The following is a 57,054-nucleotide window of genomic DNA, read 5'->3' on the forward strand; positions in this document are numbered from 1 at the left end:
TAAGAGTTGTATGAGCCCCAATAAAATGATTTTTTAAAAAAGATGTTCAGAATCCAAGCTCTTGATGATGTTCCAGGCACCGAATGCGGTTCCCCGGAACTGCCCCCAAGTGGGCACCTCGTGTTTTGTGAAGCGGAGCTCCCGGCACGCCTTCTGCGTGGGTGGTGGGGACCCCGGGAGCCACACGCGACCCCTCGAGCTAGGGCTCCTTCCACTCCGGCCTCGGCCATCCAGCCTCCTCCGAGGGCGCCTCTTGCCCGACCGAATGGGCAGGTCTCCGCCCTCGCTGCTCGCTCTGCGTCATCGGCTGCCAGGCGCCGTGGCCGCAGGTCCGTGGCCGCAGGTCCGTGGCCAGCGCTCGCCGGGGCCAGACTCGCCGGGAGCCGCGTGCGCACGCGCACCACCGCCTGCGGTCCGGTGCCTGCGGGCCTCCGTACGGGGCGCGTCCCCTTGGCGACCGCTGGCGTTCGGGCCTTCTGTAGTGGGGTCCCGCCGTTCGAGGGCCAGACCTCGCTGAAGAGCTGGCTAGGGGGCCCCGGCGCCGCAGGTGAGGCGGGGAGACCAGGACCGGGATTGGGGCGCTGGCGAATGGAGGCGGAGACCGAGGCGGGGGCGGCACCGCAGGGCGCGATGGGGTGTGGCCAGGAGGAGACCGCCGGCACCCTCGGGCCGTCCCTTCGCGACCTGGAGCTCCAGGCCCACAGCGCCCGGTCCAACCCAGCCGGGTCGGGTGGGAAACTGAGGCAGGGGGCCTGTCAATCTGAGGTCCAGAGCACGTTGTAACCCTACCCTCCCACCGCCAGGATTCACAAGATAGGAATCCTGGCAACTCGCCCGCAGGGCGCAGGGCCGGCCTCTGCCCAGACCAGGCTTCCCAATGGCACAGACCTGGGTCTGGGGTTGATGATGTCTACCTGGGCTCCATGTGGGGGATTCACAGAGCCCGCGGGAAATCCCACTCCCTGTTCTTTCTGCGCCCCCACGAGCCGGGCGGCCTGCCGTCTAGTAAGGACGCAGCCCCGCGCAGGATGCGCCCCGGGCCTTGGAGTGGAAGCAGGCCTCCACCCAGGGAGCTGGCAGCCCGCAGAAGCCCCAGAATGGGTGGTGGGCAGATGTGATGAACCACCCAGATCCAGAGTTCTCATTGAACCAGGAGGTTTCTCCAGCTGCTGGTCGTGCCCCTGGAGCTCAGAGGGCAACAAGCGTGAGCCAGAACCCGCGCCCCCCCCACACCCCCGCATCTCACAGAGACTCTGTACGCCCCATCCAAGTCCCCTTCCCCGAGTGCGGGTGTGGAAGTGCAAGCGTGGGACTCTCGCCACAAAGGGAGGAGGACTTTGATTGGCACTTTCAAAGTTCACGTTCAGATGTGTGACTCCGTTCTCTACAAAGAGAGCTTGATGAGCCATTGGCTCAGAGCCTGCAAGTGCCTGCCGTGTGTCACTGTGAATGCATGTGTCACCCTGCTGCCCGTCCCCCGTGTGTCACTGTGAATGCATGTGTCACCCTGCTGCCCGTCCCCAGGTGACCGCAGACCAGGGAGGATGACCTTGAGTGGCAGGAGCACCCCTTCCTCCTGGTGGACAGATGGAGGGGAGCTGCGCTCACCGAGTTCCCACAGCTGCTGACACTGCCAGCCCCACCGAGGAGGAAGATGATGATGGTCCCTGTGAAGCAAGGGCCCCACCTGCCCCCACTGCCCAGGAGCCGCCCGTGGCTGCCAGTGAGGGGCTGGGCGATGTCTCCCACTTGCCTGTGTTAGACTTGAGCCAGACTGGCTTCCACCACTTCCGAGAGGTCTTCCAAATGCCCCAGCTGAAGGTACGTGGGCCAGTGGGCACCCCGCCCGTGGCAGCCTTTCCTGTATAGGCATCCCTCTGGGACGGAGATGCTGGGAATTCCAGGAGCTGTGGGGTTAGGTCCGGGGCCAGGTGTCTGGGAGGAAAAGGGCTGGAACCTGCGGACTGTGGCCGAGCCACATCCCTCCCGCCCTCAGCCCACTCACGTGCCTAGTTGCTGTGGCCCGAGGGATTGCTTTTGGCCTCTGTCCATTTGCCATGTTGGGGGTCTGAGTGGGTTCACCGGCACCCCCCAACTGACCTTTCTTTCCTCTGTAAGCAACTGTATCTTCGGAAAAATTCTCTCTGCACCATCCCTAAAGACTTCTTCCAGTTACTGCCCGAGCTGACGTGGCTGGATCTCAGGTTCAACCGGATCCAAGTGCTCCCTGCGGGGATCGGATCTCACAAGTAAGCTTTCTGGCCACAATTCCCAGCATTCCTAAGGGCACAGGCTCCAGCTGAAAATGCAGAGTGGCTGTCTGTACAGCACAAAGCCGAGTCTGTTCAGGCTGGAATCTGACTTCAGGAGAGAAACCTGGGACAGTATTTCCTGGGGGCATGCTCGGAGGGTGGGGTGGAGGGGTACAGCTGCAGTGTCAGGGACATGCTCAGGGGGCAGGTGACATCCAGAAATGACTCTGGAGGGTGAGGTGTGTCTCATGTCCTGAGTATTCGCCCCATGAGCTCACTCTCTCCCTGTTCCAGAACATTCAAAACATTCTCCTGTCCCTTCCACCCTTCATAGACCCTGGACAGCAGCCACGGCCTGATCATTTCTGTCCAAGGCCAGGCAGTCATGCTAGAGGGAATTGTTGTGCCCAGTGTAGCAGGTGCTGGCCTCCAAGGCTGCCTGCCTTTCTGTGGGAGCCCAACCCCACAGGAGTGACGTGGTGGGCAGCTGTAGTAAACAGCTTCTTCCCCCCGAGGGCCCCGTCCTGTCCCACTCCCCCACCTTGCCCGTCTTCTCACGCCTTGGGAGTGGACTTCATGAGGCACGTCCCCATCTCCTGGGCTCAGTCACCCCTGGTGCCGACAGAGGCAGCCCTGTTAGTGCCATGGGGGCCCTACTAAGGTGACAACTGTTGGACACTTGTGCTGCTGAGGTCCTGCCGGGTGCTGGCACTGGCCCAGCAGAGCAGGTGACATGCCCAGCGAGTCTGCAGTGATGGATGCCACCACCAGGGGCAGGTGGAGGTCAGGGGTCAGGAAGATCCCGCTACTAGGTATCCTTGGCCAAGGACTTGGATGGAGGGAGGAGGAAGTGAGTAGTCACAGGAATGCCTTCTGGGCAGAAGGAAAGCCTACAGGTCCCCGTGGGGGAATGGGCTGGGCAGGTGTGGGGTCAGCCGTGAAACCCGTGTGAATAACTGGAACAAGGTGGGGGGGCAGGTGGAGGTGGCCCACCAGGACAGGTCTTCCTTTGAACAAGATGTGAGGTCAGGAGAGCGGCTGTTGGCAAGGGCGGCTAGCCACTCTCCGGGGGAGGGGAGAGGGCTGTGGGCCGCAGCAGGAAGAGAGGTGTGCAGGGGCGGCCCCTTACTTCTGAAGCACCAAGGTCTGGTGTCCTCAGGCAACAGAGCAGGTCGCCTGCCCTGCGTTTTGTCCCTGGGTGCCCAGATGTGACCATGAGGACGGGTCTCGAGCTCCAGCACTTGTTGAGCCCTGACTGACCAGAGGGGGCTGAGCTGCCCTGTCTTGGGACCATCCTATTGCTCACAGCTTAGCCTGAGTGGCCTCTCAGGCCTTCTGACCCTGAGATCAAGGCCTGTGGGAGAAGGCCCAGGTCTTCACATGGAGCCCTTGTGACCACGAGTCGCTGTAGCCTCGGCGCTCAGTCCTGAAGGAAGCTGCCACTCGGAGGGTAAAAATAAACGACAGCATCATCCCACCAGTACCACGAGTTTTCCTAAAATAAGCACAGTTCTCAAATTCGGGAATTCTGACTTTGCCAGTCAAAGCCAGCTGTGTAATGGGGTTTTAAGATATAATTTTGCATGCGATTTATAACCCGTTATATCATTACATTAGATCAGTTTGCAGAAGAGCTGAAACATATTAATTAAGAATTTTAAGTAATTATGGGCTTATTAAAAGCCCTAATCTTTTCAAAAAGCACAATTAAGACAATGGTAGTCTTGATGTTAGCCCTCTCAGTGTCTGAGGGGTGGTGGTGAGCGAGGGGCCGAGGGGGCTCTGAGGGGTGGTGAGGAAGGAGACCAAGGAGAAGAAACACCGCCTTAGAGAAGCCAGCCCAGTTCTCGCGACACAGCTATGCAAATGTACACAGCACACAAGTATTTACCTGCTCGCGGGCCTACCCGTTGAAATGACCAGCGGTAAACTTAGAATTACTGATTATTTTTAAGGGATGAACATTTGTAAGCCTATCACTGAAAATGTATTGAAGAACAACTTGCTGTATAAGTCAGGTGAAAAGTCCCCTACATATTAGGGTGTTAATAGCTGGTTAGTGTGCCTTCTTCCCACCCACCTGCTCTCTCGCTTTCTCTTTAAGAGAAGCTAAATACATAGCCTCTGTCTTGGAGAACTTTCCTTTTTTAACGGAATGTGAAGATGCGCGCGCGCACACACACACACACATCCCCTGTAGGGCCGAGGCTGGGCTGGGAGGGGTGAGTGAGGGCTTCCCGGGATATCAGAGAAGTAGGCTCCTCAGGAAAGGTACAGCTTGAGCTAATCTTTACGTGAAGGATGAAAACTAGGAGAAGCCATAAGGACAGAGGTACCAACAGACACTTTGAGGCAGGGCCTGGCGATGGCACCTGCAGAACAGTTCCTGGGTGTCAGCAGGCTCTGCAGTCACACACTTTCCTTGGAGGAAACCCCACCATAATACATGTCCCCTGACTTTGAGACTGCTCAGAGTGCGCAGCACATGGGCAGTTAAGGGACAAACAGGGCAGGGTACAGTGGGAGTCTCCCTACGTCCTAGCCCTCAGAAGAGCCCCCACAGAGGACCTTTGAGAACGGGAATTCCTCAAAGCACACCAGTACCCACTTCACGGTAGCAGAGCCCAGAGCAGTGTCCTCAGCCGGGACAGTGTGACATCCAGGAGGTGGGTGCCGAGTTGGGGGAGGAGCGTCTGCGGTTGTCATGTCTGCGGAGGCACTCCTGGCATGGAGCTGTGGAGGCTGGGAAAGGGGCTTCTAAACATGTAAGGATGCCCTAAAGGGTTGAGAAGGCTTGTCTCAGAGCGGCCGTCCTGGACAGCCTGTGTTTGTCTTCACCTACAGTGTGTAAGTGTGTTTGTCTGTGTTAGAGTGGATGGACTCCCCACCAAAGCTGCCCCTTTAAAGAGAAAAATGAAGAGACTCATTGTGGTACATTTTACTGATTTTTCCATGGTATATTTTAAAGATGGTCATTTAATCTTCAGCTTTCTAAATGACAGTTTGTTTTATTTTGTTTTAAAGGCACTTGAAAACTTTACTTTTAGAGCGAAATCCTATAAAAATGTTACCTGTGGAGCTGGGTAAGTATTGAAACAATAAAATAAAAACAGCTTTTAAATGATACCTTTTGAAGTTTCTGGAGCCTGCAATAGAAATACCAGGCCTGAAGCAGAAATGCTGGCCAAGCAACTTGAAACACCACTTCTGATTCTGTTCTCTAGGGAGCTAGGATAGCACAGCTCCCAGCGGCCATTCGTGTCTTATTATAAAGCATATCACACATGTAGAAGTCTGGCAGAATAAGCAGTTACTGTGAACCAGAATCCACTTGATGACAGCAGGTTAAAGGAAGAATATAAATCCTTGACCCAGGTAAACAAGCGTCCATCTAGCTCAGAAGCAACAAAGCCCACATGGAAGAAACATACCAGCCCGTGTGATCACGAGGTGTTGAAGGGATCAGATATCAGTTATCAAGGGGAAACAAATCAAATCATTGTGAATGACGGGAGTGCGGAGTGGGGACCCAAAGCCCATCTGTAGGCAACTGGACACCCCCTTACAGAAGGGTCGTGGGGAGGAAATGAGCCAGTCAGGGTGCAGTGTAGCAACCATGAAACATACAACTTTCCTCTAGTTCTTAAGTGCTTCCTCCCCACCACTATCATGATCCCAATTCTATCTTACAGATCTGGCTAGGCCAGAGGATGCACACTGGTACAGATAGGAACTGGAAACACAGGGAATCCAGGACAGATGATCCCTTCAGGACCATTGTCGAGAGTGGCAATGCCAGGAGGGTGGAGCAAAGGTGGGGTGGAAAGGGAACATTACAAGGATCTACATATAACCTCCTCTCTGGGGGGCGGACAACAGAGAAGTGGGTGAAGGGAGACGTCTGGCAGTGTAAGACATGATAAAATAATAATTATAAATTATCAAGGGTTCGTGAGGGAGGGGGGAGCGGGGAGGGAGGGGAAAATCAGGAGCTGAGACTAAGGGCTCAAGTAAAAAGCAAATGTTTTGAGAATGATGATGGCAACAAATGTACAAATGTGCTTGACACAATGGACGTATGTATGGATGGATGTGAGAAGTGTTGTATGAGCCCCCAATAAAATGATTATTTAAAAAAGAAAAAAATCCTTGACTCAAAATTGACAGCTTAGGAAAATATTTCACTGCCCTCACCTTTGTAGGCTCACATGAACCCACAAGTTGCATTATGGGGATGAATCCTGCTAGGTCACAGTGTACACTGTTTCAGTATCATGTTTGCTAGTTTTCTCTATATAGTTCAGCTTATGTTATTTCTAGTCTATCTTCAAATTTGTTAAACGATTCTATCAGCTCAAATCTGTTGAGCCCTTCCAGTGAATTTTTTATTTTGATTATTTAATACTTTTCAACTCCAGAATTTCCAGGTGTGCTTTTTACATCTCCTCCTCTTTGCTGAAGAAGTCCTGGTGCTGCACTGGGTTAAGCATTGAGGATGCTAATCGAAAGGTTGGCAGTTCGAACCCACCTGTCCCTCTGCAGAGGAAGATGAGGCAGTCTGCTTCTGAAAGCATTCACAACCACCGTGAGCCGGAGCCACCTCGGGGCGGTGGCACAGTTCACTGATTTGCTTTATTCCATGTGACATGCCACCCTTGGTTCAGTGTGGCTCCCCTTGGTTCAGCGTGGCTCCCCTTGGTTCAGCGTGGCTTCCTTTGGTTCAGCATGGCTCCCTCGGTTCAGCATGGCTCCCTCGGTTCAGCATGGCTCCCTCGGTTCAGCATGGCTCCCTCGGTTCAGCATGGCTCCTTCGGTTCAGCATGGCTCCCCTTGGCTCAGCATGGCTCCCTTGGTTCAGCGTGGCTCCCCTTGGTTCAGCGTGGCTCCCCTTGGTTCAGCGTGGCTTCCCTTGGTTCAGCGTGGCTCCCTTGGTTCAGCGTGGCTCCCTTGGTTCAGCGTGGCTCCCCTTGGTTCAGCGTGGCTTCCCTTGGTTCAGCATGGCTCCCTTGGTTCAGCATGGCTTCCCTTGATTCCGCATGGCTCCCTTGGTTCAGCGTGGCTTCCCTTGGTTCAGCATGGCTCCCTTGGTTCAGCGTGGCTTCCCTTGGTTCAGCATGGCTCCCTTGGTTCAGCGTGGCTTCCTTTGGTTCAGCGTGGCTTCCCTCGGTTCAGCATGGCTCCCTTGGTTCAGTGTGGCTTCCCTTGGTTCAGCATGGCTCCCTTGGTTCAGCGTGGCTTCCCTTGGTTCAGCGTGGCTTCCCTCGGTTCAGCATGGCTCCCTTGGTTCAGTGTGGCTTCCCTTGGTTCAGCGTGGCTTCCCTCGGTTCAGCATGGCTCCCTTGGTTCCGTGAACAGACTCTAATGGCGGCTCCGAAGCTCTTCCTGTGAAACTTGACATCTGCTCGCTCTCACGCCGACTTCTCCCTGGATGCCTTTCCTTTCTTTCTTTAAATGTTTTATTAGGGACTCATACAACTCTTATCACAATCCATACATACATCAATTGTCTAAAGCACATCTGTACATTCTTTGCCCTCATCATTTTCAAAGCATTTGCTCTCCACTTAAGCCCTTTGCATCAGGTCCTCTTTTTTCCCCTCCCCACCCTCCCTGATGCACCCTCAATAATTTATAGATTATTATTTTGTCATATCTTGCCCTGTCTGGCGTCTCCCTTAACCCCCTTTTCTGTTGTCCGTCCCCCAGGGAGGAAGTGACATGTAGATCATTGTAATCGGTTCCCCCTTTCCAACCCACTCACCCTCTACCCTCCCAGTATCACCCCTCACACCCCTGGTCCTGAAGGTATTATCCACCCTGGATTCCCTGTGCCCCCAGCTCTTATCTGCACCAGTGTACATCCTCTGCTCTATCCAGACTTGCAAGGTAGAATTCGAATCATGATACTGGGGGGGTGGGGAGAGAAGAAGCATTTAGGAACTGGAGGAAAGCTGTGTTCTTCATCGGTGCTACCTCGCACCCTGACTGACTCATCTCCTCCCCTAGACCCCTCTGTGAGGGGATCTCCAGTGGCCGACAAACGAGCTTTGGGTCTCCACTCTGCACTTCCCCCCTCATTCACTATGGTAAGATTTTTTTTTCTGATGATGCCTGATACCTGATCCCTTCGACACCTCGTGACTCCACAGGCTGGTGTGTTTCTTCCATGTGGGCTTTGTTTCTTGTGAGCTAGATGGCCGCTTGTTTATCTTCAAGCCTTTAAGACCCCAGACACTATCTCTTTTGATAGCCGGGCACCATCAGTTTTCTTCACCACATTTGCTTATGCACCTGTTTGTCTTCTGCGATCGTATCATGGAGGTGTGCACCCAATGATACGATTTTTTGTTCTTTGATGCCTGATAACTGATCCCTTTGGAACCACGTGATCACACAGGCTGGTGTGTTCTACCATGTGGGCTTTGTTGCTTCTGAGCTAGATGGCTGCTTGTTTATCTTCAAGCCTTTAAGACCCCAGACACTATCTCTTTTGATAGCCGGACACCATTAGCCTTCTTCACCACATTTGCTTGTTCACCCGCTTTGGCTTCAGCAGTTGTGTCGGGAGGGTGAGCATCATAGAATGCCAATTTAATAGAAGAAAGTATTCATGCATTGAGGGAGTGCTTGAGTGGAGGCCCAAAGTCCTTCCGCCACCTTAATACTAAACCTATAAATATAGACACATAGATCTAGTTCCCCATCCTCATATATATATTTGCATATGTACGTGTCTTTGTCTAGACCTCTATAAATGCCCTTTGCCTCCTAGCTCTTTCCTCTATTGCCCTTGACTTTCCTCCTGTCCCACTCCCTGGATGCCTTTCCACGCACAGTTCTCCCTGTATGCCTTTTTCTCTGGTGCCTGGGCTACACGAATCCTTCTTTTTACATGCTTTTATGTTGTGTTGGGACTGGACATTTCAGAGAGCATCTTCCAGCAGCTCTGGTGCTGCCCTTTCCCTCCAGGGGCTTGCTGTTACTTGTTACTTGTTTATTGATCCATGGAGTCTTCCCCTCCCCACACCTCCCTTTGGGTGTCCCGGTCACCTGAAGGGAAAGTGCCATGGTGAGGCTCTCTCCTCCTTTCCCCTCCTCCTCCCCTGCAGTGCAAGTTCATAAACTGCCAGTTGATTGCTCAATTGCTGTCAACAACGCCCTGGGCAACAGATAGATCTACAAAGGAACGCCATCAAACTGTGACTCCCTTGATGACATCCAGTCTGAGGACCCTGTTCGATATTTGGTCTTGCCCCAGGACTGTTCCTTCCAGAAAGCATATTGCCTGGGTCTCTCCTGACCACTAGCCAGCCTGCAGTCCAGACCATTTCTCTGTGAAAGCCACAGATGTGCTATTGCCCTTTCAGCTCTGTCCCCACTGCTTTGGAGAGGACCCGGGACCTCAGGGTTCGATTAAGGATCTTTAAGGTACTGCCCTCACCAGGTGGTATATACAAGAACAGAATCAACTTCATCTGTAGGAAGAAGCCATGGAGAAGTTCAAGATTACCAGTCAGAACAAGTCCAGGCTCAAGTGGGAAGCACACCATTTGCAACTCATACGCAAGTGTAAGGGGAAACTGAAGAAAATTCACGTCAGCTCTTGAGAGTCGAAATAAGACCTTGAATGTACCCCACTTGAGTTTAGAGACCTTTGCAGTAGATTTGGTGCGGTGAATACCAAAGACTGAGAAACAGGTGCATTATGGGATGACATCAGGCATTGAAAGGCAAGAGAGAGAGAAAAGACCGAGATAAATGTTAGAAGAGACGGAAACTTTTCTTGGTCATAGAGTAGCTAAAGCCAGAATGGCGGAGTGGAAGAGCGGACGTTTCAGAGCGTGGCTGAAGGAGACCAAGCTTCACAGGTGAGCACCTGGCATTCCTCACACTGAGGGAGCCAGAGGGAAACCCCCGTCTCTAGCGGGAACACCGAAGGACCCGAAGAGCAAAGCATGGACTGGCTAAGGGGTGGAGGGATAAGGGAGGCAATGCACAAAGTAACTGTGATGTTCAACCGTGTCAGAAGGTAGCATATGATTTAGAAGCGATGGTGTTGAAGGGAGATGTCTATAAACTGCCCTGAAGGCTCCGGGAAGAACTGAGATGTTTGAACAAACCAGTGCAGTGCTGGCTGGAAGCACTCACTCGTCTGTGGAATGTGGGCAGTAGCTACCTGGCCGACCAGCCAGGAGAGAGCCATCCTGCGCCTCCCAACGAAAGGTGAACCAACAGGGTGCAAAAGTCATCCCAAAGTAATACCACACGCAAGTCCAAATTTTCTGAAGATAATTAAAAAGTGGTTTCTGCAGTACATTGACCAAGAGCTGTTCAGAACCCCAAGGCAGATTCAACCACAGGACGATGTGGAATGAGGGGTGTGATTGCTGATGTCAGATGGGTCTGAGCAAAAAGCACAAAACAGCAGAAAGATGCTTATCTGTATTTCATTGACTATGCAAAGGCATTTGACTGCATGGATCATAAGAAACTGGATGGATAACCACTGCTAAGGACAAACAACAGAGTCGGAGACCCCAGTTTCCATTCGCAAAACCTGCCAAGCAGGCATTGGTGCAATGATAGACCAACAGAACAGAGTAGAGAACCCAGGAATAAACCCATCCTCCTGCAGATAACGATTTTTTTTTTTAACCAAAGGACCAAAGCACATTAATAGTGGAAGAGATGGTCTCCTCAGCAAATGGTGCTGGCAAAACTGGATCTCTGCAGGACGAAGCAGAGCCCATACCCACTCCATGCACAAAAAGCAACTCGCGGGACTGGAGACAGACTGTGTCTATGAATTCTCAAGCTGCAAAGATCATCTGTGGGAAAGTACGGACCCGTGGGTCCCTCATGCAGGGCACAAGCACACGGTCCAGCCCCATGTAGCACGTGCACACAGCGCCGGCAGAGCGGTGACCAGGGCCTCCTGAAATAAGGAGCTTCTGTGCAGCCTGATATCTTACTGAAAGGACACAAAGAGCACCCACAGACGGGACAGTTTTTGGCAATGGCATCCTGGACACAAGGAGCAAATCTCTAATCTATAGAAAACGTAAACACCTCAGCAAGAAAAGGCCGAATAATCCAATTACAAAGTAGGCAGAGGACATGGACAAAGAGTTGTTTACCAAAGAGGACACTCAGGTCGCCACTGGCCATGAAGAAATGCCTGAGGTCACTAGCCGTGAGATTCCAGATGCCGCCTCACTGCGCCATTGAGAGCAAAGTTCAAGATAGCAGAAAGCAAATCAGAGAGCTGGGACTGTCAACCAGCCGAGCTCCTGTGGAAACCCGTGCGGCACTTCCTCAAGTGCCACCAGCAATAGTGTTACTTGGTGTGTAGACGCTTTAGACCCAGGACATAACATGAGCTGGTATGTGCAGACCCATGTGTTGTAGGGCGGGGCGGGAGGAGCAACCGGCTGGAGGGTAGCCTGGTGTTCACTTGGGTGAAGGGGAAGATACTATTCCACAGAGGGCAAGTGAGGGTAGGGGGTGGGAAGCCAGGCAAGCCACCGGGAGGTTGGAGACAGGATGAAAAAACTGATCTCATACGGAAACCCCCACCCCATTCGCAAAACTTCCAACAAAATTATGAACAACGTGAAGCATGAGAACCCAGAACACGAACTTGTGCTCCCGGGGAATCTGCCCGTGGCAACCTTACGACCCAAGAAAAAACATTTAAGTTGTCAGGGATTTGTATTTTACTTGGGTCCACTATCAGCAAACAATGAAGCAGCAGCCAAGAAAGCAGATGCCGCCCCCTAGCGGGCAGATCTCCTGCCAAAGGCCTCTGTTTGGATGTTAGAGATGAAAGGCGTCACCTCCAGGGCTAAGGCATGCCCGACCCAAGCCATGCTGTTTCCCATCACTTCATCCACACACAGACCCTGGAAATGAGTAAGGACGGCCATGGGAGAATTGATGCCTCTGGGTGGGGATGGCCATGAACACCGAGCATCCCAGGGACCGCGAGAAGCAGCACTGATAAGTGCATTTTGTGTTTGCAGTCGGACACCTGAATGCCCCTTAGAAGCGAGGACTTCAGGACTCTGCCATCCATACCCACTGGGGCCAGTGCCCAGAGGTGGACATCATATTTGGGGGGGAGGGAAACAGAGGGTCCGAGAAAAGGAGGAGGAGGAGCCCAATGGGATGGATGGACACAGTGGCCGCAGCGGTAGGTTCAGGGATGACAAGTGGGGATGGTGCAGGACCAAGCAGCACTTTGATCTGTTGTGCATACAATCAATGACTATCAATGATCCATGACTATCAGCCAGCGCCCACTCTATAGCCTTTAACAACAGGAAACAGGCAGCCCTGCCCCACTCAAAGCTGGCGGCCAAGCCCCATTTTGAATGTGTGTGAAGCCGTGACCAGCGCCATCTTTGAGCGGACACTGTTGGCTATCCTACCGGATCAAAATGCGGTGAGCAAGACTGAGCTACCTGGCAAATGGGTGCACTGCCTGTGTTCCGGTCCAGGGCTGACCCTCAGTTTGTTACATCGTAATTTCATTTTCCATTTTTGTTTCGTAATTTTGTTCTTGGAAATGTGACGTTTTATTTATTAACAGTTTTATTGGCATATAATTCACATATCATTTAGTCATAGTTAAAAATAGTGATAGTTCAGTCATATTAAAATACAACTCTATTTTAATAATTTAATAGTAAATAGTTCAGTCACTTTAAGAAGAGTTGTACAATCACCACCACAATCAATTTTAGAAAAAGGTGACATTTTGCAAATAACTGACAGCACTTTTGTGATTTGACTTTTCCCTGAGGCCTGTCTGTTGTTGCTGGGTGCTTGAACTGGGCCGTCTGGATCTCGAGTCTGGGCTCCACTTGGGGACCTCTCCCCCTCCCTGTAGGAGCGTGTCTCTGTCACATCCCAGGTTCCCAGCAGGATTTCCCAGCAGCCACTGACTGTCACTGCTCTGCTGCCAGTCTTGCTCTCTGCTTGCTGACGGATTGTTTCCTCCCCGCAGGGAATGTGTGCACACTGAAGGCGCTGAACCTGAGGCACTGCCCTCTGGAATTCCCGCCTCAGCTCATTGTGCAGAAGGGACTGCTAGCTATTCTGACCTTCCTGCGGGTCTGTGCAGCAGAGACCAGACGGGTCAGCTCCAGAGGTCTGTGGGGCCAGTCTGTGGGGAGGGCAGGCTGTGCCCTTAAGGCTGCAGCGGCCTCTCTGTGCCACTCGCAGGGCACCAGGGCCACATTTCTCTGCCGCGGCCAGGAGGGGGAGCCGCCGCTGGGAGGGGGGAAGAGCAGGGGTGCTGCCGGCCGGCTCCTGCGGCTCCTTTAGGGCTCCGATTTCTTCACTAAGTGAGGCGGCCACTCAGTCTTGGGAGACTCCTGGGTACCACAGACCCAAAGGGGATGTGGTTGAGGCTGCGAGGAAATGGGGAGGGGTGAACCTTCCTCAGCCCCGAGACTGGCAGCACCTGAGGGTGACCGCCAAGCCAGCAGGTGGGCCCTGCCCTGAGAGCCCGCACAGGTGGTCACGGGCACTGTGCTGGCATGATTGAACAGCATTGCTGAGCGGGGCGGGGCTCACAGTGGACTAGAAACGAAAGTAGGGAAGGGCTGGGCCGGGGTCATGCCACATGCTTGTCCTGTGGGTGCCCTCAGCAGGAGTCGCCCTCCAGGAGGCCGAGCGCTTGTCACCGCAGTTTGTGGTCTTGCTTGGGCCTGACTGCAGGGCGTCTGCCCCCACTCCCTTCACCGGGGCCCCTGCCCCACCCTGCCACGCAGGTCCTACCCACTGCCCTTGCAGGACGACAGAGCCAGGCAGCGGACGCCTCACCTCAAGTCTTCTCCTCCCAGAGATGGCGGCAGGTGCGTGCAAGCCTCCCTGCTTGGCTCACTCCCCGGATCCGGAGGAGCCACCGCGCAGAGAGAAGGCCGAGCTCTTCCCGCCCACGGAAAAGCTGCGCAGAACCGGACCCCCCAAGGCCAGTGCCTCTCTGGAGGAGTGGCCTAGCGAGGCGGAGATCCGGCGCTTCTGGAAGCTGAGGCAGGAGATCGTGGAGAACGAGAGGGCCGAGGCACTGGGCCACCAGCTGCTGCCCATCCAGCTGCCACCCAGCCTCAGGGCTGTGCTCAGGACCAGGCGGAAAGAGCAGCCCAGGACCCGGCACACACTCAGGTAGTCTCAGACGCTCAGGCCGCAGCCTCAGGCTGCCAGAAGTCTTGCTAGTCATCTCAGAAAACATTCAGCGGGCAGTGTGGCCTTGCTGTCTTTTATGATGGGTGACAGGAAGACACAGGCCAGCCCTGCCTGGGAAATTGGCCAGTGCAACTAATGTCAGAGTGCACCCGTGTGTCCGTCTGTCTGTGTGTGTCCTGTGTGTGATCTGTGTGTCTGTGTTCTGTGTCTGTATGTGTCTATGTTCTGTGTGTGTCTGTGGTTTGTGTGTGTATGTGTGATCTGTGTGTGTGTGATCTGTGTGTCCTGTGTCTGTGATCTGTGTGTGCTCTGTGTGTGTGTCTGTGTGATCTGTGTATCTATGTGTCCTGTGTGATCTGCGTGTGTCTGTGTATATCTGTGGTTGGGGGAATGGCCGCGGTCTCCCAGGGCAGAGGCAGAATACATGTGCCCACAGGTTTTAAAATATTCCCTGGAGAGAGGGTTCTGAGGATTAGCACCTAAGCCAGGAACCCGGCTAAGAGTCGGAACAGCTCAGGGACCTGGGATGTGGGGTAGCTGGTGAGAGCAGCCCCATATCATGTGGAGACCAGGAGGAGAGAGAGGGCATAATCCTGAAGTCGGAATTGGGAAGGGGAGGGGCTCAGAGCGAGAACCCCTGCCCAGGCTGTGTCCCCGGATCCTGGATCTTGGGGGTGCTCTCAGTGGGGTGTTCGGTTTCCTGAAATTGGGGCCCCGCCCCATGACCTGTCCCTCACTTCAGAAGGCGCACATCCCCCTTCAAGAGCACCCTGCCGGAGCTCTCATCATCGGGAACAGCCCTCCGAGCCAAGAGAGTGGAGGAGGGCCGCGTGGCCGCGCTCAGAGAGCTGAGGGAGAAGCAGATGCTGATGGAACAGCGGAGAAGGTGGGCGAGGGCAGGGGAGTGGGAGATTGGCAAGGATGGTGGGTGGACACCGGGTAGGGAGTCCTGAACTATTTCTTCTGAAGACCAAGCCCCCACCACCACCCACCATCCTTTGGGTCCCAGCCTGGCTGGCTGACCTTCTGTCCCATTCCCTGCTGCTCCGCTGTCACTGTGAGGGTGTCTGGTGTTGATGTGGCCCTGCTAACACTGTCCCCACACATTGGTTGACACCTATGCCTCGGACCCATCCTTACACCTCCTCTTTGCATCTTATCCCCCTTCCAGCACAACCAGCCCCCCTGGGTCCCCAGAGGCTGGGCAACTCCAACCATGGCCACCGCGTCTGGGTGCCCCACAGCTCCTGGTGGGCTTCGGCCAGTGGGGAGTCCCTGGTGCCGTCAGAGATTGCAATGGGCATACTGGGACTTCATGGCCCCCCTGGGAAGGTCACCTAGAGCTAGCCAAGCCCTTCCCTTGAAGCCCTGCCTCTCCCATCCTCCCCTCCCAGTCCCAGCCCCTCCGCCGTGGGCTGGCCGCCTTAATAAACCCTCTCAGACTCCCACCGTGCTGCCGCTTGTCTCTCGGGAAGGGCCCCTTGGCTGCCGCTGTCTGGTCAGCTGGAGGCGGCTGGAGATGCCCACTCGGCCTGGGGCCCGGGGCTCAGGCAGCCTCTGGTGTATGCACCTAGCATGGAAGGGGGCGTGGGACCTACACAAGCAGATGCCCAGGGAGAGCTGAGGGAGAAAAGGTGGCCGTGGGCCTCCCTGGTCACCAGCTGACAAGAATGAGTTCAGGCCTCACCCCTGGCTTGAGGGTGGTGGGCAGAGGCCGGCAGCGGCCAGGTGGGCAGGAAAGGAAGATGCTGTTGAATGGCGGTGCTGGTAAGGAAGTCACGGAGCCGTGGACACCAGAGGAACCGACAGCTGCCCTGGGAGAAGGACGGCCAGGGTGCGCCCCAGAGGTCCGGATGGAGAGACCAGTCCTTGGGGAAGGCCGTTGTGCTTGGCGAAGCAGAGGGCAGCAGCAAAGGGGAAGGCCCTCAACAAGATGGACTGACCGTGGGGCTGCCGCCGTGGCCCAGGCACAAGGACAGTTGTGAGGACAGCACCGGGCTGGGTGGTGCTCTTGTGCACGAGGTCCCTGAGGCAGGACCCACACGACAGCCCCTGACACCACAGCTGCTGCCACAGGAGCAGGCGGCGGGGCCTTGCTGGACTTGGGGTCACTGAGTCAGCCTCGACATCACTCAGGCAGGCACTTCGTGAGGCTGCTGGCCTTGCTGGGGGGGAGACTGGGTCTGCCTCTGAGCACTGTGTCCAGGGTTTGTGGGGGGCGGTGCTGGCTACCCCCCCACAGTTGGAGACTGAAAAGCCCACCTGGCCCCTTAGGGCCTCGTTGGCAAGGCCGGCTCGGTGTCCTAGAGCCCATAGACTGTGGAAGGTGCAGTGACGGGAGCAGGGGTAAGGGGCCCCAGGAGCTGAGGCATACAGCCCACGCCCTGCTCTTCCCTGGAAGGGTCCCTGGCTTGGAGGAGGGCCTGGCTGCCACAGGCCACAGAAAGAGGAGAAAAGATGCCCCTTCCCCCCAGGCCTGTGTGGTCTCCCCAGCGCTACCACTTGCAGGGGCTGCATCTGGGACCAGGGACGAGCTCCCTCCTCCCTGTAGCCTGACCCACAGCAACCAAGGCCGCTGTGTCCCCCCAGAGAAAAGCAGATCCTACGGGAGTGGAGGGAGCAGACGTGGCGCCTGAAGAAGAACAAGCAGGGGCTCAGCCGACTCCTGCCGCTGCCCCCGCCGCCCAGGAGCCTGGTAGGAGGGGGCTCAGGCCATGCCAGCCTGGGCACAGGCATGCTGATGTCTGTGGTCACTATGTGTTTTGAAAGATAATGCAGATGCAGGCCCCAAGGGAGGGGCAGGGAAAGGGCGGCTTAGGAGTGGGAGGGGTTATGTGGGCTGTGGCAGTCCCCCAAGCCCGGCGGGCACCCAGACTGACAGCTGCTGCATCTCAGCTCCTGCCCACAGCACGGCTCTCTGTCTGACACGCATGCCCTTAATCCAACTCCCAGTGCGCAGGACACTCACGCGGAACCCCCTCTGCCACCGCCCAAGGCCCCCAGGACCAAAGGGGCAGGTCAGCATTCTCACACGAAGCCCATTTCCCTCAGCCCTCACCTGGTTGGAACCTGTCAGTGGTATGGGATGAGACGGTCCCCCCGGGGTGCAGACTTGGAAGGACAGGTGGGTTTGAAGAAAGTTCCAGAATGCGCAGACGCATGTCAGCTCCAGAAGGAAACAAGAAGCCCAGAAGCTCTGAAACTCTTACCTCACGAACCGGAGATGCTTCGTATGCCCAAAGCCCCACAATGCTCCAGTCGGAGACGGAGGGAAATGTCTGGGAGACAGAGTCCGGTCCCGGGGCTACAGAGCCGACTGTAAAGTCAGAGTTCACAGGCACGTGGGAAAACGGTGTAAGGAAATGTTTGTGGAAGGAGAAACAGAAGTGGGGCCCCTCCTGGGGCCAGCTGCGGCGGGACTCAGTCCTGAGGTGTCAGCTCTTGGGAGGCTAGCTCCTGAGGGGGCCACCTCTTGGGGGAGGTCAGCTCCTAGGAGAGTTGTCCCCTGGGGGCTTAGCCCTGGGGGCTTGACTGCTGGGGGGATCCTCTCTTGGGGGTGGGTAGTTACCTCCTGGAGGTCAGCTCCTGGGGGCCCAGTTCCTGAGGGGTCACCAGCCGGTGACAAATGAGAGTCCATTCTGCTGGGCAGGCCGCTCGCTGTCAGCGTTTGGGGAAATCCCAATTGAAACTTGAAAGAGGTACCCCTCTGCACATTCTGGGAGCCTGTCTTACAGAGAGGAAGGGCCATCTCAGGTGCTCAGCACTGAGTGTGGAGCCCAAGAAAAGGGTCTGGTGTGCGGACGCAGGCAGCACTGAGGCAGGGCAGCAGAGGATGGCTCCCTGGGGCTTCCAGCCTGCTGTCTTCGCCGGCACAGACACTCTTCCCCCCACAGAGCAACTTGAGAGTTGGAACCACCACTGTGGCTGTTAACAGCTGAGCACTTTACCCACCGCACCACCAGGCGGAAAGGGGCGTGAACTGTCCATAGTCTGCTCCAGGGCTCCTTGGAGCTGCCTTGCAGTTCCACAGGAGGACACAAGAGGGCGGCATGGCTCCACTGAAGCCCATGGAGAGCAGCTTGCGTCCTGGAATGTGTCCCGTGTGTGCCCCCTTGGGGGGTGCCTTGTGGACCCTGTATCAGGGAACACCTACCTGCCTGAGGCCTCAACACCCCAACTGGGACTCAGCAGGGTCAGCCCTTTCTGGTCCTCTGGCTCCCAGAGAGGGCCCTTTCCCAATGCTCAGTCTTGGTTGAGAGTCCCAGGGCCCAGCGGGCCGAGTGCTCGGCTGCTGGCAGTTTCCTGTTGCCCAGGGGCGTCTCGTCCAACATGACCATGGCCTTGAAGTTCTGCAGAGCATGGTCCCACAGCGGGGACCCATGCACAGCAACTCCCAGCTGCTTCAACCTCCAGCTCTCTAACTCCGACCTTCCTGCCACAGAGTCGATGCTGACTCGGGCTCTGGTACAGGGCAGGGTTTCCCAGATTGTGAGTCTTCACGGGAGTAGAAAGCCTCATCTTTCCCCTGAGGGAGGCTGGTGGTCTTGAACTGCCAGCCTTGTAGGCAGCAGCCCAACAGGTAACCACTCCAACACCAGGGCTCCTCTGCTGGCCCAGGGCCTTCTCCATCTTCCCACGGGTAGCATCCAGAGCCCCCAATGGACAGCAGAGGAGCCCTGGTGAATGTCCCACCCCACCTCTACTTCCGTGAGCACCTTCTGGGTGTCAGGTGGCCCTGGTAGTTCAGAGGTAAGTTCTCTCCTGGAGAGAGACCCCTCATGCACAACCACCACCTGTGAAGGCAGGGGTGACACGAGGACCCTCTGTCCCTGTGCATGGGTCACCGGGAGTCAGGGCTGACCCGGCAGCAGCTGGCCTGGGTCACAGTGCGGGCTCAGCTGCCAGCCAGGCGAGTCTCCACTGGCGAGAAAAGACCTGGCCGCCTGATCCTGGAAGACCCTACGCAGGGCCTCCGGGCCACCCAGCTGCGTCCACTGCGCTGCTGTGAGAGCGCTGGCCATGCTCTCCCAAACCAAGCTCAGAGGTCAGCAGCTGCAGCGGCCTCCCCAGCCCCGGCCACTCGCCCACCGCCTCAGCCAGACTCCCTCACCAAGGACTCAGAGACGTCCCTGAAGAAACACTTGGACCCAGAGTGGCTGTTGATGTGGTCACACTTGTCATCTGCTCTTCTGCAAACCCTGGGGACAGGCCTGCACAGCTGTGGGCAGTTGGCCAGGACACAGAGCAATTGGCAGGGGTACTATGGGCAGTTGGGGGTGCAGTGGGCAGTTGGTGGTGGCGCCGTGGCCTGTTGTGAGCAGTGGCGCTGTGGGCAGTTGGCAGGGCAAGGCAGCTTTCACATACTCGGCGACAGTGGTCTTTATCCAAAACAACCCCACACTGGGCCCCTAAGTTCCCTGAAGGTTCACCTTCTCATGGGTCTCAGTCAGGGGTCCGGACATCGGTCCTGCAGGCTTTCCTGCTGTGGGTCTCTCAACCCCACACCCCACTCCCCACCACTTTGTTCCTGAGGGTCCAGTGATAACTAGACCCCTCTGTGAAAGGAGGGGGGCTCCTTGAGGATCTTTGACTTGGTCTTTGTGGTGCCCACAGGATCCAGGGGGACTGTCCACCCATTGTCCCGAGGGGTGCAGCCCTGGAGTCAGCCAGGCCTGTGGTGTTGTCCTCTCAGGCGCTTGGGCGGCATGTGCCCTCCAGCGTGGACATCTCATCACGTCTTCCCAGGTTGCGTCAAGGGCCCCCTTTGCCACCGAGCTGACGGACAGCGAGAAGCCCCCCACAAACCCCACCAGGAAAGCAAAGCCCAGCCAAGAGAAGCCACCACCAGCAAGCAGAGCACCCAGGTTGGTCCCCGGATGGCCCTAGGGCTCCTCCAGGGTGGCCAGGACAGTGCCCGGCATGGGTGAGGGTGACCGGGTGACTTGGACCTCCAAGTAGTATGGTGTGGGGTGGGGATTGACCTGGTCCTCCATGGAGTGGGTGTCCAGGCAGGGACAGGGTGACAGTCACTGGCTACAGAGCCTCAGCCCACCAGGTGGACCCTGTGTCCTCTGGCCCAGCACTCTGGGTGCTGAGTTGGGCACAGGTGTCTGCCCATGCTGCCCCGAGGCACCACTGTTTGCAAGACAGGGCTGTCCCACCCACACCAGTACCCGGTGCGGGCTCACCTGTGGGTCTGGCATCTGAAAGGCTGTAGGGCAGGTAGCACTAGTGGAGAGAAGAGCCAAGAACGAGGGCTGGGTGGCCACCAAGTGAGGCTGGGGGCTTCTTCAGCACAGGACTACAGACCCTGGCAGAGGGGACTTTCTGGGGGTCTGGGAGCCTGGTCACTACAGCAGGGAGGACTGGGCTGTGAGCTGTGGCCAGCAGGCTGCTGAGTTGCCTCCCTGGGTCCCAGAGAGCCAGAGCCTGGGCGTGACCCCACAGCCACCCTGTCCGGGGGGGGGCACCCCAAGGTGAAGGAGGTGGGCCAGTCCAGCATGCCACCCAAGTCTGCTGTGAGGTGGACGTGTGGGTGAGAGCCGAGCCACCTCACCTCCTAGCATGCTGTCGACACACATGGGCCCTGTTTCCACTGTCTCAGGTCCTGGAAGGCCCAGGGCCTGCCCCTGGACGGGTGGAGTTCAGTGCCCCCCAGCATCCCAGAAGACCCAGGGTGGCCTAGCGTCACCCCAGGCTGCTCTGCTCTGCTGCTCAATGGGAATTTGCCTGACTGGATCCCCGGTAACCCTGTCCCTCTGCCTGGCCCGCAGGGCCCCCTGGGAGGAACATTTGGAGCAGGAGGTTCGGCAACACATCTGGCAGCTCCAAGAGAGGAGAAAGCACTGTGGGCGGGCGGCCTCTCAGGACCTGGATGTGGTGAGTGGCGCCTCTAGCCTGTGTGGCCTGTGTTCTGGCAAATGGGGCCTGAGGCCACTGCCCTGGGCGGGGGAGGGGGGGGGACTCTACTCATGTGAGTCCACACCCCACACCCCCTGCACCCTGTGCTCAGTGCACACCACTGCCCTGGTCATGGGCTCTCACCACCGCCCACCTGGGGCTTAGAGGGGCTTGCACAGCCAGCCTTCCCTAACCTGGCCCCTCATGCCCTCTGGGGGAGCTGTTCTGGAGTTGGGGGTGAGGGGTAAATGCAGAGAACAAGAGGACACAGGAGGCCTTTTCAGAAGGAAGAGTCCTCTGACTGGAGGGCTCAGAAGTGGCCAGCCTGGACTCAGCATCCTGAAGCAGGGTAGTGGTCTGAGGGGACTTTGGGAGAAGGTACCCCAGGGCCAGGCAGCACTGGTGAGGCTGCACTCCTGGGTGGCAGCTCAAGGGGTGGGAAGGCAGGAGCCGGGCCAAAGCCCCCAGGGAAGCAGGGGTGCTGCCTGGCCTAGAGGCTGAATGGGAGCATGGTATGCTAGGCCAGGTTGTCTAGAGAAGCAAATCTAGTGACTGGTATAGGTGCAGGAAAAACTGTACATCAAGAAGTAATTGCATAGCAAGAAAACGTCCCTAGCCAGCACAACGCAAGTCCTTAATTCTGACACTAGTCCATAAGTCCTTCTTCAGACACACGCAGCAACACGCAGTGATGCCAGTGATGCGGGATACAGGGAGGTCACAGGCCGGCGGGTGCAGAGTCGTGTGGATCCACAGTCCACGGGAAACATGGCTGGGCTGCAGCAGCTCCCAATAACCAACCAGCAGGAAGGGAAATGCAGAGAAAGGGGGAGGTTCCCAGAGCACCTAAGGAGAAGACCACGCCCCCAACAAGGCACATCAGGCTGGGATTGCATCTGCTTGACAGGCTGGATCCCTGCTCTTGCCAAGTGTCCAGTTGACATACCATCTCCACCCAGCACATGTGGATGAGGCCTTTCCATGAAGGCCTCAGAGTGAGACTGGCGTTCTCACCAGGCCTCACGAGGCACTGTGAGGGGTTTCCAGACATCTGTGTGGAATGCATCCGCTCATCAAAGCAGACCCACAAAGGGGTGTGGAGAATTCTAGGTTAAGGAGCTGGCACTCCAGGACGTGGGCAGTGATGGGTCTCTCTGTGGTCTCCCAGGGGACACACACGGTAGTCCTGGGGCTCAGCCAGGTGGGATGAGAGGGGCTTATGCCCTGGGAGGGCTTCACAGCAGTGAAATAACAAGACATGGAGGCTGCTGGCCCCACAAGGACCACCGTTTGCATGGGGAAGAAGTGAGGTGGCAGTCTCTGGCTTGGGAAGTGGTCTCTCTCCTGCTGGAACCTTATGTGTACACCAAGGGCTGCCAGGGATCCATGTGAGCCCCGGGGGTGAGGGGTGTAGGCTAGAACAGGAGAGTGAGAACAGGGCTCCACCCTGGGGCAAGGGCCATGCCCTCCTATCTGAGACCCCAGTGCCTGGCTATGGCCAGTTGCTGGTCTGGGCCTTGGCTGGTGGGGGGCTTCAGCTTAGAGTGCCTACACTTGCTTCCTGGCTGTGTCCTGGGCAAGGCGGCAGCTGAGGGTCTGGTGGGATGGTAGGCTTTCCAGGCCCAGGCATGCCAGCAGGTGGGCATTTGCCCTGGCACCGTGCATGCAGTTCCCGGGTCCCCATGTGTCTGTGGACCCCAGGGGTCCTGATGGGCCTGAGCTAGCACTGCCACCCACCCTACCCCCAGCAGAGTTGTCTGCTGGGAAGATGCCCACTGGTGAGCCCATCTCCTAACCCAGCTTTCCCTGTCCCAAGGCCACACAGCTCCAGGAGGAGGTGATGGAACTGAGGCGGCGCCTGAGCCAGGACCATGCCTTCCCCACGCTCACTGGGAACCCGCCCCTTACATCGTCCACAACACAACCACAAAATATATTTTTTAACACAAAATACTAAGCATCTGGAACATTCCCAGACGTCAACACTGCAGTGGCCTTTGACTAGCGGCTGGCTCCCAGCAGGAGTGGGCCTCCTCCTCATCGTCCTGGGAGGCCGGCCGTGTGGAGTGGGGGGGTATTGGGGTTTGATATTATCCCGATGCTGTGGACTCAGCCTGTTGTGTTTAAAGACTGCTGGGTGCGTTCCTCTAGGACGTGAGGAATTTGAGCTTCATTAAAGGAGAGGCGATACTGTGAATGGCTCGTTACTGGTCTTTCTGTCCTGTCCACCAATCCCGTATAACAGCTGGGGGCAGGGGTCTTACAGCTAGAAAAGCCAACATGGTCACTGCTGGGAGTGGGTGGGGAGGTCTCACTGCTAGAAAAGTGACCCCAGACGAGGCCAAGCCCTGGCCAGCATTGGGCAGCCTGGAGGAGCTAGGGACTTTGAGTGTGCATCTCTGGGGCCACGCCCAGCCCTTCTCCACTGTCAGACAGGGTCCCTCCCAAGCCTTTCTCTGGATTCAGCCAGGGTGACCCACAGTCAGCTCCATGGGGTCCAGGACAGTCCTGCTGACCATGTAGGCTTCATCCTCGACCCGGTCAGAAAGGCCTGGCACAAACAGAAAGGTGGGTAGCACAGGTGCACCTCAGAGGAAAAGCCTGGCATCCATCCCAGCAGACCAGCAGCAGAAAGCCTACAGGTGGTGCCCTTCTCTGGCATTCAGAGGTGCCCAGGAGGCGAGATGGAGGCCACGACGGGCTACCCTGGTGATGGCGGGCCTTGATAGTGGTTCCAAGTTCACTCTTAAACAGCTCACCTCATGTGGGGATTGCAGAGATGGGGATTGGGGGTCTGATGGCCCCCACTGCTTGCCTCTGTACCCGTGAAATGGTAGGAGCTGCAGGCTGGGGCTTGAGATGTCAGGATCTGGCACGGGGGTGCCCTTATCCAGCTTACACCTGCCACCTCCCCAAGTTGCTGCTCCAGCTGGTGAAAGGTCGTCGCTTAGGTCTTGCTGAGAAGCCCCCTCCCCACCCAGCAAATGGGTCCTTCTCAGCCCTGTGCCCATGAATGCCTGGCTTGGAAGGATCCCATCAACTGACAGCCCCTGCCCAGGTTAACACCCAGTCTGGGAGAGCACTGGTCTGCCTGCTACCCAGAGTCTCGCCTGTCACCTGTCCTCAGGTAAAAGTGCTTAACTGGTGGCAACCCTGACTGTGTCCATGGCCACTTACGCTCCACAAAGTCTCCTGGGACAGGTAGGGAGGGGTCCCTACTGGGTACATAAGCTTTACAATCAGCCACGGCCAGATCCTAGGTGCTGGTCGGGCAGGCCCGGCAGGGCAAGACAGAGGGACCCCACCCGTTCTGTTCCACAGACTGATGACTGCCCAGAGGTCCTGGTCTTTATCCCGGGTCACAGACTCTGCACACTGCTGCCGCTCAGACCAGGGTCTGGTGGCCCAGGCCTTGAGACTCTGGGCGGTGGCCATGGTGCTGTTCAGGGCCAGGCAGGGCGGCAGCATCAGGTTGTCAGGACAACCCTGCCACCAGGCTGCTGGGCTAGTTGACTGGAGCTTAAAGGGGCCGGGCAGGGGAGCCTATGGGGCATTAGGGTCAGGAGGGACATGCGAGGACTTCGGGAAGTGGGGAATTTCACCAACTGAGGGTGTTGGGGCTCTAGATGGAGTCTGCCCTCATTCACTCATCACGACAGCTGTCGCAGGGAGCCCAGCTCAGGAGAGGCAGGAGGTTCCCTGGCCAGTTCAGGCACAGCTCAATGATTCCTGGAGGTGCTGGTGTGCGCTTCTCTGCCCGCAGCCCACCCCTAGTGCTGGCCACACCATGGCTATGTGGAGGTCAGAGCAGGCAGCCCTCTGGCCCCCAGAAATTCCTCCTGGTAGTGCCTGGGAGCCACCAGCGCCCAATGCGGGGGCGCTGCCGGACCTGGACACCCATGCGGCGGGCCCTGCGCAGACAGAAAACGCCCCCCCCCCGGGGGGGGCGTGGTAGAGGGGGTCCCCTGTCAAGGGAAGGACAGGCGTGCCCCAAAGAAGGACCAAGAGGCAAGGGCGCCAGGAGAGTGTCCTGGGCCGCCGTTGGGCTCCGGGTTCTCGGGGGTTGTCCCTCCCGGGCGCCCAGGGCGGAGTTGGTGGCACACAGGCCCAGCCCGGCGGGGCTCGGTGGCGCCTCGGCCGCCCCAGCTCCGGCCGAGCCGGCCGAGAGCGCTGTGACGTCAGGCCGGCCGCCCGGCGGCGTCACGCGCGGGGCTGACCCGGCGGCGGCGGGCGGGGCGCGCAGGCCGGGAGGCGGCGGAGCATGGAGCTGCGCGCAGGCTGCCGGCTGCCGGTGCTGGTGGAGCGCGCGGCCCCGGGCGCGCTGGTGGTCAGCTGGAGCTGCGGCGAGCGCCGCTTCACCGGGGTCCTACTAGACTGCACGCACAGGTCAGCCGCCCCCCCCCACCCCCGCGGCCCCCGTTCTCCGCCCCCTCTGCGCTTCCGGGCGCGCCCGAGAGCGCAGCCGCCCCTGGGGGCCCAAGTGGCCGAGCAAGTGGGCGCGACTTTGCGCGGAGGGCGAACTGGCGCCGGGCGCGGCGAGAGTGGTGGCGGGCGGGGCTGGGGGCGTGAGCCGGGGCGCCTACGCCCGGCCGCCGCGTGCCGCCGCGCGCCCCAACTCCGCACACCTGCGGGGATTAGCGCGCTTTTCTTTGTTGGGCGCACAGTGGAATCCGGCCGTTCCCAGAAGCGCGCCCGCCGGAGAGCCCCTGGGGTCGGCGGCCGGAAGCGCGCGGGCCGTCGCCGGCCACTTGCGTCCAAGTGGGAGTGAAGACGTCTCACGCCACGGTACCCCGCGGGGCTTGGAGAAGTGGCTGAGGGTCCCACCCAGGCTGCAGGGCGCCCGGCGTTGGGGGCGAGGGGTGTGACGCCCCGCAGCGGCGAGTTACAGGACCGCTTCCGGCGGCGGGCGGCCGGCGCGCGCTGAGGTTTGGGGCAGCTTGCCCAGCCCCCTCCCGCACCTGTGCGCTGCAGTGGCGGGGAGAGCTGAGTCGCCTGGATACGGGTCACGTGGTAATGAGCTGTCGCAGGGATAAATGATTAGGCATTAATCACTCGCTAATGTCCCAGCCCTGCCGGACCTTCCGGAGGAGTGCCTTCCCTCCTTGCTCACCCTGCTGTCAGGGGGGTGGCCTCCTATGGTACCCCATGACATTATCTCCTCAAATGGGACAGGAGCCATTTAGACACAAGTCATGTGACTTAGCATATTGCCCCCACCCCGTAACAGTGGTGGCAGTGGTGACCCCAGAAGATACTTGGCAGCAGAGGGCTTGGCAATTGGGTGTTTGGCCCCCACCCACCTACGCCCCGCCTCCCGGTCCTAGTTGGACAGGGCTGAGGCTGGCCGGGTGGTCAGCCATGTGCCTGCTCTTGGGATGAGGGGTGCTGGGCTCCCCAGGAGCAGACTTGGGCCTGGCTGGGCGCCCTGACTGGTGGGTGGCTGCCCTGTGGTGACCACAGTCTGCCGTAACCGGAGCTGCTCCCAGGGCTGGATCAGGGCCTCTAGGGTGCAGCCCACTGGGCCTCTGCCTGCACCTGACCCTGTGGGTGACCTTGTGGAGGAGCTGGGTGAACCTGGCCCTGTCAGCCTCTTAGACTCCTCAGGCACCCCTTCTGCTGCTGCTACCCCCAAGTCCGTTCCACGACCCCGGTATCAAAAGGCACAGAGCTGGTGTGACAGTGTTTGTTGACAGGACCCAGAACAGGAGACCCGTGACCTGGGTGGCAAAGGTGTCCCTGATCCTGGCCTGGTGGTCCACCTTGCCCTGGGTATGGGCAGCGTGTTGGTGGCAGAGCTTCAGACTCATGTCCACCCGCCTCCAGAGCTGCTTCCCAGTCATGGCAGACCTCGTCACTGCCTGTTCCCGAGGAACTAGCCATCAGGCACGGAGGCTTGCTACCATGTGCCCAGTCTGTGCCGACAGTTGGCCCAGTGTGTACTGCCAGGCTGGTTTGGGAAGTGGCTTTGGTCCTGCTGTGCCCTGTTGGCAGAGAAGACAAGGCTCTGAGCAGATGCCTCAATGGATATGTTGAGACTGAGCCCTGCCCCTGGCTCTGGCCTGGTCATACTTGGATCGAGTCTCAAGCCTGCATGTGGCTTGAATCACACCTCCATTGGCTGTGGTGCTCAGGTACAACCATGAGCCTGCCTCACACCCTACCTCCATCCCTGGGCCCCACCTATCTGAGGCCACTGGCTCCACAGGGTACAGGCACGGCCTCAAATGACTTGGGGTGTGCCCGAGAGTCAGGGGACCATGCTGGTGTCTCACCTGGGCATCCCTATCAAGTGGTGGGCCCTAATCCCCTGGGTAGAGGTGGACCGGCCAGGCCTTCTCTTCTCTGCAGAGTGCCCTGGTCCAGCCTGTGGCCACTCGGAAAGTATAACTGGGCTGGGGACACCCTTGCCATGTCTGTCCCAGCTGGAGGAGGCGTTGGACCCCAGGGGGACAGATGGCTGCCATTGACCACAGTGGCCTCAAGACCTGGGTCTGCATGACCAGAGTGGGCCCAGTAGGCTCTGGCCGTCTCTGGGGCTGCAGGGCCCCTCCTGCATGGGCAGACACACCCGTGGGAGGCCAGTGTATGCGGGCAATTTGTGTTCACCCCTCACCCAGGTTTGTGTCCTTGGGGACCCTGGCTGCCTGAATCCTTGAGGGTGGGACTTCTCTTGGCTCCAATCTTCCAGCCTCCCAGAGCCCCATCCTGCCTCAGCTTTTTACTGAGCCTTTCCTCCAGAGGCAAGGTTTTATGGCCCTCCAGAGGAAAGTCCGGGTCTGGGAGTCAGCCCTTGCCACAGGGTCTCCCACTTGTCTTCTTCCCACCCTGACTCCAGCCCACTCCAAGGCTGCTCAGTGAGAACAGGGGGGCCCTGAGCAGGCCTGAGGGAGTGGTGTGGGCTCCCACCTGGGCCTGGCTTGGTCCTCTGTTCCCTGGAGCTTCCTGAGGCCTAGTGTGCTGGCCTGCTGAGCAGCACCCCTGCCCGAGGCATGACCACCTGACCAGAGGCCCTGCCTGGTGTGGAGCCAGCCAGGTGCCTGGTAACCCAGAAAGCCCTCAGACGCCCGCCTGGGTGGATAGCTCCTCCCCCTCTCCCACCCCCACCCTTCACCCAGTGGCAGCAGCAGCAGCCTCAGGGTGCTGTGCTGGGCAGGCCAGAGATTCCCCTTTGCCTGGGTGAGATGAGCATGTCCCTCAGTGTTATTTCAGACTCAAGGACCCTGCCCCCACCCCAGCTGCCTACGCTGTCTGCCATTGGGGCATAGGGGGTCAAGCTTCTTCAGGGTTGGTGCTGGTGTGGGGTAGGACTGGGGGACTCAGGATCTGGAAGGACTCAGCCATATGAGGCTAGGCTGTACTGCACCCACACCCCCACCCCCACCCCAAACTAGGCTGGCTGGCTAAGCCCTGGCCGATGCCTTGGGGCATGGGGGCAGTCAGACAGGCTCAGGCCCTGCCTGGCCTCACCGCAGTGCAATTTCCGTAAGGGAGAGTCTTCCGATCACCCCCCACCCTGCCCTCTCTAGCCCTAGGCTCAAGGTGGAGCCCAGGAAGTAGGAGAAGAGATTTGGAAATGGAAAAGGCAGAAAAACTCACCCTAACTTTCAGCTCTCTGACTAAACTAGGAGAGGAAGGTGCAGAATTCGACACCTTTCCCAGCTAGTGTGTTCTTCAAAAACAGACTGGGGAGCATTGTTGAAGCATGGCACTGCCCATTGGTGCCCCAGCCCTGCAGTTGCGAACATCTTGTACCCAGGGGCTATTTGCTACAGTGGAAGGCCCTGCATGGACTCTGGTCGACAGACACCCCCTGGTGCAGCCCTGGGGAGCAGGGGCCTGTGGGTTCTCACAGATGCATCCTCTCCCGTCCTGCCCAGTAGCTTCCCCTACTCCAGCACTGCCTGAGTCCACCCTCCCCTGTGCCCCACCCCCACCCTGGGGTTCCTACATCTGAGAGTCCTGGGGTCGGGGTAGGGGGGGAGCAGGTTGTAAAGGTAAGACAGTGACTCTTAGTCCTGAGCCATTCTTGCCCGCTCCCTTCACCCAGTGGGGTCTGTGCAGAGCAGTCCTGGCTGTCAGGCAAAGGGGCGATGGTGGCACTGAGTGGCTTGGGCCTCAGGGCTGCTTAGCACCCCACAGAAGATCCTCCAGCCCCAAATGTCAGTGGTGCTGAAAGTCTATTTTTGGACTTAAAAATAACTGTGTTTAGCTGAAGCAGTCTTAAAAATTAAGACACTTCACTAAGGCTTGAAGGCATCCCAGGCGGGGGCGGGGCGGGTGAGGGCGGTGCCAAGGGCCCTGGGTATTTTCCTGGTGCATCTTGAGGGTCTGGGGGACACTTGGTCAGAATGCAGATGGTGCCCCAGCTCTGGGGACAGATCTCGAAAGGCAGAGGACCACACCTTGTAAATCGAAGCGCCAGCCTTCATTGTAACTACCCCTGGGGGTCTTTACCTGGCTCAGGTGAGCCTGGGGTGCCACCCCCCCTGTGGCCTTAGTGTGGGCCCTTTGGAGAGAAGGGGCCTTGGGCTTGGCACCCACTCCCACTGATCACAGGAGTTGGGTGAGGCCCTGGGGGGCAATTCCGAGGCTTCTGGGATCCCCTCAGGGCACCCTGCGGGAATGGGAGCTTCCGAGCAAACCTGAGGGGTGATTTACGTAGGGGCCCCTGGGGCTGGGGATTGGATGCATTCATGCCACCCCCAGGCCAGCCTCTATCCTTAGCCAAATGTACCCCTTCCACACATACCCCACTCCCCACCCCACCCCCACCCCACACTCACAGTGATCAGTCAGTCCCTGGGTAGGGACAGAGGCCTGCTGAAGTCCCCACACAGGTATCTTCCCAGCCCCCGGGATCCTTCCTCAGAAGGGACGAGCAAGGGGCCCTGGGCACCTGGTGGGAGGGCCCTGAACATAGCTGAAGGGGTGGGGGGATGTCGTCTAGAGTCTGGTCCAGGCTCCACTTTCCAGTCTCCCCACTCCGGGCTGGTCAGGACCTCTTGCCTGGATTGGAGGTCTTGAGTCCTAGGAGCCCTCCTGCTGCCAGCTATGTCCCCACAGTCACCAAGGCCCCAGACCCAGAACACTCCTTGCCTCTTTTAGGCAAGGGAGCAGTCTCAGAGCTTGTCACCTAACTATAGAGTACATGCATTTGCCAGGAATCAATCTCTCAATCTCTCAATCTCTCAATCTCTCTCTCTCTCTCTCTCTCTCTCTCTCTCTCTCTCTCTCTCTCTCTCTCTCTCTCTCTCTCTCTCACACACACACACACACACACACACACACGGGGGTGGGGGTGGAGAGAGAGAGAGTGTGTGTGCTGTGTGCGCATTTGCTTAAAAGCCCAGAACTTCTGCGAGCATGCCCCCACCCCTCAGCCAGCCCAGAGGGGATTGAAGGAGGGAAATAGGCAAGCTACGCTCTGGCCCTAAGTCTCTGTTTCTGACCATCCCCAGGTCTGGCCTCTGGGGCCTGCCCCCGACGGCTCTGCTGCCCAAGGCTCAGGAACCACCGGCCAGCGGCTGCCATGTCTGGGCCCCTGAGGAGGGGGCCAGAGAAGCCACACCGCTGGAGGACTCCCCGCCTCCCTGCAATGGGGATGGCCCCCTCCAGCCGGCCCCTTCTCTGGTGGCACCACTCGCTGGGAGCCTGCCCCCCCACCCCCCCTACTTTGAAGGGGCCCCCTTCCCCCACCCCCTCTGGCTGAGGCACACATATGGCCAGTGGGTGCCGCAGCCCCCACCCAGAACCATCAACCGGACTCGAAGGCGCCTGTCCCGGAACCGGGCTCCCGGCCGGCTCATCCTCAGCACCATCCGCCTGCGGCCCCGCCGTGTCCTCTGTGAGAAGTGCCAGCGTACCCTGAGCCCCCAGCAGGCCCCGTCTGGCCAGCCGGCCGCCCCCTCGGCACCAAGTAGGACACTGGACAGTGACCCCGACCACGAGCCACGGAAACCCGCTGTTCCGGCCAGGAGGAGCAAGCGGGAGGAGCGGAGGCCTGGGGAACCCGTCCCTCGCAGCCCGGTCATCACCATCTCCTATAGCACGCCCCAGGGTACTGGAGAGGTGGTCAAGATCCCCTCCCGAGTGCATGGCTCCCTGGAGCCCTTCTGCCCCGGGCAGCGGCCGCTGGGGGGCAGCCAGGACCTGGAGGCCCAAGATGCTGAGCCCAGGCCACCTGGGGGCCCCGTGGCTGCCATCCCCAAGCTGAAGCTGACTCGGCCAGCGGCAGCCCCCAGCCTGGAAGCACCCCCTCCAAAGATCCGCCTGAAGCCAGGCCGCCTGGCCTCAGGCGAGCAGGAGCCTGTGTACAGGGCCGAACTGGTGGGACCTTTGAATGGCCACCCAGCCAGCCCCCCCCAACTCTTGGCCAACGGCTCTTCCCACCACAGCCTGGGGGACACATCTTCTGGGAGTTCTGGTGAGGAGGACGCCTTCCAGCCGTTTCCTCACAGAGAGTGCAGGCAGGGTGGCCTGGCCCTTCTGGTCAGCTACCCGCCCAGGAAGGCCGATTCGGCCAGCGAGTCCAGCTGCAGCAGCGACAGCCTGGAGGAGTCCAAGCCATCCGGCTCTGAGGCCCCGTCGGCAGGCCCCCGGGTGCTCACGCCCCTGCCGTCCTCCTCGGAAAGCACCCGGCCCACGGTCCCCCCGCTGACGGTGAGGCTGCACACGCAGAGCGTCTCCCAGTGTGTGACAGAGGACGGCAGGACCGTGGCCGTGGGGGACATCGTGTGGGGGAAGATCCACGGCTTCCCCTGGTGGCCAGCCCGCATCCTCGACATCAGCCTGAGCCACAGGCACGGGCAGCCTGCTTGGCGAGAAGCCAAAGTCTCCTGGTTCGCTTCTCCGACGACGTCCTTCTTGTCCCTATCCAAACTGGCCCCTTTCTCTGAGTTCTTCAAACTGAGGTTCAACCGGAAGAAGAAGGGGGTGTACCGGAAAGCTATCACCGAGGCCGTACATGCGGCACGGCTCGTGGCCCCCGAGATCAGGGAACTCCTCACCCACTCTGACACATAACTCCGCCTCCCCAACCAGGTGAGTGTGTCTGTGTGTGTATGGGGGGGGTTCTCAGACCAGGTGAGTGATGGGGGCAGTTCCCTCCCCTGTCAGTGCTCCACCCTGGTGCCCCTCAGGCCTGGGGGGTGGTAGGAGCAAGGGGATGGGCCCAGCCCAGAGAAGAGGGGGCTTCCCACGGCATTGCAGCCAGCTGGGTGAGGTTGAGTGGGCCAGGGGGTCCCTCCAGAGCTGCGGCCTCAGAGAACACAGCTAGTCCTTCATGTCATTCTTCACTGCTTGGGTAACTGTTCACGTCCACCCAGAGGGACCAGGGAGAAAGGCCTGGTGAGCCCCTGCTGAATACCTCTGACAACTGGGAGCAGGAGCCAACTGGGTGGGTCTGAGTGAGAGAGCACAGGAGCTCAGCTTCCTGGCCTGGCTCAGAGCTCCCTCCTCTCCCTGCAGCCCTCTGCTGCAGGCTGTGCCTTCAGACCAGGACTGCAGGGTGGTGGCGTAGGGGAGGTGGACCCGCCCCTGGGCCATGCAGACAGAGCAGGCCCTGCTGCCATCAGCCCTGGTGGTTTTGAACGTGCCAGGACTCCTGAGCGAACCCGTCCTAGCTGGAAGGCCCAGGTTCTCGGTGAGGGGGTGGGGGCTGCTCTGTCCCCTGGCCTCATATTGGCCCCCACCTCTCAGCCTGGAAGTTGAGCTGACCCTCCAGCTCTCATCTGCACCCCACAGACCGGGAACGCCCCTGCTGAGGAGACCAGGAAGCCAGTGGGCAGGTGCTGGGCACTGGCCTTAGAGGTGGCCCTTGGGAGCCACACTGTCCAGGGCTGAGCCCCCTTCCCTCTAGCTGGTCCGAGGGAGCCCTGACCACCTGGGGCAGGGGACTAGAGGAGCAGCTTCTGTGGTCCTGTCCCCACCCACCTCCCAAAAAGGAGAGGCTGAACTGGGCTTCTGCACAGGCCCTGATGACCTTCGAGTGACCTTGTCACCCCCAGCTCTTTCAGTGCCTGGTGACCAGGCCTCCAGCCACTGACTTTTGGGGGGGAATGTCTGCCGTGTTCCCTGGCCTTGGGGTCGGTGGGTGAGGTAGGCACCATCTGGGCTACTGCCCGGCACTTGGGGAGGCCTGTGTCCCTGCTGCCTGGCTGTAGCTACACCCTGCTGGCTTCCCTCTGGGCCAGGCGCCCAGCCAGTGTGGAGGTCCCAGTGAGGCCCTCTCAGAAGGGAGGGGACGTGGGCGGGGCAAAGAACAAGGCCAGGGCCCTGGTGGCCACACTGGGCCTTGTCCTTGGTATCAGCCTGTCCTCCCAGAGCGCGTCTCTGCTCTGCCTGGTCCCCTGCTGCTGGGACCCTGGCCAGTGCTGCATCTCTGAGTGCCGGCCTGGGTCTTGGGGGCTCTGGGCAGCCAGAAAGCTGCAGGGCGGCAAGATCTGGTGTGACAGGTCCAGACAGCTGCCCAGGGGCCGTGCAGCTGGCGCTTTGGGGCGGGCTATGCACCGGGACATGGGGAATCTCACCCAGCGGGTTTGAATCCAGCCCGGAGGGCGGTGGCCATGGCTGGGCTGCAGTCTGGCAGCCTCTGGTGCTGGGCGAGGCTTGGGCAGCCCAGGGGGTGGGACTGGGCTCCCGCAGTGAGCGCTGGCCTTTAGCCAGCAGAGCTGGGTGGGTGGTGATGTGCTTGCTCTTTGGCAGAGAGCTGGGTGGAGACTGCCCTCCTAGGGCTGCCATGGGAGGAGGCCCAGCCGGGCTGGTGGGGGGCTGGAGGTGACAAGGACAGGTGCCCCCCCTGCTGGCACACAGGGGCACCACGGTGCCTCTGGGGGGTCGTCTGGGGGGTTCGGGGGCAGGTGTCAGGCTGCACCTTCCCTGAGATGCTGACCTGCCTGCCGTTTCCCAAAGGTAGGCTATTTCACAGGTGTGAAACCCGTGCACCGTCTCGGCAATCCCTCACCCTCATGCACAGGTCTGCGCCAGGCCTCCCAGAGGACAGGGCTTAGGGCAGCCAGGGGCTGCCCAGGGCTACTCAGTCAGCCGGATGGTTGGGGAGTGGCCTGTCTTGAGCCTTGCTGCTGCCCCGGGTCCTGGTCAATGGCCTGGTGGTAGTGGGGAGGCCACACTGCTTCAGAGCTTCTACCTTCCCCATCCCCCCCCCCCCCCGAAGATGAGGCGTGTTCAGGGGCTCTGGGAAGGCCACCTCTGAGGCTCTCAACCCCTGGCACGTGGGATTAGTGATGGTCTCGTGGAGGGTGGGAGAGCTGGCCAATATTGGGTGTCCGGGGAGCCTGTGCTGACTCGGGCCTGGGTTCCCTCCTGGAAAGAGCCCCTGAGCAGGGTGCCCGAGCTGGCTTTCCCACCCCTCCCCCCCCAAGCTGAGAGGCTGGGTTCTGGGGAAGCTTCCACAGCCAGCCCCGGGGAGCCTAACAACCCGGCTTGTTCCAGGAGGGAGCAAGGCCTGTCTCCCATGCTTGCTGCCTGTGGACTCGGCCCTGTCCCACCCCTTAATCCAGCAGTTCTCTTGTTGTCTCTCTGGTCCTTGTGGGGGACACGAGGTGGGAGACACAAGGTGGGGGATCGGAACCTGGGACAGGGGACTTCTCTGACTGCCCCCACCCACCTGCTCCTTCCAGGCTGGGAGACCCCACCCCCAGGAAGAGCCTCGCTTCCTCCTTCCTCCTCCTCTCCAAACCTTTCTCCCCAGCCCCCGGGCGTCCACTGACTTGGACTGGTCTGTGTGGGGGGTGAGGAGGCACCTCAGGAGAGGTAGGCAGAGCCTTGGGTGGAGCCTTTTGCTGGTGTCACTCCCAGGGCCCTAACGCCACCGCTGTACAGACCAGGCGTTCCTTGGCTGCTAGCTGGGGGTAGGGGGCCACCGTGGAGTCTGACAGGTTCTTTCCAAGCACTGAGGCTGCGCCGGAAATCTGGTGTCCTTCCATGCGTGTGTCTCTTCTCCCCTTTGTAAGACTCCCCTTGGAAGGGCCTGCTGTGCGGCTGTGCCGGCACAACTGACTGGAGCTGCCCATCTCAGGCACTGCGGCACATGTTCTGCGGCATGATGGCAGGTGGCACAGACCCTCCCAAGTGGGCAGTTCTCAGGGGCTCAGGGCCTTTCTGGGCAACAGGTAGAGCAGGGCTCTGGGGCTGCAGGTGGCCGTGCTCTGGACAGGGTTTCAGCCATGGTTGAGGGTGGTCTGGGATGGAGGGTGACAGAGAGAGGTGAGTCCGAGCCTTAGTCTGGCCAGTACCCACCACCCTGACCAGCACAGAATTCCTTCAGCCAGGTTTCTGAGACGCTGGCTGGACTCTGGATCCAGAAGCTCAGAGTGTCCAGTGCGGGCTCTGAGGGGAGGGAGGACGCAGCCTCTGCCTGCTGGTGCAGTACTTCCTTGGGGGGTGGGGGATTTGCGGGCTGAGGTAGGGCACCTATGCTTCGTGGACACTTGAGAAGCCCCAGGCCTCGCCAGCCTCCATGCATTGCCTGTGTGTGGCCCGGGGCCAGTGGGGGCAGGGAAGTGGTTTCCTTTGATTGGAGCCCCGTCCACTTTTCCTGGCTGAATGGGCGGGACCAGCAGTGCCCTGCCCTGGCAGCCTCTGTGCTGGCCACAGCATGTATGCAGCCATTGGAAGGGATGCTGTATCAGGCAGGGGACATGCCGACAGGATGCCCCACTGGTGTGGATAGCCGGCCTGGGCTCTAGGCCAGGTCATCTTTTGATTTCACCCATCTTAGGGGTCTGGGCAGAGCAGGGCCCCCAGCTCCACGGTGCCTGGCTTCTGCCCACTGGCTAGTGTCCATGTGAAGGTGACCTGCATGCACACACGCCCTCCCATGTACACAACCCTCACGCACATGCAAATGGACCCCACACACATGCATACTCACCCACATATATGCACGCACACACCCACGTGTGTTCACACTGATACGCGTGTACCTCATTCACACAAATGCACATACACATACCTATGAATGTGTACATATGCACACAGCAGACACATGGAACCAGCACCTGTGAGCACAGACCTGCATGCATGCTAACCTGTGTGCATGCTCATATGTGTTCATGTGTATACACTCCAATGCAGACACACCTGTACTCACCCACACGCACACATGTGTGCTCAGCATTTTCTTAGGGACCCAGAGTTGAGACCCCCTTGGTAAGAGTGGGCCCAACCCAGGGCTGGGGCGAGACTGCATGACTGAGACAGTGGACTGCCTACTTCAGCCCTCCCCCGCCTCCCTAGGGACCACAGCGCATGTGCAGGCAGCCACCCTTCCTGGGTGGGGTGGCCAGGCGGGGAGTGGAGCAACAGCTACCTTGGGAGGGACACTCAGGCGCTCATCTGTCTGGGGCTTCTGTGGGAGCCCCAGCCTGTGCAGTATGGGGTCTGAGTGACACCTGAGCTGAGCACCTGGCCTGTCGGAGTGGGTCGTCTCTGACTGCTGTCTGCAGAGCCCTCCCTGCCCTGCTGCACATGGTGGCCACGTTGCCCTCCTGCTGCCCACACCCTCTGGACTGGCAGCTTGTGGCTGCCTCCCTGGTGGCTGTGGGGGGCCATCGTGAGGAGCTGGAAGGCCGTGCCCCGGTGGTCAGGAGGCGGCTGGGCGCAGAGGGCCAGTGCCCAGCGTTACGGTCTGTTTCTCTTGGCAAAGGGTAATCGTTGTCCTGGGAACTGTGCCGTGGGCAAACAGGCCCCACCTCCCAGAGTCGGAGGGAGGCCAGATCAGAAGGCCGTGTGTCCCCTGTTCCAGAGGCAGGTCCCAGAAACATGTGTGAGGCTTCCGCCTGGGAGGCTCTTGGGTCCTGGGGATGACCCAGCCAGCCGCACCCACAGCATCTGGCTGCCCATCAGCCAGTGAGGCTTCACAGGCCCCCTGCGGTCAATCCTCCTTACACTGGGGTGCTGGAGGCACCGTGTTCCTGAGTAGCCTGCTTTATTTAGACGTTGTCCAAGGTGGTGTTTGTGTGGCCAATGCAGATCATGGCCTCCCTGCACACACACACCTGTGTGTTCACAGGCTCTGCGGGGAGCAGGTCCCCTTTTGTGTGGGTGATGGCAGGAGCTTAGCCTTCTCCTTGCCTGCAGCCAGATACTCCGGAGGAGCTCTTCCCAGACTCGGGCTTGTCTGGTTTCCTACGGCTCTGCCACGCCGAGTGGAGAGTCCCCACCACATGGATGTAGGCTCCTCAGGGCGCGTGGGCTCCACATGGTCTCAGCAGGTAATCGGTGCCTGGGCTGGCAACATGGTAGTGACTGCCTGTGCCTGGCCTCACTCAGCTATCAGGGGTCTCGGAAGCAGAGAGTGGGTCTTGGAGTGGGGTCTCATCCTCTACACGGCAGCTTGGGCTTCCTCAAATCATGGCTACCTCCTGGCCGGTCCCCGGGATCCAGCGGCTGGTGTCCAGGCTGGGCCATGGCTGGTGTGTCTCCACCCCCACCCCTCATGGGAAGCACCTGGTGAGGTCTCAGCAGCTTCTGCACCCCCAGCTCCAGGCAGCCTGGCAGCCCACCTGTCTTTGGCAGTGACTCCGGTTCCAGTGCCTCCTCTGTCTGGGTTTGTGTGTCTCCCGGAGGGGCCTACTGTCTGTCCTTAGGCTGTGCTGCCCAGGCCAAGAGCAGCCCTTCTGCCTTCTGATGGTGGCTAGAGGCTCCTTCCCTGCTTGGGGGGCAGGGAGAGGCCTGTGCGAGATGCTGACTCAGGACCAGCTCTGTACCCCACCCACAGAAGCACCAGAGGTTGTGGGAGCAGCTAGGATGACATACAGTGCTTAGTGGGGGTGACAGGTGAGGGGAGGAATGGGGGAGGTTGGCAAGCAGGGCTGGAGTCCTGGGCTCCACTAGCCTGGGAAGGATTTCCAGGTTACCCCACACCTCAAGATAGACCCCATGTCAGCAGGGTACCCTGGCAGGTGTCCAGGCTCCGCCCCAGACTCAGGCTGAGGAGTGTACCCTGAAGAGGGCATGTCCGTGCACCTGGGGTTCCTGCAGCTGTGTGCCAGCACCTGGCATCCCCGCCCCAACCTGTAGGACCTGAAGGGTCCAGAAGAGAAGGCCCCTGGGCACCCTGTGTACCACGCTGACCACTAGGCGCCTTACTTCCTCTTGGACAGGGGTTGGGGGGTCAGTGGTCCAATATCACTGCCCTGGGAACCCTCTAGTCATGCAGGGGGTTGGGGCCATGGCGGGGGGAGGCTGTGATGTGCTGAGGGAGTGGGTGGTGCCTATGTCCCCTGGCCCGGCCCCATGACAGCTGCCCTTCCTGTTTCCCCCAGGTGCCCAACACGAAGGATATGGCTGGTCTGGAGCCTTCACCTGGGGTGCCCAGCCGTTCCCTGTCCCGTCTGGAAACCATGCTCGCTGGCAGGGACCCTGGAGGAGCAGCGTCCTCACTGTGGTGACCCCCCCCCCCCACCAAAGCCTCTGCCCAGCAGCTTGGACTTGAGCTTCTTGGTCAGTGAATGGGCAGGGCCCAGGGCTGCCCACAGCCTGTTGCTGCTGCCCACTGCTACTGTTGCTGTTGCAGCACATGGGAGCCCTCCAGAGGGGTGCAGAGAGGCCCCACACTCGCCCAGCTGTTTAGCCTGGCCGAGGCCAAACAGCCCAGGCCCCTCTTTGGGGTCTGCCTCCTGAAGCTGTGCAGCCCTGCCCACCCACCGCACTTTAAAGATCGGAACGAAAGGGAAGCCGAGTCCTTGGCTCCTTCTGTGTCTCTGTGAGTGAGAAGCCTCCGGGCAGGGTTTCTGCCAACCGTCCACTGAGTGGAGTCTCCAGGGGGGATCTGGGAAGTGGAGTTGGGACAGGCTCAAGGTGGGGGAGCTCGCAGTTGGAGCCACGGCCCCTCCTCCTGCTCCCTGAGGGTGAGGCTGAACTCAGAGCTGGGTCCACAAACATACAATGGCCTCTCCATACGACCACGCCCCCACCCACCGCCTGACAGAGGTGGGGTCCAGAACCTGGGGGCTACCCCCACCACCACCCACTCTAGTGCCAGGGCCCTGAGGCTTGCACCTGCCTCCTCCATCCTCTGCTGTGAGCAACCTGAACCTCTGGGCCTGGTCCTCCTGCTGTGAGCTCCCTGGGGTGGGTGTGAGCTCCCTGGCCTAGTACTCCTGGCTGGGCCTCCTGGACAGCTCCTGCATCTGCTTTGTCTTGTCTGGGGTGGGTGCCTGCTCCTGGGATCCCCAGGGAACTAGAAATGTACAAGCCTGTCTACTTGGGAGGAAGGACAGAGAGGGTCCCAACTGAGGCAGCATGCTTATCTGGCCACATGCACGGCCCCGCTCCTGGGCTGGATGCTCTTGTGCCAGGGTGGCGCAGGGCAGCACAGCCTCAGACCACTCTCCAGGGCTCTGACAGAGAGCGGGCAGCAGCTTCCTGTCACCGACAAAGGCTTCGTTAAGCTGCACGTTGCTCTTGTGTCCTCATCAATCTGCATTCACGCTAGCTTGCACCTTGCACACCTGTGGGATGCTGTCTCCCCAGGGCTCAGTATTGGGCCCACATCTGAATCCTGGGCTGACATCTGGGTGCCCTGCAGACAGCCTCCCACCATGGGAGGTAGCCCCCCAGCCCAGATATGCCCCTCCCAGCCTGGAGACAATCCCCTACTCAGGAGATAGCTTCCCACTCTAGAGATACCCCCCATCCAGGATGGCCCCCTTAGCCTGGAGATGGCCCCCTTACCCAGAAGCCAGCCCCTACCTCTAGAGATGGCCCTCCTATGCTGGATACAGCCTCCCCAAAAAAGACTGGGCATGACTCCCACTCGAGACAACCTCCCATCCAGGAGATATCCCCTACCCTGGAAGTGACCCCTATAGCCTGAAAGCACCCCTGTACCCTGGAGACAGAACCCCACCCTGGAGATCCATCCCACCTCCCTGCCCTGGAGGTGGCCTCCCGCTTTGTTGACATCCATCAGTCTGCTCCAGGTGCTCTCCTGGGGGTGCACAGCCACACTGACACCCCTCCCCAGTGGGCACAGCACAGGCTGCAGGAGGTGGGAGAATCAAACCCCCAAAAAAATATACAGAGCAGCAGACCTCAGTCTGGGTAGTCATGAGCACAGGTGATCCTGGTTCCCTTGCCCACGTCCTGCCCTTCCCCGGCCAGAGCCCTCTGGTCAGCAGCACCCTGGCAAGAGGGACAGGGAAGGGCTGACGGACGGAGGGACAAGACAAGGGCCTGATGCTTGCTTTGCCCATCTCACCCTCCCTCTGAGGACCGGCCCATCTGGGCCAGGTGGGGCCTGGGGGCGGGGGCCAACCAGGATGGTGGGGTCTACAGCAGTCATGGGCTAGGCACCATTCTTCCAGCCACCGTCCACAGGCTACTGGCACCCTGAGGTCCTCCTGCATGGATGGTTGTGCCAGTCTATCCCGCCCACCCTGCCCCCTTGTTCAGAGTTCTGGGGTCCAGGCAGGAGTAGGTGGGCTCTGGGGGCCTTCCAGTGAGGTCCCAAGGGGCGGCACGTGTCGTGTACACTTGTGGCTTGTGCACATGCATTCGTGTGTGGATTCATTCCTGCGGGCACATGAACATGTTTCTGTATTCGTGTGTGTGCCCTCTATCTGCAGGTATAACTCTGTGTCCCATGTGAGACGACTGTGTGTGCGTATATAGTGTGTGTGTGTGTTCTGTGTGTGTGTTCTGTGTGTGTTAGTGGGTGTATGTTCTGTGTGTGTTGTGTGAGTGTGTGCTCTGTGAGTGTGTGTACTGTGTGTTGTGTGTGAGTGTTTGGTGTGAGTGTATGTGTGAGTGTTTGGTGTGAGTGTGTATGTTCTGTGTGTGTGTTCTCTGTGTTCTGTGTCAGTGTGTATATGTTCTGTGTGTGTTCTGTGTGAGTGAGTGTGTGCTCTGTGTGAGTGTATGTGCTGTGTGTGAGTGCATGTGTGAGTGCATGTGAGTGTATGTTCTGTGTAGTGTGCTGTGTATGAGTGTGTGCTCTGTGTGGGTGTGTTGTATGTGTGTTCGGTGTGAGTGTATGTGTGAGTGCATGTGAGTGTGTGTGTGTTCTGTGTGTGAGTGTGTGTGTACTGTGTGGATGTAGTTCTGTGTGAGTGTGTGTATGTTCTGTGTCGTGTGTGTGAGTGTGTGTTCAGTGTGAGTGAGTACATGTGAGTGTGTATGTTCTGTGTGTGTGTGTTCGGTGTGTTGTGTGTGAGTGTGTATGTTTTGTGTGTGTTGTGGGTGAGTGTGTTCATGTGAGTGTGTAAGTGCATGTGAGTGTGTGTGTTCTGTGTCATGTGTGTGTTCGGTGTGAGTATGTGAGTACATGTGAGTGTGTATGTTCTGTGTGGTGTGTGTGTGAGCTGTCCTCTTCCTTGTAGGCATCTTCCACAGGTGTACCTGGTCCTGCAGCCATGGCTCGCTGTGGAGACGGCCGTGGGGCCTGCATTAGCCACGTGCTGACAGAAGCACTGCCCATACGTCTTTCTGTCCATCCATCCGGTAGTACTGGTCAGAGGTCACTTTGGGGAAGGGCCCTTGGAACAGCCTGTGGGTGCTGGTGTTGTTCATAGATACTGGACTTTTTTTTAAGGCACTTTTGGGTTGACAGAAAGGTTGCGCTGGAAGTACAAAAAGCCTCCGCGTCCCCCCACAGATGAATGGCACCCTCCCACCCCCGGGACATGTCACCTCTGATACATTCTTACCAACAGAAGCCAGAATCTGACTCACAGTCGTCCCCTACAGGGTCTCTGAGGCTGTTCGGCTAGCCATTCCTCTCGTTGTGACTGGTGGGTTTGAAGCAGCCTGTGGTCAGCTGCCTCTGGTCTGGACAAATGGTCGATGCCACGTGTCCAAAGCACAGCATCCCTGGGAGTAGCTGCCCTGCCCTAAAGTGGCCCTGGGCCTTCAATGAATGGATGGCGGTGCAGACTTCCCAGGGAACCGCGTGCACAAACCGTGACCTCACCGCTGCAGGGACGCCTGTCTCCCACCAGTGCTCCCTGAGAAGCCCAGCACCCGCAGTCCCTGGTCATGGGGGGGTGAGTGTGGACGATCTGTGCCACGTGGACATCCACGGTGCTCCCAGCTAGGCGATGAGGCTCAAGCGGCCAGAGCCCACACAGGAAGGGCAGGCCTTCCATTGCAGGTCAGCAGTGCTGAAGAAGTGATTTCTGGCGTTTCTGGCCCCTGCAGGAAGGACCAGGAGAGGGAGGCGGCCGAGTGAGAGGCCGAGGCTCAGGGCCCACTGTGGCCAGTGGCTCGTGGGTTTCAGATGCACAGAAGCAGGGCTCACGGGGAGCAGATGGGGGCTGCAGAGCGCTGGGGCGGGCTCCACAGGGGCCAGCAGTGAGCAGGTACCCAGAAAGACCTGCGGGTCCACCAACCTCTTCTTCACCATGGTCACTCACTGCCACCCTGGTGACCATCAGCACTGCCCTCACCTGGCTGCTGTCACCCACTCCCCTGCCACCTGTGTAGCTGCTCTGAGCAGTGATCTGCTCCTTGGCCCCGGGTCCCGGCCACCCAGTATGCTGCCCCTGTGCGCCCCACAGCACTCCAACTGTCCTGCCAGGATGTGAGTCCTTTCCTCCAGGGATGGGGTCAGCAGGCACAGTGGCAGGGTGGGGGTCTGTGTTACTGGGCAGCCTCATCCAGGGTTAGGGTCCAGCCTGAATCAGCTGAGTTCCAGCTAACTGCTACCACCCTAGTTTCTCAAGAGCTGCTCAGAGCCCAGAGCTGACCTCTGACCCTCTGACCACTCAGGGACACCCATCCAGTTCCTGCCCATTACTTCATCAAGTCCCCTCCCCATACCCAGCCAAACCACCCCTGATTCACACCAACTCCAGAGCCCCCCATTTCCACCCCACTCTGCCGAGTTCAAGAGACCAGGAAGCCCCCAGCCTCCACTCTGCCTCAAGGGCCTCCCAGACACACTCTCTGTCCTGTGGGGCCCCTGTTCCAGCGCCTCCAGGTCAGAGGGTGGTTCTCACAGTCCTGGCCAAGATGTGAACAGCACTGGTGCTGAGCCTTAGTCCCCAGCAGGGCCCGGGGGAGGAGCCTCAGTCTTCAGCAGGGCCTGGGGGAGGAGCCTCAGTCTTCAGCAGGGCCCAGAGGAGGAGCCTCATTCCCCAGCAGGGCCCGGGAGAGGAGCCTCAGTCTTCAGCAGGGCCTGGGAAGAGGAGCTTCAGTTCTCACCATGGCCAGGGGAGGGTGCTGCTAGCATGGCCCCCTCCACGCCCCCACAGGAAGGGAGTTATGGGAGGTTCAGCAGCCACTCAGCGGCAGGCTGTAGAACTGGCCATGCTTAGGTGGCCTTGGCCTTAGAGCTGGCCCCTCAGGCGATATACCTCCAGATCTGGGCAGCAGACCCTGTCCTCAGCTGCCAATTCCCTGAGCTCTCCCTGACTTGCTCTGGCCTGGACACAGGAGCAGGTCAGCCAGGTGCTGGCCAGGTGGGCTTGTCACTTTCCTTCTACAGCCCAGGGGCCTGGAGCAGATGGACCACCCTTCCACCCACTTGGGGACTGGTCTCCTACCTCCTAGCTTCCATCAGCATGTGGACACCTGGACTCATACTCCAGGAGGTGTCTATGGAAGGCCTGTAGGCTGATTCCCATCTGGCCACACAGCCTGGCCTCCATGTGGCCCAGGAAGCAAGGACCCAGTCTCGACCCCTCAGTTACAGAGGCAGCCCCTCCAGTGGGACTCCCTGCTCGGGGTCCCAGCCCCACCATTGTCCCTGGCTGGCAGGACCTCACCTGGTCATTACCGGGCTCCTCGCTCTCTCCCAGCGCTGCTTGCCCCTCCCCCGGAGCCCACCCCTCAGACACTGCCCGGGGGGCCCTTTCCCCCTGGGTCCCACTCCTGAGCACTTTGGCTGGAGCCCCTCCTCCTGGGCCACACTCCATGGTACTGCCCTGGGTGGGCAAAGAGCAGAAAGGGGCCTGCAGCCTGTTTCTCTCGTGTCAGATCTGAGTGCAGGGGCACTTCCCACCCCTGCCCTCCCTTTGGTCTGCCCCCAGCTCCAGCATTGGCCCCACCACCGCCATCAGACACCTCTTCTGCACCTATAGCCTGGACCACAGGTTAGCTCAGGGACTGGCCCAGCACTCACTGGAGGCCCCACAGACCTGGCAATGTCACATGACAATGACAGGTGACAGTGCTTCCTAGGCAGCAGCAGCCAACAACAGCCTGTCTTTTGGGGGTGGGGGCACCCAGCTGGAAGGTGGTAACCATGTGGTGCGAGAAGGTGATGGGTCTGCAAGGGTGCTTGTGTGGAGCATGTCTACTCCCATGACTGCACATATGTGCCACACGTGTGTATGCATGATGTGGCTGTGGGGCATGTGTGTACATGCTGTGGGTCATTGTGCGCATGTGTACATTGTGTCTGTGTGTGGGGGGTGTTTAGGTGTGAGTGTGCATGTGAGCCTAGACATACTGTGGGTATATGTGCACATGTGTAGTATGTGTGAACAGCATCTGTGCATGTGTCTGTGTGGTGTCTCTCTGGTGTGTGTGGATTTGGTGTGTGTGCTCATATATGATATGTGTCGATCTGGGTATGCATATGTGTGTGATTTGTACCATGTGTGTGTCTGTGGACTTGGGAAAAGGTCTGTGCTGTGTGGATGTGTGTGTTTGGATGTGTGTGTAGTGTGAACCATGTGTGTGTCTGCATGGGGTGTGTCACCTCCCCTCCATGAGCTAATAGTGGGGAGACAGCCCCGCCTCCACCTCAGATCAGGCAACTGTCCCCTGCCTTTAACCCGCAAAGACCCAGCAATCCCCAGGCCTCTGCCCAGCCCCTCGGTGTCCCTGCCTGGCTCTGTGGCTCCATCCCTTCCCTGGGGCCCATGGCAGGGGACTGAGCAGAGAGAGGAGGTTCTTTCCTGGTCTCTTCAGCTCCTGGTGGCCCCAGGCCACCAAAAAAGAGGAAGGCCCTGCAGGAGACGGATGGGTGCCACGGCTGCAGCAGTGGACTCAAGCAGAAGCACACAGAGAAGGTGGTGCAGCGCCGGACAGTGTGCTGGTCTCCTGTACTTGGAGCCTGGGAGTCCACAGCACCTATCCCCAATAAGCCTTGTTGGCGTGTGACCTCACCACTCCCACCTCTGCCCCCTCGCCCATGTAGCATCTTCCCTCTGTGTCCCTTGGTCTCTCTCCCCTTGCCCGATGTGTCAGAGCTTCAATTCTAAGAACCCTGTTTGCAGAAGGCTATGGACGACAGGTTCCGGATCCTACCATGCTATGGAGGGCCTTGAGAAGATGGGCATTCCAGAACCCTTCATCGTGCCCCGTGGAACCTGTCCACGGACCACGAGGCAGCTGTGGGAGTGAGTGGACCCAGGGAACACTGCACGGCTTAAATTCGGGAGAAGCGTGCATCAGGCCTGTGCCCTCTCACCGTACTCGTCCAATCGGAGCTGGAGGACATGAAGGACGGGCATCGGGATCGGAGGAAGGCCTAAGACCAACCTTCAAAATGCGGGTGGCGCAGAGGAGGGAGACTACACCATGCGGAGGAAAATCAAGGATTGCAGCCGTCGGGATGGATTATGACTTTAATCTAATGACAACCCAAATCCTCGCAACTGGACCCCTAACATCATGGTAAATGGAGAAAACGTTGAACTTGCCTCCAGAAAGTGTGAAGTCCAGGATTTCATCTTGCTCAAATCCAGTCAGTGCTCCTGGAGCAGCTGTCAAGAGCTGGAACGTGTTGCACTGGTCAGTCTGCTGCACAGACCCCTTTAGAGGGTGACCTGGAGGACTGAGGTGCGCGACACCCCCCCCCCCCATGGTCTTCTCCACTGTTGTCATGTGCACGTGAAGGTCGGACCTTGAGTGAGGAAGACCAAAGCAGAATGGATGCACTTGGGTTACGGCGCTGGTGCAGAAGCGAGCTTTCTGACTGGCCTTCCCAGAGAACACACCCATCGGCCGGGAAGGGGCCCTGCAAGGGTGGCGAGGCGTTCTCTCACCTGCTTTGAACATGTCAGCAGGAGAAACCTGTCCTGCTTGGTAAAGTGGAGGGGCCACAAGCAGAGAGGAAGGCCCTGGATGGACACAGGGGCCGCAACTGTTATGTTTTGGGGCCCCTTGTTGCAGCCACTGTGTCCATCCATCTTGTCCAACAAGAGCGGTGTTTCGGCTGTGATGGTCCTGTACTGTAGGGTCGCTAGGAGTCAGCACCTACTTGCTGTCCCCCAACACCACCACCAACACGGATGACATGGGAAGCCCACAGTCCATCCGCCGAGTCCCCACGTGGATTAAGCCCCCATCACTTCCTTCTGACCCTTGACCAGGGTGTGAATAGGCCTGCCTGCAGGCCCAGTGCTTGTGGAAAGTGAATTAGCTCCACACTGTTCCAGCCAGCCCAGGAGGGGCAGGTACCCTGAGGGGCTAGCCTGGGAGTGCCCTTGATGGAGGTCAACGTCAGCCGCTTGCTGAGCCCTGAGTCTTGCCCTGCCTGCCTTGGCCAGAAGGCCCTTCACCGATCCTGTGAGCTCCTCTCTCTAATTAACGTACTGGTCCCACCCACGGTCCAGTCCCCGCTCCTGTAGTCCCACCTGAAACTGGAGGGCTGATCTGCTGCCAGCCCCGGGCAGCGCAGTTGCTTTGGGGCTCCTGCCCTATGATCTCCCAGCTGCATAACTGTCAGCTCAAACACCATTACAGCCTTGAGCTCATGTCTCCTTCCCCTGGGTGATCTGCCTTGATCTTTGCCCTGCTTAAGATTCGTGAAATGAGATTGGAGATTTGGGGTCTGCTCTGTACCCTGACACAAGGACACCAGTCAAGTAGGGTCACCCCCACCCCTACCCCACCTATTCAATGGGACTCCATGTTTCCCTAAGTGATCCAAGCCCAACTTACCGCCACTAAGTCAATTCTGACTCACAGCTGCCCTGTGGGTGAGTGGAGCAGTCGGGCCCAGCGGCTCCCTGAGACTGTGACTACCGGAGCAGAAAGCCTCCTCTTTTCCCTGAGGAGCAGCTGGTGGATTCAAACTGCCTGAGCAGTGGTGCATCCTGTTGCATGTGGACTCTGAGTGACCCCGGCTGCTGGCACCTGACACCCGCAGCAACCAAGGCCTGAGAGTGCGTGTGCAGGGTGTGCGCAGTGTGTGTGTGTGTGTGTGTGTGTGTGTGTGTGTGTGTGTGTGTGTAGGAGCTCGCGTCCTGGGTGACGAGTCGATGTCAGCGGTCACACTGCCTGCCATCGCACAGGGGCACGGTGAGGCTTTCTGCTGCCCAGTGACCATTTGAGCCCACAGGAGCCATTCTACCTGGAGGGTCACTTAGGAGTGGGACTTGGCTTGATGGCAGTGAGATTTTTGAGACGGTGTATGGATGTGTGCACACATGTTGGTGTGTAGTGTGTGTGAGTACTTCTAAGCAGCACGAGCCATAACAGAACGAACAGATGAATTGTCACCTGCTCTGTAGTAATTGTCTTCAGATGACTCTGGGCAGAGAGAGCTAGCAGAGGAGAAGGCGCATGGCAGACCAGGTGGCGGGGAGCGTGGGCTCAGGGAGAGTCATGGGGTGACGCTAGGCCCAAGAGGGGGGTGCTGAGGTTGACATTGGAGACCTAGTGAAGGAAAGATGATGCGAAGACAACACGGACTAGAACCTCTAGTCCTGGGGCCTCGGGCAGTAGGTTTCTGCCCAGCCTGCCCTCCTTGGGAGCCCTGGGAGTGCACGGGGGCCTGGCAGTCAGGCCCTGAGGTGCAGAGGCCCAGGCCCCAAAAGTGCAGGGAAGAAGAGCTCCTGGACCCTGTTCACCTGACAACCATCGAGAACAGAATCTTGTGGCTGTCATAGCCGGAGCTCTACAAGGGACCCATGAATATGTATGAGCCTTTCTGAGCGCCCTGTGGGGAGGGGCAGGAGGCTGGGCAGGGACCTGCAGGAGCTCAGACACCTCCACTTGAAACCTTGGAGTCAGGACCCTTCCACAGCAGGTGGTGGAGGGAGGGCCCAGTTCCACTTCTCTGTCCTGCTGACTCCCAGCCCTCAGGATCCCCACTTGGCCAAGTGCTAGGGAGCAGGGTACAGATCCTTCTTAGGAAGCAGAGGCAGTGGTGGGGGAGGGGGCTGGAGAAGGCTTGGGAGGGAGTGGAGGACTCGGCTGGGTGGGGCAGCCCCACCACGTGTCTGGCCACCCAGCAGGAGCACCCAGGGCCAGGAAGTGGGAGGGGCCCCAGGAGGACTGGGCCTCCCTCTGGACCAAGGTCCCTGGGACCTCCTAATGCCTGGGATCAGGCACAGGTTCAGTGGAGGGACTCCTGATCCCAGGAGACCCTCAGCCAGTCTCCTGTCCCCACCCAGGGCGCAGCCTGGGGCAAGACACACAGTACTTATGTCAGCTCCAGACCAGAAGGGAGTATGGAAGCGAGCTTCCTCCCGGCCAGCCCCCACAAAGAGGCCTTCTCCCAGGCTGGCGGCCCCCCTGCCCCACGTCAGGGGGCCCAGGGGGGGCTCAGGCCTGGGTGTGGGTGGCAGGAAGAGCCGGTTCTGTGGGGCCTGTGTGGGCAGGTGAATTGTAACCAAGGATTCAGAAATGGGGCTTTGGAGGCGCCCCAGCCGGGGGAAAGGGGGAGGGTGAGAACACATGAGGAGACCTGGCCGGTGTCACCAGCTCACCCTCCTCCCAGACCCCCCAGGGTAGGGCCGCAGGCCTCCCTCTGGGCAGAAGGCCAGTCAGGCCCCAGCTGCTCCTGGGCCTCTGGTGAGGGAGGGCTGGGCTGCAGAGCCCGGAGGGGCCCTCTCTTAGGGAGAGGCAGGAAGGCCTTGCTACACGGTAGCCTCGGAGCTGGACCGGGTGGGCAAGGACATGGGCGGGGGGTCAGCCACCCTCAGGAAGCCTGGACCAGGTCACTTGGGCAGTGGGACACTTCCCACCTCAAAGTAGAGTGACCTCCAGCCCCAGGAGCACCCTGTCACCGGCTCCTCACCACGTCCCTGTGCCAGCACTTCTAGTCCTGTGACTTTTGCTGTTAAAATAAACCCGGCATCTCAGTGAGACAAAGCTGCACACAGGTGTTTATGATAGAAAATGGGGTAGGGGGACAGGAAGGGGCAGGGGGTGGGGGTGGGGACAGGGAGGCAGGGAAGGGTAGAGGGCCTGATAAAGTTGAGTTGTCCTGACAGCCAGCTCCCACTTAGCTCCTGGGAGTGAGGAGAGGGCAGATGCTCTCACTGGCTAGCAAACCCCCAGGCTGTGACCCCCAGACTTGGGTTCAGGCAGGGGGCCCTCAGGGCAGGGAGCCCAGTCCTCCGGTGCTGAGAGGCTGCAGACGAGCTGGGCCCGGTGGCGGGTCGGGGCCAGCACAGCCAGTTCGTTGCTGCTGATTCCCTTTGCGTGTGTGGTTCGACTTCCAGCGAGAATCCTCCACCTTTCTCTAAGTACGTGCCAGGCTGTCTGAGAGGCCCAGCAGGCCAGCACAGCCCCCTGCTACCTCCCCATTGACAGAGATGCTGCCTCCTGTGCTGGGGCACCCAGTGGGTAGGTGGATGGAGGACCCTGGCTGTGTCCTCTGCTGCTTCTGAGCCCAGAGGCTGGCCCACCCAGACTGCCCTGCCAGCCCTCCCATTGCAAGACCCCACAAGGACCCTGAGGGGAACCAGAGGGCTGAGCACCTGGGGACAGGAGAGGGGACAGTCAGCCAGCAGAGCTACCCCATGTCTTCTCTTCCAGACCACCAGGCCTGAGGTGAAGGGGCCGTGTGGCCACAGGGTCACCCAGGTAGTGCTCAGTGTCCCTGCCCGAGTCACTGGCTGACCACCACACAGACACACTCCCTCTGACCAGCGTGGACACACCCAGACAGACGGTACATATACACTCCAACATGGACACATAGACATAGGCTCAGGTACACACACACACACACACACACACACTCAGGTACACCCCTCACATACAGATACACAGCTACACATACCCACAAATACACACGTACAGCACACATGCATGTTCACTCCCCACATAGACACAGGCCCCCACACATAGTATGTAAGCCCCTGCTCTTCTCCCACCTCCCCCCCGCCGCTCTGGGATTCACTTGGTCCAACATTGGCCAGGAAGTGATGGTGCAAATCAGCATGTGTGTGCATGTGACATGTGGGTGTACATGTCTGTGAGTGTCTGGACATGTTTCACACATGTGTGTGGCATATGTACACATGTGTGGGTGTGGTGCATGTGTGGGTGTCTTCTGCTCAGTGTCCAGCTCTGGCCTTCAGTCCTCTGGACAGCAGGTCCCCAGGGGGGATGTAGTGTCCTCTGCTGGCTGCCAGGCAGAGGACAGTGCAGCTCAGCATACACCCCTATGCTTGATGGCGACACTCCACCCCAGAGCCCATCTGACCTGGACATCCACCCCCAGGAGCCCGCAGAGCTCATCTCACCTGGGCCCACACACACACCCAGGTCCCAGACCTCACAGCATCTGCCTCACGGCTCCTTTACCACCTGGAGGGGCCCCCATGCCTCCAGCCCGTCCAGGTGGTGTGGCCCCTAGAGGACAGTCTGGCTCTGGGCTTGCTGGCTCAGAAAGAATTCCAGGGACAGTGGGTCAATGAAGAGGTCCAGTCGGTGAGGCCAGCACCGGGGCCAGCCAGGCAGGGACGGACAGGTTTCCAATGCCAGGCTCCCAGATCTGGCCTTGGCCAGTGCAGGCCGTGGTTCCACCAGGAGAGATTGAGGACAGCGCAGCAGCAGCACCTGCTGTTGCTTCTCGGTACTGCACACCAAGTGCCCATCTGCTTGGGGCTCAGGGTCTGGGGTTCCGGGGTCCAGGCCCCAAGTCTGGAAATGGGAGAGGAGTCCAGGCCAGGGGTTGAACAGAGAGGCAGCAAGAGTGACACTCCAAATAATATGCGTTTACCTGCAGGGCCCTCGGTGAGTGGCCCAGGTGGGGCAGGCAGCAGGTAGGAAAGAGGGGGCCCAGCGAAAGAAGAGGATGGGCCAGGCTTGATGATCAGGGCTTGGTCTCAGAAGAGACCCCACGAGTCTGCTTTGCGTTGCTTTAACTCCCCAGCCTTTAAAACCTAGTTTACTGCTGATCTGATGTTGGGTCTCAGACATGCCAAAGGGTATTTGAACACCATGCCTGCTCCGCCCATGGGCTTCCCTTTCCCCCTTAGACACAGGGCCAGCCCTGTGCGGTGAGGGACCCCAGTTCTGTGTGTGTGCTTCGAAAACCACTTCACTGTGAGTGGGGTGGAGGCTCATGGGGGAGCCCCCACTCCACACAGCAGCCCGCACCTGCTGCTCACTGGCCCACCATGTGCACGCTCCCCCTTCTCCGCACTTCCTGCCACCTGGGCTTTGTCCCCAGGGATACCTACAGATACATTGGGGAAAGAGAAAGATGCCAACTCACTGAGACAGAAAAACCTGTGGATCTGACCCTTCCTGAGGGAGCAGCTGGGTGCAGGCATGCTGACGGGTGAACGTGGGGACACCGCTTTGCAAAGGAGGGGCTGTGGGTGGGCGCTTCCATGTTGTAGGCGCTAACAGGCCAGGCTGGGACCCTTCCATAATCCTGAGCTTGGCCCCATGTGGTGTCCCTGTCCCCTTTCCTTCCAGGACCTCCCACTGAGGGGTGAGAGGACCATGTAGGGGCATGGTGCAGGAGGGGGACTGGGGATTGGCCTTCGGAGGGAGCGATGCCCAGACAGCCTCCACTGAAATCAGAGGTAAACAGCAAACAACTGCATAAGCATGAAACCACAGGCCACGTGACTGCAGATGGAGGAGATCCCTTTTGCTCTTGCATCCTGGGTTTACCTAGCCCCAGACAGGTGATTCAGGCCCAGGCAGGTGTGGCCAGGCCCAAGCAGGTAGTGTCAGACCCAGGCAGGTGCAGTCATACCCAGGCAGGTAAGTCAGACCCAGGCAGGTAGAGCCAGACCCAGGCAGGTACACTCAGGCCCAGGCATGTGCAGTCAGGCCCAGGCAGGTACACTCAGGCCCAGGCAGGTACAGTCAGGTTTAGGCAAGCACAGTCAGGTTCAGGCAGGTACAAATCAGGCTCAGGCAGGTACACTCAGACCCAGGCATGTGCAGTCAGACCCAGGCAGGTACAATCAGACTCAGGCAGGTACACTCAGACCCAGGCAGGTGCAGTCAGGTTTAGGCAGGCACAATCAGGTTCAGGCACGTACAATCAGACTCAGGCAGGTACACTCAGACCCAGGCAGGTGCAGTCAGAGCCAGACAGGTACAGTCAGGTTCAGGCAGGTACAATCAGGCTCAAGCAGGTGAGTCAGACCCCACCAGGTACACTCAGACCCAGGCATGTGCAGTCAGGCTCAGGCAGGTACAGCCAGACCCAGGCAGGTTTACTTAGGCCCAGGCAGGTGAGTCAGACTCGGGCATGGGACTGGAGGAAGGGCCTGTCTGCAGGGACTTTCCATGACCAGCGGAGGGAGCCATTAGAGTGGGGCCACGTAGGCTGAGTATGAAGGAGGGTATTGCCCACCTCCCATCAGAGCGTCAGCCCAGCGCTCTGGTCCTGGTCACCACAGCTGCAGCTGATCTCGACAGCTTCCCTGGCATGTAAATGCCCATTCTCGGCAGGGGCCACTCTGAACTGCACCTGCTCGAAGCCTAGCTGGGGTCACACGAGTGAGAATGAACTCCCAGCCTCTGACAACACACTGGAGGGGCCTTGGCCTGTCCGTCAGCTGTGGAGGGAGGGTCAGCAGGACAGAGGCTGGGGAGGGGGTGGAGGACCAGCCAGAGGAAAGATTGCTGTGGGCCAGGAACTGCCCTTGCTGTTCTCTCGGGTGCTTCTCTGCTTCTCCCCTCATGGGAGTGTCGTCTGTGAGTTCCGGGTGCCCATCGCGGTGGGGTATCCGATGCAACCGAGACCAGGTGGACAGGGAATGGCCCTGCAGTGTGAAGAAGCAGGGAGGCCGAGGCCAGCCCCACCTCTGCCTCTCTCTTTCTTCCTGGTGTGGATGGAGGGGTCATGTGCGTCCTCGCTGCACTTGAGCAATCTTAGGGGCAGCAGCTGCTGCCCATCCCTGCCCACCTCACAGGGGGAGGAAGCCTGGCCCCTTGGCCCGCATTTAATTGGTGGGGCCGCCATCTCTCCCCTGAGAGAACCACCCAGGCCACCCCAGCTCCGGAGAAGTCAGGCCTGAGATGGGTCTTCAGGCCACAGCCCTCTGGCTCCCAGGAGGTTGCAGGGCACATCTGGGTCACCTCCAAGCACCACCTACTCCTGGAGTCTCACCCCAGCTATCCCACCCTGAGCCCCACCCTCAAAAGACCAGAGCTCGGTGCAAGGTCCCACTGTCACAACCATGGATTCCTATGTTGGGGACTCTAGTGACCTGGGCTCCAGCACAGTGCGGGTTTGAGGGTGTCCCAGGGCGGCTGTTTGTCCCTCTGCTGTGTTGAGTCATTGTGAGTCAACACCAAGCAAGGGGCCCGTGATGTGGATTTTGCACTGGGGCCTGGCCCAGGGTCCTTCGTGGGGGTGGGGTGCTGCAACAGGCTCCCAGGAGCAGCCTTAAGCTTTGGGTGATGGTGGCGGGGAGGCAGCAGGAGAAGCCTGAGCCATCATTCCGGCATGAGCTGTGCATAGAACGAGGGGAAAGGGCGCCTACGGGATGAGCAGCTGGCCCGAGTGCCCAGGCCAGCCTGCCCTCCTCTCTGGGAGCCAGGTGGGGCCTGGGAGGGGTTCCTGGACCCGGGAGCTCATGGTCAGCAGCATCCATGGCCCAAGGAGGGCAGGGTGTGTCTGCCCCTGGCATGTACTTGCGGGGAGCTGCGAGACTGGGGCCAGAGCCTTGGGTGAGGGACTGAGGGGGTCCTGGGAACCATCAGAGTGCAGAGGGGGCAGTACCAGGAGAGGTGAGTTCTGAGGGCACTGTAGGGAGGGGCCAGGGGGTGGAGACCAGGGCCTCCAGTTAGCACCTACTCTGTGGGTGTGGGTGTGACCAGGGTCATGTGTCATTATCTAAAGATATACATGTTCCACGGGGCCTGCCAGCCACTGCACTGCCATGGAGCTGACCTGCATGGCCACCTGAATCTGGCTAGCATGGAAACCAGGCCAGTAGACTGGGACAAGACAATGGCACAGAGGTCACCAGAACTGGGGCAGGAGCCCTGGTCCGAGCCCTGTCCTTGTCCTCACTGGCTGGAAAATCCCCTTTCGCTGAAGCCTCCTGGCCCTGGGGAGCTGCAGTGCCAGCGGTGAGCAGCAGAGGGCGCGTCCGCCGCGTCCGAGTTCCCACACCAGTATCTCCCCGCGCAGAGTACCCAGAATCAAGGCCAAGGGCCAGCGCTAACAAGGCCCTTCTCTGCTCAGACAGCGGCTTGCGGGGAATCGGTCCCTCTGCACCCCGACGCAGCGCGCTGTGTCATTTCTGCCGTCTTTCTGAAGTGAAGGGGGAGGGGGGGTTGGGGAGGGTTGTGGTCGTGGTTTGCGGTTTGCAGGCCCCATCAGCATCCACACCTTTTCCAGGGCTCACTCGCCTGGGGCGGAGCCACCATCGAACCCCGCCCCTCACTAGCCGGCCTCTCAGCACCACCCAGTTTACTCTTCATCACCGTCATCTCCATCCTCACCTTCGTCTCCATCGTCATCCTCATCACCACCAGTATCCCCATCTTCATCACCAACATCTCCATCCTCCCTGACATCATCCCCTCCTTGTAATTATCTCTATCATCTCCACCTGCTCCTCCCCCTTCTCCATCTTCATCCTCCCCTTCTCCACTACCACCCCCCATCCCCATCCCATCCCCCATCTACAGGCCCCTGTTCCTGAGCGTCCCAGCCATCATCGCCATCCCACCATCCTTACTACCGTCCCCACATCCCCACCATGTCTCTCAGCATCACCCTCCTCCTCCTCATTATCCAGTCATCACGCCTACACCCCCATCACCACCACCACCACCATCTCCATCATCACCATCACTGTCATTCTCAGCCCGCCAGCACGGCCAGGGTTGGGAAGTGTGTCAGAGGGAGTGACCCGGTTGGTTGGCACTCTGGTATGGTGGCAGTTGCAGACAGGCTCATCCGCCTGCCCCTGGAGGAGATGGCTCAGCTCTTCAGCAGGAGGCTTTGCTCTAGAGTGAGCCCCACGATGATTACTGGGTGGGGTAGCTTGGCAGGTGGGCAGCAGGAGGGGAGAGGTGCCACCAGGTGACCTCTGGCCCTGGTTGGACCCCAGGAGACTGCGGGCAGTCTTCCCCCACCAGGCCCTAGACCCATCCTGGAAGGTGGAGCCTGACCCCATGGTTCCTGAGGGCGATCCAGGATGACTACCTGTAACTGCCCAGGGCAGATGGGACATGGGCTTGCAGGGGCAGGGCTCGGAGCTGGAGCAGCACTGGAGGCAGAGTCAGAGTTCCAGGTGAAGGGGAGACCCACGCAGACTTACACACACACCACAAGCAGGTCCAAGTGCAGCGAGCACGTGGCTACCACAGCCACACCCGCCGTCTTGATTCTAGGCGCCCTTACAGTACACCTGGTGTCCTGACTTCTCTCTTTCAAGGACACTGTGCTCCCTGGCGTGTGGCCTTTCTTCCATCTCCAAAGCCTGGATGACCTGTCCCTGTCTTTCTCTGACCCCAGCCAGGCACATCGGGCCACCCTCCTGATCCAGAATAATTGCCCACCTCAAGATTGGTGTCTTGGTTCTCTACCTCAGCCACAACGGGAACACCACACATGGCCGCTTTCATCCACAGCATTCATCCTCTCACCGAGTAGGAGGTTGGAATTCCAAGTCCAGGTGCTGCCTCTCTGGGAAGTCCTTCCCTCGGTCAGCTCGGGAATCGGAGGCCGGTGGGGGGGTGGACCTTGTCTCCCTTCAGCATCTATGGCCTGGTGTCCCTTGGAGATCTCCATGTGGATTGGTGTCCCTCTTCCCCTGGGTCTAGGAGTTTCTAGGCACAGGGTCTCCCGGTCCCAAGGATGGTTGTAACTTTTTGTTGTCAATTATGCGGGGGGTTAGATTTCAGGCCATCCTTTTTTTATTGTGAGTGAAGACGTATCATTCTATAGTTCAGTCGCATCCAGCAGAATTGTGCAATTACCACCACAATCAGTTCCCAAACACAGGTCATCATTTGCATTCAACAAATTACCTTGGCAAAAGTTTCCCCTACCTTTTAAAAAAAAGACAATTTTTATGTCATATAATTCCCATATAATAAAATTCAGTAATTCAATCACACTAAGGAGAGTTGTACAATCATCACAATCAATTGTAGAACATTTTCTTCAATCTTGTACTCATTGTTATTAGTTCCCCATTCTCCTCAACCCACTGTCTCTGTAGATTTACCTACCCTGCATTTCATATACAGAATGTGGTCGCTACATCATCTGGTGTCAACTTGAGACTGTTAAGAGTGAAGGGGTGGAGTTTAGCCCGTCAATCAGGTCACTGCTTGGTGACCTCATTTGGAGATAAATAGCTCACTGGAGTTCAGACCCAGGCTCTCTGCGTCATCTTCCTGCTGAGAGGGCACATGGAGCTATGCTGATGGAGCCAGATCCCTGGAGCCGGAGGAGCCACGTGGAGATCCACACCAGCCACTGAATCCACAAGACTTTCCACCCACTGGCCTGTGGTCATCTTGCATTCAGTGTCACTGCATGTGTTGTGTGAGTCTGAAGGGGAATTTAGAGACTACAATCGGACATGTGGGCTAATGTGTAAGCCCCAAATCAGTTCACGCACCT

General features: G+C 59.0%; 2 protein-coding genes across 4 annotated transcripts; both read left to right on the forward strand.

The window, feature by feature from the left end:
* The first annotated feature begins 414 nt into the window (after positions 1 to 414).
* Positions 415 to 23,541, forward strand: LRRC27 (leucine rich repeat containing 27). 3 transcript variants are annotated; one of them, XM_075533832.1, is made up of 12 exons: positions 415 to 547; positions 1,525 to 1,821; positions 2,119 to 2,249; positions 5,277 to 5,335; positions 13,261 to 13,404; positions 14,102 to 14,423; positions 15,187 to 15,330; positions 17,034 to 17,139; positions 17,496 to 17,568; positions 20,190 to 20,308; positions 21,218 to 21,323; positions 23,161 to 23,541. In XM_075533832.1, the coding sequence occupies exons 2-12, from the start codon at positions 1,588 to 1,590 to the stop codon at positions 23,286 to 23,288; spliced, it is 1,566 nt and encodes a 521-aa protein (XP_075389947.1). In that variant the 5' UTR covers positions 415 to 547; positions 1,525 to 1,587; the 3' UTR covers positions 23,289 to 23,541. The 3 variants fall into 3 exon arrangements, with proteins under 3 accessions (XP_075389947.1, XP_075389948.1, XP_075389949.1); XM_075533833.1 differs by lacking the exon at positions 17,496 to 17,568; XM_075533834.1 differs by lacking the exons at positions 17,034 to 17,139; positions 17,496 to 17,568; positions 20,190 to 20,308; positions 21,218 to 21,323; positions 23,161 to 23,541 and adding an exon at positions 15,616 to 15,892.
* A 2,064-nt stretch (positions 23,542 to 25,605) lies between these two features.
* On the forward strand, positions 25,606 to 39,045 carry PWWP2B (PWWP domain containing 2B). The gene is made up of 3 exons (XM_075533487.1): positions 25,606 to 26,102; positions 30,803 to 32,384; positions 38,630 to 39,045. The coding sequence occupies exons 1-2, from the start codon at positions 25,606 to 25,608 to the stop codon at positions 32,364 to 32,366; spliced, it is 2,061 nt and encodes a 686-aa protein (XP_075389602.1). The 3' UTR covers positions 32,367 to 32,384; positions 38,630 to 39,045.
* Positions 39,046 to 57,054: the final 18,009 nt, after the last annotated feature.

This window comes from Tenrec ecaudatus, chromosome 16 (genome assembly GCF_050624435.1).
Source record: "Tenrec ecaudatus isolate mTenEca1 chromosome 16, mTenEca1.hap1, whole genome shotgun sequence".
NCBI lineage: Eukaryota > Metazoa > Chordata > Mammalia > Afrosoricida > Tenrecidae > Tenrec > Tenrec ecaudatus.

What these genes read in the sequence shown, in the direction of transcription:
- LRRC27 (XM_075533832.1), top strand. Translation starts at nt 1,588, where the DNA reads ATGGAGGGGAGCTGCGCTCACCGAGTTCCCACAGCTGCTGACACTGCC. An exon ending in TCCAAATGCCCCAGCTGAAG is followed by an intron (nt 1,822 to 2,118) that starts GTACGTGGGCCA and finishes TTCCTCTGTAAG; the next exon opens with CAACTGTATCTTCGGAAAAA. An exon ending in GCGGGGATCGGATCTCACAA is followed by an intron (nt 2,250 to 5,276) that starts GTAAGCTTTCTG and finishes TTTGTTTTAAAG; the next exon opens with GCACTTGAAAACTTTACTTT.
- PWWP2B (XM_075533487.1), top strand. Translation starts at nt 25,606, where the DNA reads ATGGAGCTGCGCGCAGGCTGCCGGCTGCCGGTGCTGGTGGAGCGCGCG. An exon ending in CGCCGGCCACTTGCGTCCAA is followed by an intron (nt 26,103 to 30,802) that starts GTGGGAGTGAAG and finishes GACCATCCCCAG; the next exon opens with GTCTGGCCTCTGGGGCCTGC.